A 70,440-nucleotide genomic window follows, 5' to 3' on the forward strand; every position below is an offset into this window, starting at 1 on the left:
AAGCGGTTACTCCACACACATCATAGGACGGGGTCACAGTAGAATCGCTAACTAAGGTGCAGTTGTGGTGTACTAGCGAGGTAATCAATTAGGTGATAGAAGAACGTGCGGTCGTGTATTTAGTGTATGGGTCTCGCGAGTCGTATAACGCGAGGGCATGCAAATTAATTTTTTTTAGTGAGAAACACATTTTTCATCGCAGTGGTCTTTTAAGAAAAACCTTACTATGAAGTTTGCTATAATTAAAAACAATCGATTTTATTTTATCATGAGAAACAACTTCAACCAATGCAATATACTAATACAGAAAATTTTAAAGCACAACACAGTTATCACAACAAGCAGTCAAACGATACACAAACGGATATAACCGCGGTGCTGACGGTTCAGGAAATAAGCTATATGTTACGAGGAAAAATATTCCTTGCAATGGGATATATCTCTCGTCTACTCGGAGCGGATGGGGGACTCACAAAAGGCGTCTCTCTTAGTCTGGCCCTCAGGGGTCTGCTAATGGCGACTAGGGTCTTACACAGCAAGGGTCTGGAGAAAAATCCATCACTTGTTGGGTCAAGTGCTCTCGAGCGATGACATAGTGCACCAGCTCAATTAGCGTCGGACTTTTCTCTACTCAGGTGTAGGCAAAGGATGTGGTTTCTCTGGCTGCTGCACTATTCGGAAAACAAAATAGCCACATTCACTGGCATAGGGTACCATGAATTGAAGATGGGTAACCGTTCCATAAGCAGCAATCTTAATTGCCATTGTTGGAGTGGGTATGGATTTTCCCGATGAAGGGAACTTCCGTAGGGTCTTGGTTTGGGTCTACCTACGGGGTGTGCCTGGCTGTACAATATTTCGAGGGGGTGAGAGTGACCCTCGATTTGAACAGATTGTACCAGGATGGCTGGGGAAAACCCATGGTACTGTGGTCAAAATCCCACAATTATTTTGATAAAATCCCCCCGGGGTGGCATCTGGGGTCTTTATATGAATCCCAAGGTGCGACCTGAAAAACAAATGGCTGTGAAGGCAGTGCACAAGGTGAGGTATGTTTGGTAAGATCACGGAGTGGCCTCATGTATAGCATCTGGGTTGGATGACATATCGTGTTGTGGGGCAATATTAATTGTTGGTTAGGGCAAACGTTCCCTTTATATAAAGAAAACGGAGTCTTCCTTCGCACGCTTGCGAATGGGGCGACTCAGGTGTCGATCACGGGCGTGTAGCTTACTGGGCTAGTCTGATAGGTTGGGCACCGACTACCAAAAGCTGTCGGGGTCACTGTGGGGGCTATCGGGTAGGATAAGCTTGGTTGTGGTGAGGTTAAGGTCTGGTGGGTGGGTTAACCTAGGTTTTTTGACCTGGCTAAGATAGGATTAGCCAATGGTCAGCCTGGCTCTGATACCAAGTTTGTCAGGACCGGTTTTCGGGATATTAATTTCCCAGAAAATGGCCCTTGTGCTCACCAGCCCCAGGATTACTGTTAGCTGATGAGGCACCAACTTGATACAGAAATTCCAAGCAAAGTACAAAATATGTAGTACAAGACCATTGTGGCCTAAGAGTACAACAAATGGTTTCTAGTGGTTGATGGCGGAAGCGATTTGTGGTTCATCAGCGTCTATGGGACTCCATTTCCCACAGGAACAGCTGACCTGGATAACTCCTATCTTCGCGAGGCTGCTATCACCGTTGCTTAGGTTCCGGGGCTGTCATTGCAATGCTCCTTTCCAAGCAAGAAATCTGGCCAAGACAATAGCCAGGGACAAGCCAGTGAGTACTTTTGAATGTACTCGCAAACATTAAGAACACGGGTATAATATAACAAAATGATAATCATGCTCTGAAATATTCTATGATCACAATGTCAGTCAAGAAATAAATAAAATCCATGATGCACGCATGCAGGTTGTTCATATAAAACATGAATATGCAATCCGAGAATAGAAGTAAAAAAATGCACCGATCGGGTGTATGAAGCGACGCCTCGAAAGGACAACAACAGAAAGCGTGCCTCAGTCGGGCGTCTGTGCGACACCACATAAAGGGCTTATAAAGTAAACAAATAACAAGCATGCCACAGTCGGGCGTCTGAGCGACACCACATAAAGGGCTTATAAAGTAAACAAATAACAGGCATACCATAGTCGGGCGTCTGAGCGACGCCACATAAAGGGCTTATAAAGTAAACAAATAACAGGCATGCCACAGTCGGGCGCCTGAGCGACACCACATAAAGGGCTTATAAGAAAATAATCACAATGAATATCCAGGAGGTAGAACCGTCCCAGGGATACTCAATAATTCAAGTAATAAAAAGGGTTAGTCCAATATAATAATAATCATAATCATCATAAGTCACAAGTCATGATCCATGTTCCGGTTTAGTAGTTTCTCCTCTGAAGACCGACACTAAGACCGACACTAGACCCATCTCAGACTGTAGTCCTTACCCATGGACACGGCTATTCGAATAGATTTAACCTCTGCAGAGGGTGTACTCTTTACCCACGAGTAACGGATTCCTTTAGTCCATCGGGACTAATTCCATTTACGGTCTTTTAGTTGAAAACACACCTGACCCGCACACACCAGCTTAACTTACCGGTGTCTGGAATCACCCACGACACCTGTCAAGCAAAACTCTAAGTGGGGAGGCTACAACCTCGACTTAGCATGGGATCACAAAATTTATAACGCGCCCTACTAAGGGTTGCCCCCCTCTCGGTCCCAACCGGAAACACCCATGCCCCCGGACCAGGTGGCATGCCTACCGGATGCATCCGGTATCTTCCACCATGGCCTCTCTGTACGGTGTGTGCTAGGAAGGGGTTGACAACTTACTGAACCGTACCCTACCTGCGGCAGGGATAAGTGGTAGTACGAAACAAGTATGGGGGTTACTGGAACAAGACTCGATCTACGGCTGACTCAGGAGGTCCAAGTATTCCCTGTATGATTAGCATAACAAATATATTTCAATTAACAGATAGAATCACCACTCATCATACCTCATCATGCCATACCGGACACACTCGTCTCAACGAGGAACTAGGGACAAGCTCGTGTCTACCCAAGACAGAGACCTTCCCGGCTTCCTTCCGGTAGGCATGAAAGGCATATGAAGATGATTACTATCACAAGCATATCCATTTCTAACAGCAAAGAATCTTCATTATGCACTCATGCGTATGATTGTATCGTCACATAAAATAACGAATGCTCCATGTCAAGGTGGTGTTGTAACCGTATCAAACAACATACAAAAATATTATGCCAGGGTTCAGAATGCTTGCCTTCAAGTTGTGGAGAGGCAGGGTGCATTCCAAAACTTTTGAAAGTTTTCTTCTCTCTCCAAAAAATCCTATTTTTGAAAATATTCAAATTAACACATAGATTCAAAACAGTGAAAAAAGTTGTTTGAAAATTTTTCAAATAAATATGAAAATAAACTAGAAAAAATTTCAGAAAGGTAGGGAAAAGAATCAACTCATTTGGAGTTATATTTAAAAAGTTATAGCCAGTCAAAGTTTGGTCAAAATTCTGTTTTTATGTAAAACAGAAAAACATTTTGAAATAAATACACGTCGAAGACGTACTTTGGGATTACGCCTCCACTTACGCCAGCGTGGACCGGCGCGGGGTGACTGACAGTGGGTCCAGGGGGCCCACTGGTCAGGTTTGACTAGTCGTCCCCGCCTCCTTCCTCCTCTGGCCGAACAGAGGCGGGGCTCCGGCGATCGTCGCCGGCGATTTGCGGCTCCTCGTGGGGCTCCGAGGGTGGGGATGGATCCGCCAGTCCAGGGCGGTCCTCCCGGTGGTCGAGGGGTTGGTGGGGGTGGAGGGAGTCGCCGGCGGCGAGCTCTGCGGCGGACGGCGGCCTCGGGAGGATTGGGGCTTCACGCTACGGTGGCTCCCCATCGAAGCTGAGGGTTTGGGCGGCTCCGCAAGATCGAGGGGAAGAGGATGGTGGCTCTGGATGGGCTGGGGAGGCCTTGCTTGCAACGAAATGGACCGGAGCGCGGTGGCGGCCGAACCTGCCGGAGATGAGGAAGACGGCCTCTTCCGGTCAATCCGTGGCTTGGGGTAGCTCTAAGGGAGAATTGGAGCACTGCTCGATGTCGAGGGGAGTCGGAGAAGGGCCTATATATAGGCGACGACGTCGGTCCCGTGGCTGCGGATAAGCTCGCCGACGAACCGCCGTTATGTAGCCTACAGGACGACGTGGCGGCGATAGGCGCTAGCGGACGAGCTTGTGGATGAGTTCGGACTGCCCAGAGGGCAGCTGCCGCACGCGTGTGGCTCGGACGGCGCCGTCCAGGGCAGGAGCCCACTGTGGCGGGCCGCTAGCCGTCGTGGCCGACCTAACGGCGGTGCTGTGGGGCTCCAGGGGTGGCCTGGAGCGTTCTGGTGAGTGGATGAGGACGGGCATGGCTCTACAGGTGAGCAAACGTCAGGGCCAGACGCGGCGACCTGTGCGCACGCACGTGCAAAACGCGCGCTCTGGGCGCGCCCAGCGCACGCACGCTACGCGCTCGACGCAATGCCAGGGCGTGCTAGAGGATTAGGATGAGGCTGGGAATTAGCAGGCCTGGGTTAGGGTTAGCTACGAGCTTAGTGGACAAGCTTGTTGGGTCAGAAGATCAAGTTTACAATGCAAACAAAAGATCGTGCCAAATCTGTGCATGCACTCAAGGTGTTCGACTGAAAGTTATGGGCATCTAGGCAATTCTTGGGGTGGCCAAAAGCTCCAGACCAGTGTCTCTTTGGATGATAGAGGGTTGTTAGGTTAGTTGGGCAAGACTAGAAACTTGATAGTGCAAGTTTTTGGAAAAACCATTTCTAGGCAGAAACTAAAGGCTATCATTCCATGGACCAAAATTTCTCCAATGGGTCCACTCTCCTGGACTTAAGGGTTTTGTAGGGAGGACTATAAGCAGGAAAAAGAATCATGGGCAACAGAGCAAAATAAAATGGGGTTGCAGTAGAAAGTTCCAAACTGGGCCAGAGAGCAAAAGAGGATGTTTTGCTCAAATTTTCCATAGAACACCAGTGGGTTTTTGCATAAAGTTGAATAATATACTCCTACTAACATCCCCTAATTTTGGTGGAAGTTTTAAAGAAATATTTAAATAGGTTGTAGTGCAAAGGTGCAAACTGGACCAGATTTGAAAACTTGGGGAAAAGCTCCAAATCTCCAAATGACTAAAGGGTATTTTTGCACAAAAGTGATCTAGGAACATCACATCTCCTCCCCAAATTTTGGTGGGATTTTTAAATGAATTTATCAAAGGGTTGCAGTGCAAATGGGACCCTAAAACTTAGGAAAACCCATTTTAGAGAAATAAAGCTCAGGGAAAAATAATTATAAATAATCCCACTGATAAAAGAATTGTTTTATTTGAGAGGGTAAACAAGTTCAATAATAATTGGAAAGTTTTCACTTGGGGTGAAAACTCCACAACTTAGAAGAAAAGAGAGATTCTGAGATCAAAAATAAATCCAGATAAATAAAAATTTAATTTCCTAGCAAAATTTTAATAAACAAAACATGGTTAAATTTTTGGGGTGTTACAATGACAAGCATGTACCACTTCCCACCAGCTGACCGGACTCGAGCTGGACCAATTGTGTCCATATGTAATAATTGAGCGGGTCTAGTTGTGTTCACCAGATTGATTGGAGGGTGAGAAGCAGATACTTGTTTTCCATGCCGGCATGGGGCACACACAATATCGTTGGTGGCTTTGAGCTTAGGCAAACCTCGCAAAAGATCAAGGCTGCCAATTCGCATCAGGTGGTCAAAACCAACATGCCCCAAACGACGATGCCACAACTGAAACTCACTCATCTTAGAAGAGGCGACAAAACATCATGGACCAGAGGACAAAAGCACTCCAAAATCAGCACCAAAGATTTTACCAACACGGGAAATACCAAAGACAAGATCACCAGTAGAGTCAAGAACACGAGAAGCAGATTTCTTGAAACGAACCTCAAAACCCTCATCAAGAAGCTGTGAAACTGAAATCAAATTATAACTCAACTTACTTACAAGGGCTACATCTTTGAGAAGACAGTTCTCATTGACTCGCACTGTTCCTTTGGCCACAATGCAACCCTGTGCATCATTCCCAAAAGTGATCTTTTCATCACCAGACGCTTTGCAGAGGGAGGCGAACCATTTGGTATCACCAGTCATGTGGCGTGAACACCCAGAGTCAATAAGCCACTTGTTCGCCAAACCCTCACAACCAACCTACACAAAAGAGCGACAACGAAGTGACTCAGTACTGGGATTAGTAAGTAAACATTTTTTAATCCAGTACTGGGTCACTCCCTTTGTAGGAGCAGAAATACATGTGTTATTAGCATGCAATGCAAGGCCATCTTGATACCTACAATTTTTTTGACCTCTACCCCTAGTAAAAGTGGTCTCGTTGGATTTAAAATAGTCTCTCCTACCCGAGCCATGCAAGTACTCACTCTGACCATGTGTGTTAGAAACATGCAGCGCACGAGCCTGTCATTGCATGCCTCTAAGAGCACGAACACGAGATCTACGTTCATCTCTCAGTTTTTTGAAGCAAAACTCAGCAAGGTGTCTAGACTTGTGGCAATAGGTGCACTGGTAAACTATTCTCTCTTTTTCAGCACGAGAACCAGTGGAAGGAGAAGTACCCTTGTCATTTGGACTCATGGGCAAAAGTCCCCCAGACTAAAAAATTGTCGCTCTCTCATCCTCACGGACCAAGATAGCTCCATCACTTCGAATGCCTATGGGTTCTGGAGGGTTGTTCCTAGAATCTTCCACAAAGTCAAAACCAAGACCTAGACCTTTACTCACCTTTGACTTATCTAAAATCATGTTTAATCTTTTCTCACCACTTGAGAGCTTTTCTAGGGTCGTCTTGAGGTAAGCTACTTCTTTTGCATAGGAAGCACACGATAGACACTCTTTTAAGGAGGACACCCTCACAGCTCTCCCATATCTATCCTTGTAGGCCTGAATCTCAAGTTTTAATCCCTCACAAGAGACACAATCTACACTCACAGGATTTGCTACACCCTTGCCAAACCTGACCCGAAATGCTTCATGCATTGCAACAAGATCATTCTCAAGTATGGTACAGAAAGTACAAGTAGTAACAGAACTAGAAGAAGCATCACAAGAATCATTAGGTTTTTTTGAATTTGAAGCTTTAACAAGATCATATTTCTTATAGAGTTCACTGAGATGAGCTCCTAGTTCCTCAACTTCTTCTTCGAGTTTAGGACAATTTACACAATTTCCAGGAGCACGCACATCTAGGATCATTTGATTCAACTTTTTAACCCTATCATCAAAGTATTTGCACTTCAAACAAGAAGGAGGATTCTCTGCATCAAAAAGTGTTTGTTCAAGATTCTTAATTCTAGCATTTAATTTATCACAGTTTGGGCAGGCACAGTCTGGAACTTTAGGAACATACATAGGTGTATTTTCAACACAAAGGGAGCAAGGGCTCAACTTAACATCAGCAAGTTCATTGCTAGCAGATTCAAGCAGCTGTGACATACTAGCATGAGTATTCCTAGCAAGTTCTAATTCAGCACGCAACACATCACATCCAGCACAATCATCAATATTATGAGAAGGCACACTAGCAGTAGCATCCTTCAGTGTAGTTATTTCTAGTGTGAGAGAATCAATTTGAGCAAGATTATCATTTATGGTGCACGTGCATTTTTAAGGACTTTTGCTTGCGTTAAAAATAGATTTTCAACTTTCACATACTCAGCATATAATTCATCATAAGACATGTGTACCTCATCCGTGTTGTCGTTCTCCTCAATAGCCTCATGAGCCATAAAACACATGCCGGTGAGCCGATCAGCCGCCTTTTTCTTTGTATCCTTCCCTTTGGGAGAAGGAGGATCATCCTCACCACTCTGGTCAGAGTCGATGTCACTTAAATCTACTGCAGATTGTAGACCCGAAGCGATTGCAGCAACCATCTTTTGAAGATGCTTCTCAGCCTTTGGCCGGAACTTGGTTTCATGACGAGAGAACGATTTCTTCTTGCTATAGTTGTTCTTGCCACCACTATTTTCACCATAATCTTTGAAATTTGGACAATCAGACCTGTAGTGCCCCTGCACACCACACTCAAAACAGATTTTTGTGTGTTTGCCTTTCCTTTCTCTCACGTTTTTATAAGCTCGGGAAAAACAGCGGACAAAAAGAGCAAGATCATCCTCAGGCAAAGATTCAAGTTGTTCATCAGAGACTGAAACCAAACAAGCAAGTGAAAAACCAGAAGAAGGACCACTGCCAGACTCAGAAACACTAGAGGGACCATGTGCAGTTTGGCATTCACTACCAACTAGTGCAGGAGTCCTGTTCCTAGGTGGGTTTCTACCTTCACTGGCTATTTGGTGAGTTTTAAGATTGGAGAACAACATGTCTACACTGAACTCATCGGGTTTATGGGACTCTTGAATCGCGATCTTTCTCATCTCATAGATTGGGTCAAGAGAGTTTAGGATGTGTCTAGCTTTCTCAGGATCAGTGTACACAACCCCGACACCCCTCAATTTCCCAACTATGACCTCAAACCTACCAAACATGTCCTCTAGAGACTCACCAGGTAACTGCTCAAATTTGTTGTACTCGGCTTTGTAAATGTCCTGACGAGCTGTCTTAATCTCACTAGTGCCCTCGTGGTAAGTGATGAGAGTGGACCAAATTTTGTGGGCTGTGTCTAGGTGTCCAACACGCTCATGCTCTCTCCTATCCAAACCCGACAAGAGAATGTTAATAGGTTTGGAATTATTTTCAACATCAACTATATTCTTAGGACCAACACGAGCAGGTATTGCAAAATCTCGCACAACAATTTGCCATATCGCATACCTTTGAGCTTCAAGAAATGTTTTCATCCGAGACTTCCAAAACGGCCAGTCACTCCCAGAGAACAGCGGAGGACACGACGGGTTCGCAAATGACTCCATGGCTCAAGAGCTGATTAATGCTACAGATGAGCCGATCGGGCTCTGATGCCAATTGTAGGACCGAATGCCGGGAGTCAGAAGGGGGGTTGAATGACGACCTTGAAAATTTTAACCTCTTAAATTTTGCACGATAGTTACGGAAAAACTATGGTGCTCGGAATAGAGGAATACGCAGCGGAAACAAAATATGCATGTCAAAACAAACTGAGACTAGTCCAACAATTCTCAAATCTTGACTTGAGAGCTCAAAGAATAATAAGCACTGAAAAGTGTACTGGAAAAATTAGTGCTTAATTAGACCAAGAGGTTACACGGCAAGGTTATAGGCTAATCAAATGGGAGCTTAACTTGCACGTACTAGCAGAATACTTTTTCAATGAAGAAGAACTACACTGCCTGTAGCTGATTTCACTAGACGAGAACCTGTAGTACATACAGCAGCTAGACTAGCAACTAATTGAAATCCACGATTTTAGTTCTACCGATTTGGGCTGACCAACTCTGCTATCCTGAAGATGAACGACAGATAGCTGAAGATGAACTAAAACCTGAGAAAATCACGCCAAGCAGAAATATAAAAGGGAGCGAGCCAGTAGCATCAGCGGATGCTCTTCCGTTCGACAGAGAACGCCAAGAAATTTGCTAGAAATACAGCGACCCCAAATCGAAACAAGAACAGAGGACCAACTCAGTATGAACTCGCACAAAATAAATCACGAAAGATAAAATCCTGTGCCATCCTCAAGAACCCATGAAGAAAATGAACAACAACCAGATTCAAAGCTAGGGATCGATGCGTATGAAATTAGACATGATTTAGCATCACAAAAACCCCATTACAGCCAAGGAATCAAAGGGACAAAATTAGTACAGCAGAAAAACGAAATTTGCAAGGACAAACAGCAGACCTCGACAATAGTAAGGCTGGGAGCAATTTGACGATTTATTTCTCAGATTTCTGGAGTTACAAGCCTCTCTCACATAGGTTAAATCCCACACAGGAAGCTCTCTCTCAAATGTGCGGCGGCTGCTCTGTTTTCGCTCGTCGGTGGTTCCTCTGTTCCTACCCCACAAGGGAAAACCTAGCAGCTCACATATAAGGCTGGATCAGCCTTCCACCGCCATTGAATGGGCCATGGTTCCCACCGAATGGGCCAAGCCAAAAACACTAAAACAAATAGCCATTTTTACTTAGCCACTTGTAAATAACATTTTCCACTCTTAAGCAACACCACAATCACGCTCTTGGTTTGCTTCTTAGTGGATTTTGGTAAACATGCCAAAATAACCTTCACTTGACATGGTCTTCTCGTTTGCCTCCATATAGTCCTTGTCCAAAACTTGTGCGTTGCTTTGAGCCGCACGATCCCGCACAACGTCCATGGTCACATCTTAGTTCTTCAAGTCTTATGCCAACCATCCTCGTTGTCGACTACCGCCGCTCACTGGAACCTGCACACAATGGAAATAAGAAACTATTGTGAGCACAAACTTCCTGAGCTTGACCCAAGTCAATCCAAATTAATAGTTTAATACAATCAACACCATCCAGAAAAGTCGCATAAAATAGATCACGTCCTTGATCCGACAAACTGTGATTTTCAAACTTCACTAAAATAACTCTCAAAGCGAGCAAAAGCATTGGCAATATAATCATCACAAAATTAAGGGTATCACCACATGGACTCACAATTATGTTGATCATATCTACTATATGATTCACGCTCGACCTTTCGGTCTCAGTGTTCCGAGGCCATATCTGCATATGCTAGGCTCGTCAAGTTTAACCTGAGTATTCCGCGTGTGCAACTGTTTTGCACCCGTTGTATTTGAACGTAGAGTCTATCACACCCGATCATCACGTGGTGTCTCAGCACGAAGAACTTTCGCAACGGTGCATACTCAGGGAGAACACTTATACCTTGATAATTTAATGAGAGATCATCTTATAATGCTACCGTCAATCAAAGCAAGATAAGATGCAGAAAAGATAAACATCACATGCAATCAATATAAGTGATATTATATGGCCATCATCATCTTGTGCTTGTGGTCTCCATCTCCGAAGCACCGTCATGATCACCATCGTCACCGGCGCGACACCTTGATCTCCATCGTAGCAATGTTGTCATCTCGCCAACTTATGCTTGTACGACTATCGCTACCACTTAGTGATAAAGTAAAGCATTACAGGGCGATTGCATTGCATACAATAAAACGACAATTATATGGCTCCAGCCAGTTGCCGATAACTCGGTTACAAAACATGATCATCTCATACAATAAAATATAGCATCATGCCTCGACCATATCACATCACAACATGCCCTGCAAAACCAAGTTAGACGTCCTCTACTTTGTTGTTGCAAGTTTTACGTGGCTGCTACGGGCTGAGCAAGAACCGTTCTTACAATCAAAACCATAACGATAGTTTGTCAAGTTAGTGATGTTTTAACCTTCTCAAGGACCGGGCGTAGCCACACTCGGTTCAACTAAAGTTGGAGAAACTGACACCCGCCAGCCACCTGTGTGCAAAGCACGTCGGTAGAACCAGTCTCGCGTAAGCGTACGCGTAATGTCGGTCCGGGCCGCTTCATCCAACAATACCGCCGAACCAAAGTATGACATGCTGGTAAGCAGTATGACTTGTATCGCCCACAACTCACTTGTGTTCTACTCGTGCATATAACATCTACACATAAAACCTGGCTCGGATGCCACTGTTGGGGAACGTAGTAATTTCAAAAAAATTCCTACGCACACGCAAGATCATGGTGATGCATAGCAACGAGAGGGGAGAGTGTTGTCCACGTACCCTCGTAGACCGAAAGCGGAAGCGTTAGCACAATGTGGTTGATGTAGTCGTACGTCTTCATGATCCGACCGATCAAGTACCGAATGCACGACACCTCCGAGTTCAGCACACGTCCAGCTCGATGACGTACCTCGAACTCCGATCCAGCCAAGCTTTGAGGGAGAGTTCCGTCAGCACGACGGCGTGGTGACGATGACGATGTTTTACCGACGCAAGGCTTTGCCTAAGCACCGCTACGATATTATCGAGGTGGACTATGGTGGACGGGGGCACCGCACACGGCTAAGAGATCAATGATCAATTGTTGTGTCTATGGGGTGCCCCCCTGCCCCCATATATAAAGGAGCAAGGGAGGGAGAGGCGGCCGGCCAGGAGGAGGCGCGCCAGGAGGAGTCCTACTCCCACCGGGAGTAGGACTCCCTCCTTTCCTAGTTGGAGTAGGAGAAGGGGGGAAGGAGGAGGGAGAGAGGAAGGAAAGGGGGGCGCCGCCCCCCTCCTTGTCCAATTCGGACTAGAGGGGGAGGGGGCGCGCGGCCTGCCCTGGCCGCCCCTCCTCTTCTCCACTAAGGCCCATGTAGGCCCATTAAACCCCCGGGGGGTTCTGGTAACCCCCGGTACTCCGGTAAAATCCTGATTTCACCCGGAACACTTCCGATATCCAAATATAGGCTACCAATATATCAATCTTTATGTCTCGACCATTTCGAGACTCCGCGTCATGTCCGTGATCACATCCGGGACTCCGAACTATCTTTGGTACATCAAAACACATAAACTCATAATATAACCGTCATCAAACTTTAAGCGTGCGGACCCTACGGGTTCGAGAACTATGTAGACATGACCGAGACACGTCTCCGGTCAATAACCAATAGCGGAACCTGGATGCTCATATTGGCTCCCACATATTCTACGAAGATCTTTATCGATTAGACTGCATAACAACATACGTTGTTCCCTTTGTCATCGGTGTGTTACTTGCCCGAGATTCGATCATCGGTATCTCAATACCTAGTTCAATCTCGTTACCGGCAAGTCTCTTTACTCGTTCTGTAATACATCATCCCGCAACTAACTCATTAGTTGCAATGCTTGCAAGGCTTATAGTGATGTGCATTACCGAGTGGGCCCAGAGATACCTCTCTGACAATCGGAGTGACAAATCCTAATCTCGAAATATGCCAACCCAACAAGTACCTTTGGAGACACCTGTAGAGCACCTTTATAATCACCTAGTTACATTGTGACGTTTGGTAGCACACAAAGTGTTCCTCCGGTAAACGGGAGTTGCATAATCTCATAGTCATAGAAACATGTATAAGTCATGAAGAAAGCAATAGCAGAATACTAAACGATTGTGTGATAAGCTAACGGAATGGGTCAAGTCAACCACATCATTCACCTAATGATGTGATCCCGTTAATCAAATGACAACTCATGTCAATGGCTAGGAAACATAACCATCTTTGATCAACAAGCTAGTCAAGTAGAGGCATACTAGTGACACACTGTTTGTCTATGTATTCACACAAGTATTATGTTTTCGGCTAATACAATTCTAGCATGAATAATAAACATTTATCATGATATAAGGAAATAAATAATAACTTTATTATTGCCTCTAGGGCATATTTCCTTCACAACCAAGCTGACATTCCCCCGTAGCTATAGAGGGAGCGTCATGGATGGTGCTGCATCACGTACGCCTTGACTAAAGAGTAAGCCGACGAGGTGCTCAAGGTGATAGCGCTTTGTGCTGATGTCAAGGTAGCCTAGAGAGAGGGCGTGGGTGCTGAGGTTGAGGTTGCCGTGCGAGGGGACTTGTGATCAGGGTTGAGTTGAAAGTTACCAGTCTTGAGGTAGTCGCACGTGAAGTCGTGAGCGCGAGGATGCGCGATGGGTTAGGGTTGCAAGGATGTGCCTTTGAAAAGCTGGTAATGTGATCAAGGTAGTTGTTAAGGAGGGTGTTGGTGCTGAAGACAATTTTTTGAAGCTGACACAGGCGAGGTGCCATGACGGGTTCGCCAGGTTTGAGGATGTGCCACAATGAAGGCACACGTCTATGTTTCCTGTATCGACTGTGTGAGATAGGAAACGCCACAAACCATGCCTATGTCACAGGGTCGCGATGTGCATATCGTGAGTTAGCCCGGATCCTCTTGACGCCTCATGATCTATCCAAATATGGTCGAATGATGGCATTGTTGGCTGCAAACACGAAGGGGTGATGAGTTGTCTACGAGATGGTAGCATGGCAGAGGTCCCGATGTTGTTCGCAATGGTTGGGGAGACTATTAATGTTTGGATGGTGCTAGGTTCAAAACTCTCAGCGTTTGATGAGGGCCTTCAAGTTGTTGGCATGATCATCTAGTCTTCACATGGCATTAAATTCTGGAGGGACGTCGAGTCACTTGACCTTGGCGAGCCTCGTCAAGGAGAGATCCATTTCTTCGAGGACCAGTTTGAGCAGTAAGGTGCAATGTCGTCAAGATGGTTCACACATTTCACTCTTGATTTGGCCGGTGTCGAGGTTGTCTTCGGCATTTTGCTTTTGAGATACCGTGGTTCTTCTTCGGTTGTTGCGCCTTTGCCCTTGTCGAGCAATGCCTCGACCTTGACAAGAGTTTGCATGGGCGGGGCTATAACTTCACACACGTAGCTAGGTTTGTCATGGATGAGGCAACTATTGTTGTCGTCGAGACAACAACACTAGATTGGAGGTATCATGCTTGTTCTTAATAGGATGTGTAATTAGGCCTTATGCATACACTAGTAGAAAAAGGGTCAAATGTCAAGCACATTAGTGCCGGTTTGCTTTTGAGCCGGCACTAATGTGTGCATTAGTGCCGGTTCCAACGGCTAGCCAGCCGCTTTCATTAGTACCGGTTTGTGGCCGACCTTTAGCACCGGTTCGTGCCACGGACCGGTACTAAAGTGAGTGGTGGCAGGATGTTGTCAGTCCGGGGCCCCTCCAGCACCTTTAGTACCGGTTCATGGCATGAACCGGTGCTAAAGGTCGTCCTACATAAGCCCTTCGTCGACCCGAGCTCGCTCTGTTCTTCCCCTTTCCCCTCTCCTCTCTGTTCTTCCCCTCTTCCTCTCGAGCTCATCACACATTTTGCCCAAAATTTGTCAAGATTTGAAGGCCCCCATCCATTCAAATGATCACAAAGGTTAGCAACTTTGTCCTTTCATCTCTCATTGCTAGATTAGCTCTTGCAATGCTTTGTATAGTGATTAAGTTATGAGTTTAGTAATTTGGTAGAAAATATATGTGCTAGTATTTGATTTATATGCAATTTGTGGTCAAAACTAACACTTAGTTTGCATATGTAGGTGTGGTTTACTTAGTGCCTTCTAAATCTCCGTCGTAACCACAGTCGATCGCCCGCACCGTTCCGTCGCCGGCACCACCTTGTGGTGAGCCTCTTGTTCATGAATGTTTTACATTACCAAATTGATGTTTGTGTGATTTGGATATATAGTTACTCATATAATTATCTTACCCGTACGTTGTTTGTTATACATAGTGCCATGGTTTTGATATCCGTCCCCGTCGGCCCTCGTCCTTGTTATGATTCGGATGTGGTATATTCTCTTTTAAAACTAGTTGTTGCATTTCGTGTTTATGACAAGTTATGCCCATCAAGTTGACATAGATATTTTTGTCTAGGAGGTTTGTGAACCGGAAATTCCAACCGACCCTATTGTCGAGAGGTTAAATTTAGTTGAAAGAGAAAACGAGTATTTGAAAGAAAAATTGAAAAGAACTGAGGGGGAGAAGATGGAATTGGAGTTGCATGTTGCCGATGTCGTCGATGATCACAAGATCAAGATGGAGAAAATGCGCTTGAAGATTAGAAAGATTAGAAAACATGCCATTGATAGTGAGGCTTGGTATCATTATGCTGTTGGATCAATTGTTACCTTAGTTGCGATCTTGATCGCATTTGTTGTTGCATTTAAATTCTTTAGTTAGAGAGTTATTTGTTTGTTGCATTTAAGTCTTGTATGAACTTTATGTATGAACTTTATGTATGAACTTGTATTAATTTGGTCTATTCGGTGTTGTGTAATGAAGATGAGCCGACAATGGATGTACGATGACCGATGCTCTCCCGAGTTCATTAATGGCGTGCAAACTTTTCTGCTTGTGGCTGAGGCAAACAAGCGGGCGGATGGTTTTATGCCTTGTCCATGTTTAGTATGTAAGAATGATCACAATTACTCTACGTCAAGAACCATTCACATCCACCTGTTTAAGTCCGGTTTCATGCCCCACTATAATGTTTGGACCAAGCACGGAGAAAGAGGGGTTATGATGGAAGACAATGAAGAAGAAGAGGACGACGACCGCTATCCTGGCCATGGGTTCCCTGAATACGATGATACAACAATGGGGGAAGAAGCTGAGCCGGCAATGCGGGAAGATGCTGGAGAAGAGGCATCAGATGAGCCCGCTGATGATCTAGGTCGGGCCATTGGCGATGCAAAGAGAAACTGCGCAAGTGATTTGGAGAAGAAGAATTTGCAGCGCATGTTAGAGGATCACAAGAAATTGTTGTACCCGAATTGCGAAGCTGACAAGAAAAAGTTGGGCACCACACTGGAATTGCTGCAATGGAAGGCAGAGAATGGTGTATCTAACAAGGGATTTGGAAAGTTGCTGGTAATGATAAAGAATATGCTTCCAAAGGACAACGAATTGCCCGAGAGTACGTACGAAACAAAGAAGGCTGTCTGCCCTCTAGGGTTAGAGGTGCAGAAGATACATGCATGCCCTAATGACTGCATCCTCTACCGCGGTGAGTACGAGGATTTGAACGCTTGCCCGGTATGCGGTGCATTGCGCTAGAAGATCAGGCGCGATGACCCTGGTGATGTCGAGGGCGAGCGCCCCAGGAAGAAGATTCCTGCCAAGGTGATGTGGTATGCTCCTATAATACCACGGTTGAAACATTTGTTCCAAAACAAAGAGCATGCCAAGGTGATGCGATGGCACAGAGAAGACCGTAAAAAGACGGAAAGTTGAGAGTACCCGCTGACGGGTCGCAGTGGAGAAAAATTGAGAGAAAGTATGGGAAGGAGTTTGCAGATGACGCAAGGAACGTATGGTTTGTTCTAAGCGCAGATGGCATTAATCCTTTTGGGGAGCAGAGCAGCAACCATAGCACCTGGCCTGTGACTCTATGTTTGTATAACCTTCCTCCTTGGTTGTGCATGAAGCGGAAGTTCATTATGATGCGAGTGCTCATCCAAGGCCCTAAGCAACCCGGCAACGACATTGATGTGTACCTAAGGCCATTAGTTGAAGAACTCTTACAACTGTGGAATGGAACAGGTGTACGTGCGTGGGGATGAGCACATGGGGGAAGAATTTGACCAAAAGGCCTTGCTGTTCATGACCATCAATGATTGTCCTGCTCTTAGTAACCTTTCAGGACAGACAAACAAGGGATACCGCGCATGCACGCACTGTTTGGATGATACCGACAGTATATATTTGGAGAATTGTAGGAAGAATGTGTACCTGGGACATCGTCGATTTCTTCCGAGCAGGCATCCCGTAAGAAAGAAAGGCAAGCATTTCAAAGGTGAGGCGGATCACCGGACGAAGCCTCGCCACCGTACTGGTGCTGATGTACATGATATGGTCAAGGATTTGAAGGTAGTCTTTGGAAAGGGTCCTGGCGGACAACCTGTTCCGAATGACGCTGACGGACGCGCACCCATGTGGAAGAAGAAATCTATATTTTGGGACCTGCCCTATTGGAAAGATCTAGAGGTCCGCTCTGCAATCGACGTGATGCACGTGACGAAGAATCTTTGCGTGACCCTGCTTGGCTTCTTGGGCGTGTATGGGAAGACAAAAGATACACCTGAGGCACGGGAGGACCAGCAACGTATGCATGGAAAAGACGGCATACATTAGGGTCATGCCAGCTACGCTCTTACCAAAGAAGAGAAGGAAATCTTCTTTGAATGCCAGCTTGGTATTAAGGTACCGTCTGTCTTCTCGTCGAATATAAAGGGAATAATAAACATGGCAGAGAAAAAGTTCCAGAACCTAAAGTCTCATGACTGCCACGTGATTATGATGCAACTGCTTCCAGTTGCATTGAGGGGGCTTCTACCAGATAACGTTCGATTAGCCATTGTGAAGCTATGTGCATTCCTCAATGCAATCTCTCAGAAGGTAATCGATCCAGAAATCATACCAAGGTTAGAGAATGATTTGGTGCAATGTCTTGTCAGTTTCGAGTTGGTGTTCCCACCATCCTTCTTCAACATCATGACGCACGTCCTAGTTCACCTATGCGAAGAGATTAACGTTTTGGGTCCTGTATTTCTACACAATATGTTCCCCTTTGAGAGGTTCATGGGAGTCTTAAAGAAATATGTTCATAACCGTGCTAGGCCAGAAGGAAGCATCTCCAAGGGCCATGAAAATGAGGAGGTCATTGAGTTTTGTATTGACTTTATTCCTGACCTTAAGCCGATTGGTGTTCCTGAATCGCGGCATAAGGGCAGACTGGATGGAAAAGGCACGCTAGGAGGGAATCAAAAAATATGTATGGACGGACATTCTCTCACTGAAGCACACTACACAGTTACACAGAATTCCGCCTTGGTGGCTCCGTATATGGACGAACACAAGAATTTTCTACGCTCCAAACACCCGGAGCGGTCTGATGACTGGGTTACACGTGAACAAACTAGGAGTTTCGCCGGCTGGTTGCAGACACGTACCATGCATGACGCCTCTATTGAAGATGAACTGTACTCGCTGTCCCAGTTACCATCTTCGAATATAATGACTTTCAAAGGGTACGAGATAAATGGTAATACATTTTACATGATATCCTAAGATAAGAAGAGCACCAACCAAAACAGTGGTGTCCTCTTTGATGCAACAACCAAGACGGGAAAGGAAACATATTATGGTTACACAGAGGAGATATGGGAACTTGACTATGGATGTGGTTTGAAGGTCCCTTTGTTTTGGTGCAAATGGGTCAATATGACACGATATGGGGTAACGGAAGACCCGCAGTATGGAATGACAACAGTGGATCTCAACAATCTTGCGTATGCAGACGAACCATTCGTCCTAGCTAATGATGTGGCACAGGTTTTCTATGTGAAGGATATGTCTACCAAGCCGAGAAAAAGAAAAGATAAGGAAGCGAATGCATCATACGATGAGCCAAAGCGCCACATAGTTCTTTCTGGGAAGAGAAACATCGTGGGAGTGGATGACAAGACAGACATGTCAGAAGATTATGAAAAGTTTGAAGAAATTGCTCCATTCACAGTGAATATTCACCCGAGCATCCAGTTAAATGATGAAGATTTTCCATGGCTACAGCGCAAAGGGACACACGCGAAGAAAAAGTTTCACACCCAAAGATCTGGGAAGTGATCGGCTTCACTATCATCACTTTCTTCTGTGTTTCACACCCAGGAGGGAATCTCTGTAATAGTTAGGGTAGTTATGTGTTTTGGCATTTGAAACGCGAAGAAATTTTATGTGCAAACAAATTCTTTCATCCATTTACTGATTTTTTCAGCTAAATGACCCTGAAATTGAAAAGCATTTCAAATGAACTCAGAAAAGGTTGAAGGTTGGCATGGTATCATAATTTCACCCACATAGCATGTGCAAAAAAGTAGAGAGGGTTACCGCAAAAAACTGGATGCACTTCGTGTACAAAAGGGACAATCTCTTTCGAAGTATCAGGGTTTCGAACGAAAACTCATCCGTTACAAAGGCATTTCATTTTTTAAATAACCTAAGCATTACCAAATTGAATATAATGATAAAACACACTAATATTAAACATAAGATAAAATAATCACTGAAAAATCTATTTTCAAAGTTAAGTTATTCACAAACTAGTGATTCACACAAATTTCAAGTAATCCAAAATGTAAACTATTCAAATTTGTAAACTACCGGCACTAATAGAAAGTTTGTACTTTTTTGTACCTAAAGCAAAAATATTCACAAAGAAACTCTAAATACAGCAAAAAACAACTCAAAAATAAATAAAACAAAAATAAATAAAGCAAAAAAAATAAGAAAATAAATAAGCCCACCTACTGCGCCACAGCGGCCTGCATACGACTAGAAATCCAACCTGTTGTTGGGCCAGGATGCAGGCCCGCAAAGGCCCAGTAGGCCCACAGGGCAGCACAGAACATTTAGGCCCAGTAGGCCTGCTTTGGAGAGGAGCTCGAGAGAGCTACCGCACTGGGGCTTATAAACGAGTGCGGGCGCCCCTCGGCTAGCGAGGTGGGACTAAACTTGCCGCACCGCACCTGTGCCAGCGCACCCCCTTTAGTACCGGGTGGTGGCTCCAACCGGTACTAAAGGGGGGGCCTTTAGTACCGGTTGCAGCCACCACCCGGTACAAAAGGGGTGCACTTCCCGCCGCTTGGCCTAGCCAAAATCGACCTTTAGTACCGGTTGGTGGCTCCAACCGGTACTAAAGGCCCCTCCTATATAAACAACACTTATGAAAATTTCGTCACTTTCCTCCCACTTCTCTCTGCTTCATCGCCGCCGCCCCGTCCCGCGCCGTTGCCGCCGCCGTCGCGTCGTACCCGTCGACTCCGCGCCGCCCCCGTCCTCGTCGCGCCGTCCGCGTCGCCGGCCCGTCCCCATCTCCGCACCGGCCCGCATCCCCGTCCCCGCACCGGCCCGCGTCGCCGTCGCCGTCGCCTCGACCTCGCCCGCGCTGTGAGCCTCTGTCCCCCCCCCCCTCTCCTCTCCCTCCAATCGAAGCCGCCGCGCGCGCCACCGGCGCCGTCGCCTTCGCCTGCACACACAACACACACACCCACATACACACACACCCACACACACACATACATACACAATTTTTGTTCTGTTTTTAGTTTTTAGTTTTTAGTTTTTCTGTTATTAGTTATTAGTTTTTAGTTTTTTCTATATTAATGTTATAGAAATGTTAGTTAGATAGAAATGTTAGTTTTTTCTGTATTAATGTTATAGAAATGTTTGTTATATAGAAATGTTAAAGAAAAATTAGTTATACAATTTTAGTTATAGAAATGTTAGAAATGTTAGTTTTAGATATGGTCGATGTTTTTTTAGTTTATTATATTTTTAGTTATAAAATTTAGAATTTGCATATAAGAAATCACAATCCAATCATTTAAAAAATGTTACTTTACTTTTGCGGCATATAGTATTTGTTGTCGACAATGCCCGGCCCGCATCCTCGCCGTCGACCCGTTCGCGACGACGTCCTGCTTCAGAGGACCCATGTCCGGGATTGGGCTCCGCCGGGCTGGCACTAGGAGGTGCTACCTGGAGGGGCGCGACGCTTGGTGAGGAACCCGGCCTCAGGTCCCGTCGTCGACCCTGATCTCCTTTGGTGGCGTTCGCGTGGGCCACATTCGGTGCAGAGGGAGCCGGCCCCGCCGGAGGTGGTGCGTCGTCGTGTCAGGGAGGAGGACGAGCACGTCCATCGCTACATGGCTGCTATGGACGTCAGGTTCTCCAATACCTGGTAGGTTCTTTGGGCAGATGACCGGAGATATGATCCTGTGATGGTTCCTTGTCTTTGGGTGTCCACCGCCCGCGCCCCAGGAACCGCGAGTGGCCTAGATTCTTCTATAGTATTCGATCTTTATTAGCTACCTAGCCAGTGATGTATTCGAGATTATATATTATTCGAGACGATGTATTCGAGATTATATATTATTCGAGACGATGTATTCGAGATTATATATTATTCGAGACGATGCATATTATGTACTATATGATTCAGTTTTTCCTTATTGATTGCATCCATGCATTGTAATTTGAATACTAAATTGTTTTATATTTCTTCGGTATTAGTTAAATAAAAGCTATGGCGGACAATACCGGCGGAGAGGGAGAAGAGGCCCTGTTCGAGATCATACGCAGCCCTAGCAGGCCAGATGATCTGAATGAAGCGAATGACGGCTCCCAATATCTGAACAATACCAGGGAGGGTGATGATAAGATATTCGATCTCGATGACCGAGCTGATGAAGTCATGAACTATGATTATGATTATGACGACGCAGACAATGATTATGATGACGCAGACAATGTTGATCTTGAAATAACAAAGACTACTGGCGAGGTATATTTATATAAGCAGGCATCTAGTGATCATCACATGTTTTTTTATTTGAAGATATATTAACGAATCGATCTTTCTTCTTTCAGCCCTCCAGATCGAGCAAATCTGCTTCTACAGACAGCAGGACAAAGCGCGGCCCGGGCAAAAAGTTGAAGGAGGGTGTAAAGTACAACATCGATTCCATCAAAGCTAGTGGCGAACCCCTCATGCCTAAGAACATTGCGAACAAGTTCGTTCGTCACTGCGGAGTTCTTGTGAAGGACCAACTCCCGATCTCCATTCAAGAATGGAAAGAGCCAAAAACTAAACGCCCAGATGTTACTTGGGTCGATGACAGAGCAAAACAAAAAGCTTTGGGAATCTCTGATGGAACATTTCACCCTACCAGATTATTTCACTGATGCAGATGTGCAGAAAGTCAAGGACGCTGCTCTTAAGAAGATGGCAATTGCATTCAACACCCACAAGAAAACTGTATGGGCCAACTACCTCGCTGCAGAAAGGAAGACTCCAGAATTCAAGGGAACAGTGGAGAAGCAAAGAGAACACTGGCCCGCTTTCGTGAAATTCAAGGAATCAGAATTATCTAAGGAACGGTCGAGAAAAAACAAGGCCAATGCCGCAAAAAAGACGCAATTCCATAGGCTAGGTCCAGGTGGCTACGCGGTGGCAATGCCTAACTGGGATAAGTCTGAGCAAGAGATGGAGGATGCAGGGGTCACTCCGGTTACTAGGAGCTGGCCCACCAGGTGCAGAACTTGGATCTATGCGCATGGGGAGCGTTGGACCCGAAGACAGGCCTGGTTTCGAAGAAGGCAAGTCTAAAAGGAGCAGAACAAAAGTTACTTGACGCAATAGAAGATGCTCGAAAGGGGGTGTTCACGCCCAACAGAGAGAACGACGAGCTTACGCGCGCCCTGGGAAATCCTGAACACCTGGGAAGAACACGAGGCAAGGCGTTATTCCCTGGTATGAGGGCTTTTCGGAATGGAACGACGACTATAGGACCCGTGCAAGAAAGAAGATGGAGGAGGAGAAGAAGAGGAAGCTGGAGGAGGAGCAGAGGAAGCAGGACGCGGAACGCCTTCAAGGCCTAGAAGCAAGGCACGCGGACTTGGCACTCAAATTCCAGCAGCAGCAGCAGATCGACTCACTTAGCCAGGAAAGGGGGTCTCAGCAGCGGCAGCAGCAAGCGGATGATCATCCAGCATTGGATGGCACCGTCCCATCCATGCCGAGAAGCAGCGTTGGTTCCGCCCCGGGCGACGCACTACTGGATACATACCCTGTGGATGACATCATAGAGAACACTAACTGTGAGCTACACTTCAAAATGAAGAACATATCCATGAAGGTGGCGGACGCCGTTGCTTTTACAATTACCCCCGAAGCAACCTTCCATTGCGCCCCGATTCTAGAGGGCTATGCTCGTGTCTTGGTTGATGAGGTGGTGGACCCATATTCGGGGCTAGATCTTGACATTCCTGGAGGTGACGACGAGCACACACTGGGAGAGGTCATACATCGTATCATCCTATGGAGAAAGGATTGCATCATCTTTCGAAGTCCACCGACACCGCGTCTGCTGACTCCTCCTTGAAGTCCGCCACCGTGTCAGCAGACTCCGGCTCCTCCAAGTCCACGAACGCGTGAGCAGACTCCTCCTTCAAGTCCGGCACAGTGTCAGGCCACTCCTCCTGTTTCAAGTCTGACACCGTGTCAGGCCACACCTCCTGCTTCAAGTCCGGCACAGCATCAGGCCACACCTCCTGCTTCAAGTCCGACACCGTGTCAGGCTACACCTCCTGCTTCAAGTCCGGCACAGCGTCAGGCCACTCCTCCTGCTCCAACTAAGCCATGTCAGCCGTCTCCGCCGCCTAAGCAATCGCAGAAGAGACACGCCGCAGCTATGGTGCGTAGCGGTACGAGTCGAGGTAGTACAGAAAGTACAGGCGGAGACAAGCGATATAAATATGGTCCCAGCAGCCTCGCTCCTCTTCCTCAGAGGCCTTACGACATGACCGAGGAGCAAAACGATGCAATAGTGCGGGCCGAAGTGGACGCTCATTTTCGACCGAAACCGGCAACGCCGCCAAGGGAGAAAGTGCCTGAGGAAAAGATTGACCACTTCATTCGTATGGCTAGACCACCAGCTCCCAAGCCTGTTGACTCAGACTATGAGCGCCAAATCAGGAAGGCACATCGAGCACGACTACAGAAAGAAGCGAGCTCGAGCTCGAGCCAACAAGCAGCTGTCAAAAAATGCGGGAAAACCATTCCCCAGCTGGGAGAACAGGCGGCAATCGACCCCCCCCCCCCCCCCCGCTTGTTGTGCCAACAACACATGAGAGTACGCGCGCCCAATATTATTGTGGGCAAACCGTTTACGTTCCCGAGATGGGCGATGTGGTAATAACCGAGGAGCATATAATGCAGGCTGAAATGCTCAAGATCACTGTTGGACAACTCCTCGAGATCGAGCCCATGTCTCCGCTTAGAGAGGAGGAAATAAAACGGAAATATGTCCGGGGCCAACCTTTGGTCGAGCCAGACGAGGTCAAGAACCTCCCAACGAGAATGTATGAATTGCATCAGTGGTACATGAACATTACCAAGATTTCCAATCGAGGGTCCCTCATGGTGAATGTCAAGGAGGAGCATTACTTCCATGAGAAAGCTGTGTCCGTTGAGTATTCAGAACTATTTCAGTTATTCAATCAAGATGCACTCGACAAATCTATCGTCAGTTGCTATTGTCTGTAAGTGATTTCTTTCTGTAATTTAAGTCTCAAGCTAGCTCTAGTGCTCATTGATTGATCATTAATTACCTGTAATTATATATCCTCACTATATATTCTTTTCTGTGGTATTATGCAGGATGAAGATGTATGAAATGAAAAAAGCTGGACACTATGGCATTGGGTTCATTGACCCAAATACCGTTAATGAATACACATGGAAATTGGAATGGTGTAGACAAGATGTAGAGAAATGCATGCTAGAGTTCTTGAAGCGCCTCAATAGCAATGAAGATATACTACTTCCTTACAACTTCGAGTGAGTCACACTGTCTTGTACTACAAATTCTGTTTTTGCTTACTAGCTAGATGTTAATAAGTGTATAGGGTTTAGGGTTATAGTTGATTGGTGTTATGCACATGCCCGCTTAATTTATACATGCAAACGTATGCGCATGCAGCTTCCACTGAATCTTGTTAGACATTAAAGTTAGACGAAGGAAAAGTTGAAGTACTGGACTCACTACTTAAAAAAGATAGTGACTATAGCATCGTGAAGGGATAGCCGACAGGTTATTTCAATCATTATTAACTATATCTCGGCCTATTTAGTTCGTCATTTCCTGATATGAACTATTTTTAATAACCCCTTTATTAATTTTCTTTGCCGGCGGGCAGGGCTTGGGCAAAGTACATCAAGGTGACTCCAGGAAAATGGCGACAAAAGCTATGTTGGTATCGACCCAAGGTAAGTAATTAAGTAGTACTAGCTAGCTAGCTACCATCTCTTTAATTCTTGATTCAATATCATTAATTAAATAACATGCTTGATTAATAATTATCTGATTAAATTCTATTCTCGTAAAGGCCCTGAAGCAGGCTCCGGGGACTGAAGTGTGTGCATACTACGTTTGCGAGAACATTCGCATGATGGCGTCCGAAAGGAGCAGATCTGATAGACAGGACTGGGTACGTTTGCCAGAACACTATTCACAAATCTTACATGATTGTCGATATCTAGTCACACAACTAATACACATGCATATTGATCTCCTTCTTAACAGTTCAAAGAGGTGCGGGACCAGCTCCTATCAACAGAGCGCATACGAGCAGTTCAAGAGGAAATAGCGGGATTTTTGCTCCACCAGGTCATAGATCCCAAAGGAGAATACTATTACCTGCTACCGCCCCATGAACCACTTTTCATGGTGCTCCAAAGGCACCAAGGCAACATGTAGGAGAAATTGTATATATATACATGTGTATGTGTGAATAATTAATGATGGTTGTGAGACATTCGATTATATATATATGATCGGTTCTATGAGAAAATCTATTTATATATATGCATAACGTGTACAATATGTAGTATCGTAAAATACCAACAAACAAAAAAGAATTAAATGGAAAACACAAAATTAATGGAAAAATAAAAATTAAAACCAAACACACCCCCCCCAAAACATTTAGTACCGGTTGGTGCTACCAACCGGTACTAATGGTCTACCAGCACCCGGGCCTGGCTTGTGCCATGTGGTGGCACTTTAGCGCGGGGGGGGGGGGGGGGGGCCTTTAGTCTCCACTCTTTAGTGCCGGTTGTAGAACCGGCACTAAAGGCCCTTACGAACCGGCGCTAAAACCCGGTTCTGCACTAGTGATAGGTCGTTGTGCACTCAACAAAGAGAGATGCCATCTTGTTTGAATAGATTTAGGTTGCCTTGTAGAGTGTGACTTACTCCTATGTTATAAGAGGCGACAAGTGACATGCTTAACTGATGGTTTTAGCCGAAGGCAAGGCCACCTCAAAGTTCCCCTTCCCTCATCGCCGATCCAAGCCTTACTAGGTCCCAAGGATCGTAAGTCTTCCGGATCTCGTTGGAGTGCCTCTCCCTTTGAGTTCTATTCAAGTGAGAGTGAATTATTACATGTCCATACCAAGCTTATATAGGTTAGGGCCCTTGACAAATAACCAAGGGAGGAAGGGAGAGGGGTTAGGTGGATGCATAAGGGAAAAAAATGGTCCATGCTTTATGGTGGACTAGAACAGTGAGTGTGGTTTGGTCTATGGTGGAGCAAGGCAACTCACGACCCCTTAATTGATTTCTTTCCACTTTGAGTCTCTCCCTTGACTAAATTGTTTTATTTCTTGTTTCACTTGACTTATTGACCATGGCTAGTTGGTTGGACTTCAGTTGACACGGCTTTACTTTGACAATTTGCGGCGTGGATCTTGCATTCCCCCAACACTATTTATGGTTGAATTCCCAATAAAATCTTTACCTTCTCATGTAGTTGATGTACGTTCTTGGGCAGGGTATTCTAGTCTTGGAGAATATTGCTCCGGTCCCCCCTCCATATCCGGAATATGTGGTTCGCGTACCCAGGGTGCGCGAGCACACAATTGGCCCATGTCAAATGCGGAGTTTATGACGACTTCAGGCAGGGCGTAGAGCTGAATACTCTATGGTCTTGGAAGACATGATCCTCGGCTGCGGAGTAGTGAACATACGAGTATGATAGCTAATCATGTCACAACGAACAAAGAATGCGAGAAGGTGATGATGTTACCAAGAAAACGAGAAGAGTTGTATAGATAGACAATAAGATGCGGAAAAACTATCTCAAGTTTGGGTGTTATATACAATCTCTTCATGTTGTTCATCGATTTAGTTTCATGTTATTGTTGGAAGTTGCATTATGATGTGAAATGTTAGCGATACGGTCCTCATTGACGCGTGTCATTTGGGTTGTGAAATGACAAATACGATGACGATGTGAATCTGTTGTGTGGAACTGCTTGTATGCATATTGCTCTTTGTGCACGGGGTCAGGTTACAAATTCAGCCTTTGACGTGCCCTCTCTATCCATATGTGATGGGCTCAGCAATCACTGATGGGGAAATCATTCTGAAATGGCGTTTCACCGTTCAGAGATGGCCTTAGATATGCTAATGTTAGGCACGTAGAATGGTCGAGGTAGGGGTTTTGAAACTTCTGTTCCTCCTGCTGGGGGCTAGAAAAGAGTCAGATTTGGTTAAAGGTAGAGTAATATCATTTCTGTCTTAAATTTGGAAGAAGGGACATTTTTAACAGTATGCCTCCGGGAACTTTTTTGGCACAAATGATACACCTTTATTTCAACTTTGACACAAATGGCACCCATACATGTCAATGACGCAAGCGTGTCATTTTGTCAAAGGCAAACAAGAACGTATCGTCTTGTCAAATTTACAGGCCATCCACTCTAACTGATTGAGACCATGGAAACTTCCCTTGAAGTCTCAGTAGTTAACAACAACTTGGCTCATGACTCTGACCGATTGATACAATAGGAGTACTTGCGTTTGTTTATGCAACGGTAGCTTCAGCGATTTCCTCTCCTCTCTCTTCTCCCAAATCACTAATTTATTTCCCTCTTGCTGCCACTTCCGCATCGCCTTCAAATCATTTGCTCATTGCTGGCTCCCCTCTCACATAACCACCACTGTAGGTGGATGAGGACAATGGAAACTTCCGTTGGAACCACTAAGTCAAGATATCTCTCCCCTCCCCTCCCGAGGGACTCCCGCGGGCGTCCCCGGGAGGCAACCCTAGCGCCGCCGCCCCCGTCTCCTCGCCCCGCACCCCATCCCTCGCCGCCGCCGGTGGCGTCGCCGGCCAAAGGCCGCGTGGCGCAGGCGGCGGCGGGGCGTCTTCCTCCCACGCACAGGTGACGGGCGGCGCGGGGCGCCCTCCCCTGCTCGGTGGTGCCGGGCGCCGGTCGGCCGCTGCTCCGTTTTCCTCCTTCCTGCTGGCGTCCTGGTGGACTGCCGGCGCTCCCTCCTCCCCTCCTCCTCCTCCTCCTTGGCTCGTGGGGGCTGGAGGCCCGGGGGCGTGCTGGCGGCGGATCTGGCAACCCTTGCCCAGATCCGGCCGCTGGTGGTGGTTGGCGGCGTCAGGGGTGGCCAGTGGCCCTTCCAAGGTGGCGGCACTGCAACTAGTCCTCGTTCTGCTTTGGTGGGATGGCGGGGCATCGGCTGTTCCTGGCCAGGGCGTGGAGGCGCAGGTGGTGTGGTGGTGGTTGACGCTCGTGGCGGCCTTCTTCGGCGGCTGGGTGCAGTCGATCCGGCGGCCCTCGCCGGCGGACGGGTGGCTGCCTCTTCCTCGCAGGTTCTGGCCGGAGGCCGTGGTAGGGCGTCAGGGGTGACACAGGGGAGGCTGCTGGAGGGACGGGTAGACCGACTACCTGTCACCGGCGCAGGGGTGCGCCGGTCCGGACGAGCTCCGCTCCCCCTCCCCTTCTCCTGGCCTAGTGCCTCCATGCCGCTGACAATTGTTCGGGGCGGGTCGGTCACCGGCGGTTCCGATGGTGCTAGGGGTTTGCCGGTCGGCTCAAAGCTCGTGCCTTTGATTGTCTCTGGAGTGTCTGGATGCAAGGCGGCGGCCTTGGTGGCGGGAGCTGCTGGTTCGTGGGCGGAGCTCGTGGCTTGGGCGCTGACGGGCTTGCTCTCATGTCCGCGTGGGCGGCATGGGGGTGGGCCTTCGACGATCTCAGTGGTGGTGCGGCCGGCGCTCTCATGTAGGGCCATACCTTGGACGGAGGCTGAGGGTGGTGGCCGGGGTGAAAACCTCGTCTGGCTCGGAGCCAGACCGATGGCGGCGGCGTCCATGCGTCGTTCCCTTCTTGAAGGCTCCATCGTGTTACTCCGGGTGAAAACCTAGATTCCCTGGATCGGGCGGTGGTGGCTCTTCGGTGCCGTTTCTTTCTTGGAAGCACCGCTTTGGAGTCCCTGGTTCGTCGAGTTGCGGCTTCGTCTCCTCGCGGTGCCTCGTTCACGGTGGAGAGCTCTTTAGACCCTTAGCTATGCTCTTCTGCCTACTTGTTGTTTGCTTTGGGGTGTTTAGAGTAGCGTTGTTGTTCGTCGGCTCCCTTGTATCTGCCTTGGGTGTGTGTGTGGTGTCGGATGGTTTGCATCATGTATGTGGATCGGTGCTTTACATATAAAGCGGGGCGAAAGCCTTTTTCGGTGAAACTTCCGTTGAAGTTTTAGTAGTTAGCAACAACTTGGCTCATGAGTCATGACTGTGACCGATTGATATGATATGAGCACTTGTGTTTGTTTATGCAACGGTAGCTTCAGCGATCTCCCCTCGTCTCTCCTCTCTTCTTGCCACTTCGTCATTGCCTCCAAATCTCCTCTCACACAACCACCAATTCAGTTCCAGTGTTAGCAAAATCTATCGTTTGCCATTGCTGGTCCTCCTCCTCTCTCTCTCTCTCTCACGCGCGCGCACACACACACAAGAAAACCATCCATCCACGGACATGGCTGCCTCTGCTGCACTCGTTTTTGCCGGGAAGTCTGTGGCGGTTCCAGCAATATCCTTCCTGATCAACAAAGCTTTCATCTACATCAATGAATACTGCAGATCCGAAGACATGGATGAGGTCAAGAATCGGCTCCTGCAGGCCCTACCGCAGATCAAGGCTGTGACGCCCCCGATTTGACCGTACACTAATCATGCACGCAAATGTGTACGACCAAGATCAGGGACTCACGGGAAGATATCACAACACAACTCTAAAACATAAATAAGTCATACAAGCATTATAATACAAGCCAGGGGCCTCGAGGGCTCGAATACAAATGCTCGATCACAGACGAGTCAGCGGAAGCAACAATATCTGAGTACAGACATAAGTTAAACAAGTTTGCCTTAAGAAGGCTAGCACAAACTGGGATACAGATCGAACGAGGCGCAGGCCTCCTGCCTGGGATCCTCCTAACTACTCCTGATCGTCGTCAGCGGGCTGCACGTAGTAGTAGGCACCTCCAGTGTCGTAGGAGTCGTCGTCGACGGTGGCGTCTGGCTCCTGGGCTCCAACATCTGGTTGCGACAACCAGATAGAAAGGAAAGGGGGAAAAGAGGGAGAGAAGCAACCGTGAGTACTCATCCAAAGTACTCGCAAGCAAGGAGCTACACTACATATGCATGGGTATATGTGTAAAGGGGCATATCAGTGGACTGAACTGCAGAATGCCAGAATACGAGGGGGATAGCTAATCCTGTCGAAGACTACGCTTCTGGCCATCTCCATCTTGCAGCATGTAGAAGAGAGTAGATTGAAGTCCTCCAAGTAGCATCGAATAGCATAATCCTACCCGGCGATCCCCTCCTCGTCGCCCTGTTAGAGAGCGATCACCGGGTTGTATCTGGCACTTGGAAGGGTGTATTTTATTCAGTATCCAGTTCTAGTTGTCATAAGGTCAAGGTACAACTCCGGGTCGTCCTTTTACCGAGGGACACGGCTATTCGAATAGATAAACTTCCCTGCAGGGGTGCACCACATAACCCAACACGCTCGATCCCATTTGGCCGGACAAACTTTTCTGGGTCATGCCCGGCCTCGTAAGATCAACGCGTCGCAGCCCCACCTAAGCACAACAGAGAGGTCAGCACGCCGGTCTAATCCTAAGCGCGCAGGGGTCTGGGCCCATCGCCCTATGCACACCTGCACGTTGCGTACGCGGCCGGAAGCAGACCTAGCCTAGTGGCGTTCCAGTCCAATCCGGCGCGCGCCACTCAGTCGCTGACGTCACGAAGGCTTCGGCTGATACCACGACGCCGGGATACCCATAACTACTCCCGCGTAGATGGTTAGTGCGTATAGACCAAATGGCCAGACTCAGATCAAATACCCAGAACTCGTTAAGTGTGTTAAGTATCCGCGAACGCCGACCAGGGCCAGGCCCACCTCTCTCCTAGGTGGTCTCAACCTGCCCTGTCGCTCCGCCATAAAGTAACAGTCGGGGGCCGTCAGGAACCCAGGCCCACCTCTACCGGGATGGAGCCACCTGTCCTTTCAGCCCCCTCATCAGAATCACTTGCGGGTACTCCTCGAGCCGACCCGACTTTAGTCACCACATGTGTCATGTATATAATGTATATAGTATATACCCGTGATCACCGCCCAGGTGATCACGGCCCGATAGTATAGCACAGCAGACGGACAAGAATGTAGGGCCACTGATGGAAAACTAGCATCCTATACTAAGCAGTAGGATAGCAGGTAAGGGAAACAACTGTAGCAACAATGACAGGCTATGCAACAGAATAGGATTAATCGAAAGCAGTAACATGCTACACTACTCTAATGCAAGTAGTAGAGAGTAGAGTAGGCGATATCTGGTGATCAAGGGGGGGGGGCTTGCCTGGTTGCTCAGACAAGAAGGAGGGGTCATCGGTGACGTAGTCCACCACAGGGGCATCAGCATCGTCACGGGGTCTACCGAAGAGAAGAGGGGGGAGAAACAGTAAATATATAGCAAGCAAGTGCATAACAGGACAACAAGCAGAGCTAGACGTGTTCTAACACGGTATGAGGTGATACCGGTGAAGGGGGGAAACATCCGGGAAAATATCCCCGGTGTTTCACGTTTTCGGATAGACGAACCGGAGGTGAAATGTTGCAGGTTCAATAGGTTAGGGATGTGTGGTGGACGAACGGGCTGCGTATCCGGATTCGTCTCGTCGTTCTGAGCAACTTTCATGTACAAAGTATTTCCATCCGGGTTACGGATTATTTTATATGATTTTCTAAAGATTTAATCATTTTCTGAATTTTAATTAATTATTTAATTCAACCTTATCCAAAACAGTGTTGCGATGACATCAGCATGACATCATGCTGACGTCAGCAGTCATCTGACACGTGGGTCCCACATGTCATAGACTGATTAGGGTAATTAGGGTTAACTAATTAATTAACTATTAATTAAACTAATTAATTAAATTAGATTAATCTAACAGGGTTAATTAACTAATTAATTAACTAATTAATTAATTACTTTTTTATTTTTATTTTTATTTATTTATTTATTTTTATTAATTAAGTTATTATTATTATTAATAATATTATTTATTTATTTATTATTTATTATTATTTTTTATATAATTTTCTTTAATTCTTTTTTTTAAATCCCTTTTTTAAACGTTCTGGGGTAGGCCCCACATGTCATTGGCCCTAGGGGCCTTAGTGGGTGTGGGCTAACGGGTGCGGGCGAAGTGGTGCCCGCACACCAGAGCCCACCAGGGGAGGGGAGCGCCGGCCACCACGGGCCTGAGCAGGGCGGTGCGGCAACGGGCGCCGGCGGCCGGAGGTAGGCACGGTGAGCGGCTGCTGCGACCGCGGGACCGTGCAAAGGGGGGCTGTGGTGCGTGCGGGGAACGGCGGACGCGACGAAGCAGCAGCGAGCCGCGGCGGACAGAGGAGCAGGAGCGGGCGACGAGCTGCAGCGGCGTGGGGCCGCGGGACGTGCGGGCGGCGGTTGCGGGGCGCGCCCCGGGCGCGACGAGGAGCGGGCGTCGTCGAGGAGCACGCCGACAGGGGCGGCGTCGGGCGCGGGGTGCCGTTGCGAGCAGGGGAGAAGGAGATGCCGGGGCCTCACCACGGGGTCGTGGGGTCTAGGCAGTGGGGGTTGGGGAGGACGACGGCGACGACCCGGCGGAGAGGAGGCAGACCATCGGGGAGGAGGCACCGGCGAGGCAGCCGCGACGGCGGAGAGGTGGCCGGGCGACCAGGGCAGAGAGGTGGCCGGGTCGATCCCACACGGGAGAGGCGCGGGAGATCCGGGGAGGGCAGCGGGCACCGGGGCACCGACGAGGTGCGGCAAGGTGGCACGCGGCATCGGCGGGGTCGGGGGCGCAGTTGTCCCGATCCCGATCCAGGCGGGGAAGGAGAGGAGCGAGGCGTGGGGGAGGAGACGGCGAGGTGACGGCGTAAAGGACGGCGGGGAAAGGTCCGGCGAGGCGGTCCCGGGCGGCGGCGAGCGCTGGGCGTCGGGGTCGACGGGATCGGGGCCGATCCCGATCCAGAGGGGGGGAAGGGGATCGTGGGGGAGAGGGGGGGCGAGTGGGGCGTCGGTGGGGGGTTAGGTTTCACCGGGTGGGTGGATAAGGGAGCGCCGGCTGGGCCGGTTCGGTGGGCCGCGGCCCAGGAGCGGCAGGGGGCCTCTCCCATTTTTTTAAGGACTTTTCTGTTTTCTTGTTTTTGTTATTTTATTTCCTTACTTTTTTATTTTGTTCCTCATTCTATTTTAGTTTTGTAAAGTACAAAATGATCCCTAAATTAGTACTACCACTAAACCCACTGCGATAAAAAGTTTAACACCTAATTAGAATAGTTTAACATTTTATTAATTATAAAAGGCATTTCAATAATTGTTTTGACTACTGTTTTATTCATTTAAGAGTATTTAAAGATTTTATATAAGTGTGGTTTTCTCCATCATAATTATCCATGATTTATTTGAATCCACCCGAACATTTTAGTTTTAATATTTGAAAACTTTTATTGTTTGTTTGATTTTGAACTTTGAATTTTGGACCGGTTTTGATCTAACGATAGGTTAGCAACAGTAACGGAGGTAACGTGGCACCATTAGCGTGGGATTACTGTAGCTTAATTACCCGGGCGTCACAATTCTCCTCCACTACAAGAAATCTCGTCCCGAGATTTAAGAGGGGAAGTAAGGGGGAAGGGATTTGGTCGCGAAATTCTAACGAGTCTTCTCGGTCTTGGTTGCTATTCTCAAAGCGGTTGATCCATTACGTTGATGTCTTCATTTTCCTGCTTCAGGTCATCATGATGAAGCTGGCATCCTTCCTTCGGGAACTCCATCATACTTACGAAGGACAAGGGGTAACTTCGGAATAACAGGCCTCTGAACGGTTGACTATCTGGTTGATAACATCGGGAAAGGTGGCGGAAAGTAACTCTCGAATGGAAATTTAAGACAATATCGAGAGCAAAGTAAGGAGGTATCGTGGGGAAGTTTCGAGCGGGTAGGCAATCGTTTGATGCCTGAAGGGTTCTGAGCAACGGGAATAAGTATTGTGTCTGATACCAAAATTGATGATCTCAAGAAAGGTGGCACGTGAATTGCATACGAAGCCAAGCGTGAGGAATAACCTTGGGAACAAGGGGTGTACAAGAGAGTCAGGTTTCGATCCTGTGGAACTGTGGGTTATGGGCCCACCATGTGGGTTAAAAATAGGAACGGTGACATCTCGCACGGTCATGATAGCAAGGCATGTCAGGGAACACCCTGTCAGTTATGTCGGCAACACGTTGGTACCAAGGGCGAGGGACGAAGAGAACCATTTTCCTGCTCGTTCAAACGAGGCGGACCATTAGGCAAAGTTCTCGTACATCAGTGGTTACCGAAATGTCACCAACAATAGTAACAGGGTCTTACTGACAGAGCTGTACACCGAGGTGTTTACATGAGCAGGAGAATATTACTGCTTAGATCATATAGATCACCAGAAAGGTTAAACCAAACAATGGAAAGGAAAATATGATTATTAGATTAAACAGAAGAATGGAAAGGAAAATGTGTTTAAACACATATTTCAAGGGTATATCCTTCCCAAGGACAAGCTGAGCATGATATTCATGACAGGATATAATGTAGAAAACTCTTTAGGTAGGAGAGAGAAATTTCATGACATTACCCATACAACGGTGTTTGGATAATTGAGCAGGAAACATTTAGCATTGGGCTTCAAAAGTTCCTGTCGAAAATCGGAGTACCATAGACATGCTTCGAGATAGCATTGACATGGTCAACAGGGGAAGGTCAGACTTTGGAAACAAAAAGGATCCATCAGGAACAACTTATAGAATAAGTCTTACAATTTCCTCATGGAAGAACAGCTAACCTGGCTAAAAGGAAAAACTTATAACAATAGGGCCTCCCGCCAGGTGTGCTGGGTAACATCACCTTACCGGGTCATAAATAGGTCAATGTTATAACTCTTGGAAATATGTTCCAACCATCATATCTGATCGAGATTCAGATCTGATTGGTGTCAGGATAACTCAGACTTAGGAGGCCTGAGAAGAAAAGGTGCAACACAAATTGTCGAAACGACATCGAAGATTCTCGGGAGATGAACTATGGAAGCGAGTTCCGAACAAGGGTTCATAATTAAATCAAGGAGAGGTGAGGAGGTGACTGTTTGACTCAGCGACAATCCATTGAGATTTCCAAAGGATGGATTTCCACCACTATGTGAACAAGGAGATAACATTAGCTAGATCGAATGACTTAATGATGTATGCTCGAGGAAAACATACACAGTTAAACATTGGTTGAAATGTGCAACCGAAATATGGGCTAGGTAGCACAATCAATGTTCGAATGATGATTCATTAAACCATAGACGTAGAATGAAACTATAGACCAATGACTTCAAAGCAATAGGGTTGCTAGAAGTTTAGAATTTACACATCACAGACCATTTGTTGGTATTCCTTTTAGAAACAACACGGGGACCAAGAAGAATGGTGATGGGGAGAAGTATCACTGTACCAAGATGTCATGCGAGGTGGTGAAATTCTTACGACATACTTGACATAAAAGATGGTAATACTCCAAGGTAAAGAAGAACAATTGCTGGATAGCGAGGAACTCAAGGTATAACACCAAACACGAACAAGCTTGTGTTGGTGGGAAGGCAATAAAGTGGTCGATGATAACACAGATCATCGAGGCAAGGATGGTATTTCTCATCATGAACTCAATCGATATCCTGGAAGAGCGCATAAGGTTGATGATGATCACGACACATTTGTCGAGAGATTTCATGAAGATGTAAAATCAGCGACGACATCAAGTCAAAGGAATGATGAAGCAGACGGTTATTGGAACCATGGGTAGGACACACGCTTGAAATCAAGCTTGTTGTTCAAGGTGAAATGGTATGAGAGGAAGATCGGCGTAAGCTTAGCTCATCATCGAAAGTTGTGCTCCGGGGTTAAGGACCAGGTAGCACAGTTAAAATTTAGCACGCTAATGATATAGCCGATCAGGCTAGGAATGACTTAATGATTATTAAACTCGTAAGCAACGAAAATTACCTAGAGTTATTGAATCGGAGTGCGGACTTGATTCACTAATCGGTGTTCTCGGTTGACAAACAACCCAGAGCCCATGAAGTGACAAAGACAAGGTAAGGTAGTACTTCATCAAAGTTTATAAGATGTAGTGCAATGGTAAGATATCCCCGAGATACCAGGGGTAATACTCAAAGGTAGATCATAATAGAGGTTGGGCAGGCGTATTGACCTGCAGAAGACAAGTGATTTAACTTGTCCAAGAAATGGTATTTAAAGGAGAACATGGTCGGAACCACGATTGCAAAAGGCCAGATCCCAGATATAAGATGAACTTATACCAAGGGAATAATTAATTTAAGAGAAGCTTTTAATGATAAGATCTACATCGTGTCCATGGGCATGAACACAAAGTTCAAGGTCGACTCCCACTTCTCCAATGCATATCCTTTCATTTACTGCTCGCGTTCGATGAAGTTGTAGTGTTGAAATTTTATATGGCAAAATACCAGGAGAGTATGACTCGTGAAAACTTTCGAGTTCACACATATTAAGGAAGGCATAGGTTCAACCCATCAGGGCTTCTTAGAACATATACCATGAACTTCGGAGTAAATAATACAAGCTCGAAAGTAGAGTATGGTTCACAAGGCAGAGGATACAATTTACCAAAGGCGTCATGTATCCGAGGAAAAGCTCACCAGCTTATTTAATATGGAGGACATTGTCAGATAAAATCCGACAAAAGGGTCTGGTGGTCCCCAAGGGATCTGATGGGAGCATCAGTACTCAACCAGAGGAAGAAAGAATGCCAGGAGATCAGACTATAGAAACAACTGACTAACTCAAAAGCTCAAATGCAAAGGAATTATGAATTCCAAGACAAGGGATCAGAAGCAATGCTCTGATTAGGGATGGATAAGTTGAATAGCCTTAGGGGTACAATCGATGACGATTTGATTGGTCGAGATCCAGCTCATGTTAAAGATGTCTGAGCCGGAAGGATGAATTCTAGGATCTGATTGAGGATTGCGAGCATTCGCAACATATTGAATCAATGGACTCAAAAAGATAATGACAAAGGGTGCCAATAAGATTTCGAGGTTTATGGGATTAATCATAATGCTAGTAAGCAAGAATTTCAAGAGCAACAGGCTCCTGAGGATTTTTGGAAGATCGAATAGTATTTTGAAGACTATTGTGGAATACTTGAAACAACTGGGGATGAGCGGATACTCGGTAAGTGCGAGAATTATCCGTAGGGGTATTCAGGTGACAAGGAACAGCGAGGCAGTAAGCTCAAAGGATTCTCGAAACAACAGAGAGAATTTCGGGGTATCTTGTAATAACAAGATCAACTGGGAAACATTGTATGAATGGCGAGTATACGTGGTTATCCATAGGAGTTTATCGATGAAAGGGGATTGCAAAAGCGATGAACACAAGTTCTCGGGTTATCAGCGGAGAGTATCTTCAGGGTCTTCACGTGCAGCAGACGATCATCAGTAATAAGGGGCTCTCCGGCTGAAAGTGACAACGAGATCCTAATGTCAGATTTAGTAAAATTCAATTAACCCGAATAGAAGAGAGATCAGAGTCCCAGAGTATAGACAAGGAGTAAAAGATCCTAATACCACCCAATGGCGACGTGGGCCCGTAAGCCACACAGCCATGTTAGTAAAAGTTTTTCAATGACTAGACTCGACTTCGGCCAAGGAGTGTGGAAAGGGGGATTCCTACAGGCAGTCGGCTCTGATACCAACTTGTGACGCCCCCGATTTGACCGTACACTAATCATGCACGCAAATGTGTACGACCAAGATCAGGGACTCACTGGAAGATATCACAACACAACTCTAAAACATAAATAAGTCATACAAGCATTATAATACAAGCCAGGGGCCTCGAGGGCTCGAATACAAATGCTCGATCACAGACGAGTCAACGGAAGCAACAATATCTGTGTACAGACATAAGTTAAACAAGTTTGCCTTAAGAAGGCTAGCACAAACTGGGATACAGATCGAACGAGGCGCAGGCCTCCTGCCTGGGATCCTCCTAACTACTCCTGATCGTCGTCAGCGGGCTGCACGTAGTAGTAGGCACCTCCAGTGTCGTAGGAGTCGTCGTCGACGGTGGCGTCTGGCTCCTGGGCTCCAACATCTGGTTGCGACAACCAGATAGAAAGGAAAGGGGGAAAAGAGGGAGAGAAGCAACCGTGAGTACTCATCCAAAGTACTCGCAAGCAAGGAGCTACACTACATATGCATGGGTATATGTGTAAAGGGGCATATCAGTGGACTGAACTGCAGAATGCCAGAATACGAGGGGGATAGCTAATCCTGTCGAAGACTACGCTTCTGGCCATCTCCATCTTGCAGCATGTAGAAGAGAGTAGATTGAAGTCCTCCAAGTAGCATCGCATAGCATAATCCTACCCGGCGATCCCCTCCTCGTCGCCCTGTTAGAGAGCGATCACCGGGTTGTATCTGGCACTTGGAAGGGTGTATTTTATTCAGTATCCAGTTCTAGTTGTCATAAGGTCAAGGTACAACTCCGGGTCGTCCTTTTACCGAGGGACACGGCTATTCGAATAGATAAACTTCCCTGCAGGGGTGCACCACATAACCCAACACGCTCGATCCCATTTGGCCGGACACACTTTTCTGGGTCATGCCCGGCCTCGTAAGATCAACGCGTCGCAGCCCCACCTAAGCACAACAGAGAGGTCAGCACGCCGGTCTAATCCTAAGCGCGCAGGGGTCTGGGCCCATCGCCCTATGCACACCTGCACGTTGCGTACGCGGCCGGAAGCAGACCTAGCCTAGTGGCGTTCCAGTCCAATCCGGCGCGCGCCACTCAGTCGCTGACGTCACGAAGGCTTCGGCTGATACCACGACGCCGGGATACCCATAACTACTCCCGCGTAGATGGTTAGTGCGTATAGACCAAATGGCCAGACTCAGATCAAATACCCAGAACTCGTTAAGTGTGTTAAGTATCCGCGAACGCCGACCAGGGCCAGGCCCACCTCTCTCCTAGGTGGTCTCAACCTGCCCTGTCGCTCCGCCATAAAGTAACAGTCGGGGGCCGTCAGGAACCCAGGCCCACATCTACCGGGATGGAGCCACCTATCCTTTCAGCCCCCTCATCAGAATCACTTGCGGGTACTCCTTGAGCCGACCCGACTTTAGTCACCACATGTGTCATGTATATAATGTATATAGTATATACCCGTGATCACCGCCCAGGTGACCACGGCCCGATAGTATAGCACAGCAGACGGACAAGAATGTAGGGCCACTGATGGAAAACTAGCATCCTATACTAAGCAGTAGGATAGCAGGTAAGGGAAACAACTGTAGCAACAATGACAGGCTATGCAACAGAATAGGATTAATCGAAAGCAGTAACATGCTACACTACTCTAATGCAAGTAGTAGGGAGTAGAGTAGGCGATATCTGGTGATCAAGGGGGGGGGGGCTTGCCTGGTTGCTCAGACAAGAAGGAGGGGTCATCGGTGACGTAGTCGACCACAGGGGCATCAGCATCGTCACGGGGTCTACCGAAGAGAAGAGGGGGGGAGAAACAGTAAATACATAGCAAGCAAGTGCATAACAGGACAACAGGCAGAGCTAGACGTGTTCTAACACGGTATGAGGTGATACCGGTGAAGGGGGGAAACATCCGGGAAAATATCCCCGGTGTTTCACGTTTTCGGACAGACGAACCGGAGGTGAAATGTTGCAGGTTCAATAGGTTAGGGATGTGTGGTGGACGAACGGGCTGCGTATCCGGATTCGTCTCGTCGTTCTGAGCAACTTTCATGTACAAAGTATTTCCATCCGGGTTACGGATTATTTTATATGATTTTCTAAAGATTTAATCATTTTCTGAATTTTAATTAATTATTTAATTCAACCTTATCCAAAACAGTGTTGCGATGACATCAGCATGACATCATGCTGACGTCAGCAGTCATCTGACACGTGGGTCCCACATGTCATAGACTGATTAGGGTAATTAGGGTTAACTAATTAATTAACTATTAATTAAACTAATTAATTAAATTAGATTAATCTAACAGGGTTAATTAACTAATTAATTAACTATTAATTAAACTAATTAATTAAATTAGATTAATCTAACAGGGTTAATTAACTAATTAATTAACTAATTAATTAATTACTTTTTTATTTTTATTTTTATTTATTTATTTATTTTTATTAATTAAGTTATTATTATTATTAATATTATTATTTATTTATTTATTATTTATTATTATTTTTTATATAATTTTCTTTAATTCTTTTTTTTAAATCCCTTTTTTAAACGTTCTGGGGTAGGCCCCACATGTCATTGGCCCTAGGGGCCTTAGTGGGTGTGGGCTAACGGGTGCGGGCGAAGTGGTGCCCGCACACCAGAGCCCACCAGGGGAGGGGAGCGCCGGCCACCACGGGCCTGAGCAGGGCGGTGCGGCAACGGGCGCCGGCGGCCGGAGGTAGGCACGGTGAGCGGCTGCTGCGACCGCGGGACCGTGCAAAGGGGGGGCTGTGGTGCGTGCGGGGAACGGCGGACGCGACGAAGCAGCAGCGAGCCGCGGCGGACAGAGGAGCAGGAGCGGGCGTCACAAAGGCGGAGGTAACGTGGCACCATTAGCGTGGGATTAACGTGGCACCATTTGAAAACTTTTATTGTTTGTTTGATTTTGAACTTTGAATTTTGGACCGGTTTTGATCTAACGATAGATTAGCAACAGTAACGGAGGTAACGTGGCACCATTAGCGTGGGATTACTGTAGCTTAATTACCCGGGCGTCACAAAGGCGGTGTTCGATGTCGTCAACCCGGAACGTGTTAGGGAGCAGAGCAGCGCCCTGGATGTGTGGCTCTGGCAGCTCAGGGACGCGGTCGAGGCAGCGGAGGACGCAATCGACGAGCTTGAATACTACGAGCTTGAAGCAAAGGCCAAGGACCGAAAGGTTAGTGAATGGGGTTCTCCTTTTGGTAAGATGAAGCACAAGCTTGTCAGATCTGTCAAGAGTGTCCCCGTTTTCAACAAGACTCTCAAGAAAATTGCTCATGGTGACACTATCAAGAGATTAATGAAATCTGTTGATCGTTTAGATAAGGCTGCTGCAGGTGTTGTGAGTTTCCTCAATCTCACAGACTATCTCACTGGAGGTTCTACCGGTCAACAACAACCACAGAAGGCAGTGAACAATGATCGCCAGACTGGTTCAACATTAAGTGCAACCATTTTCGTCGGGCGAGAAAAGGAGAAAGAACTATTATTGGATGGCTAGCCAACACGTCAGTTCAACTGGCCGAAACCGGGGTGACAAGGGCCACCAATAGTATTCCTATTATTTCAGTGGTTGGTCATGGTGGCATGGGGAAAACTACTTTGGCCCCGAGCATATGTGAGCAAGAGGAGATACTGAAGCATTTTAAGGTCATATGGATTACTGTATCTACAAATTTTGACGCAACATCAGTGGCAAGAAATATACTGGAATGTGCCACGGGCACAAAACCAAACGCTGATCATTTGGAACCACTACAGCGAGATCTCAAAAAGAAACTCAAGTCTATTAAATTTTTGCTGGTTTTAGATGATGTTTGGGAAGATAAAAAAAATAAACGAATGGGAGAAGTTATTTGCTCCTCTGAGAAAAGAACACACTGTTGGGAGCAAAATTATGTTGACAACCCGAATGCAGTCTGTAGCGGACATGGCTGCAAAGGTGATGGGAGTCAAGAGAGATCACTGTCTGATATTACAAGGATTGCAAGAAGATGAAAATTCCGAGCTCTTCTTTCATCATGCCTTTGCCGGGTTGAATCCAGAAAATTATGTGGATTTAAAGTCAATTGGAGGACGAATTGCAAGGAAGCTGAGAGGATGTCCCTTGGTAACAAAGGTTGTCGGTGATCATTTGCAAGGCAATTCAGCGGTCGAGTACTGGAGTAGCTTCTTGCATCAACGATTGGAACATTTTAAAGGAACTGAAGAGGACATTATGAATGTTCTTAGATTAAGCTACTACCACCTACAAACAGAGCTGCAAATTTGCTTTCGGTACTGTTGCATATTTCCGCAGGACTACAAATTTCTGAAGAAAGAACTAGTCCAACTGTGGATTGGTTCAGGATTGATCTCACAACCTGCTAATGGCACTCAAACTTTGGAGGATACTGCACAGCTGTTCTTGGCTCAGCTGACTAGAAAATCATTCTTTGATCTGAAATGCGGAGCTGGCCGACTGAACCAAGATTGTTATGTAATGCATGACTTGATGCATGACTTAGCAAGGAATGTGTCTTCTGGTGAATGTGCAAGAATAGATGATCCTGTCCAGCTTAAAGATGAGAAGGATACAGTTCGACACCTATGCATTGTTAATATTCACAGTTTCTCTGCTGATGCAATCAACAATTTCTTCCATTTTAAGAACATGCGCACTATTATCATTCATAGTAGCCATGAGGTTGAAAATGATGTAGTTTGTGCACTTGAAATGATTGTTGAGAGTTCAAAATCATTGCGCCTATTCCATTCAAATCTGAGAAACACATTCCGTGTTGCTGACAAATTTGGTGACTTGAAACATCTACGCTATATCTACTTGCATCAGATATCACCAGGCACGATACGCGGGGTTGCCAAATTTTATCACTTGATGGTACTTCGTTGTGGTTTTGGTGGTTTGGAGACTGAAACATATGAAGTGAGATACTTAGGGAACCTTGAGCACTTGCGATATGTATCCTATGGAGTGCATGGATTTGGTAATTTCCCAATAAGCAGGCTCACTTTTCTTCAGGAATTACATGACTATAGGGTAGGAGGAAAAATGTGCACCCAAATAAGTGCAGTTGGGAGCTTACAAGATCTTCGAGAATTGGATGTGCAGGGCCTTGAGAATGTTGAGAGTTCTGAAGAAGCTAAGAATGCCAAGTTAAAGTACAAGCAGCATCTCAACAACTTATGTCTAGAGTGGTCCAGAGTTGATCAAATCATGGCAGATGACTTGGTTGACTGGTCTAGAGATGATGAGATCATGACATATGACTTGGCTGAGTGGTCTAGAGTTGATCAAAGCGTGATGGATGAATTTGTTCTTGACCGCCTTGAGCCACATGTTAATATCAGGGTATTGCAAATTGCAGGTTGTAAGGGTTCGAAAGTTCCATTTTGGATTGAGAACCGCTCTCTCAAAAACCTGACATCTCTCAAGTTGATAAGCTGCATCAATTGGGACTACCTTCCCTCTCTTGGCGATTTAGTATTGTTGAAGCTTCTAAAATTGGAAAACCTTCCTAAGCTACAGCAGATTGGTCGATTATCTGATTTGTCCAGGAGTCACTCCATGGAGTTGCTGTTACCTCAAAGCCTTGATACTTTGGAAGTAACTGAATGCCGAAAACTGAGGGAATTACCTAGTCTACCTCCAAGCCTAGTATCATTGGTAATACGAGATGTTTGGCTGACCAAACTTCCTATGATTGGCAAGGTATTGAGTGAGAGCATCGAGTCCAAATCACCTAAGTTAATTTACGTAAGTATCACCAGTTGTCCTCATTTAACTTCACTGGAAGGGAGCCTTTTGGAGCAAAAACAGTACATGGGAGCTATCCGTTCCCTTACAGTTAATTATTGTGAACATCTGGAGACTGCGGCCATACCATTTGAAGAAATGAAAGAACTTAAGAGGCTCGAGATAACAGAATGCCCAATGCTGAGGGCAAGTAGAGATGGCAAAGATAAGCTCGTGGCATCTTCACTAAGAGAACTAACTATTGCCCAGTGTGGTGACCTGGAACTTGCACTACTTGGGTCAATTCAACCGCTCACCAACTTACATTTTCTGAAGCTGCAAAACTGCCCAGGACTAGTGTCTCTCCCTTCCACGGTTGTGTTCAAGAATCTCAAATCGCTGCGGCGCATGTACATAGAGGGATGCAAGAACCTCTCGTCCTTGGGAGGGCTCGGATCACTTTCAACCCTCAGCTGGTTAAGTATCCTGAGGTGCAGTAAACTCACGAAGGCTGTTGGGTGGTCCTCGGTAGCTAGAGTTGCATCTGGTTCTCGTTCTGCTGACGTTGAAGAGCGTCTGGTGGAATCCGGCAGCTCATTGCAGATAGGTTCTCTTAAAATTGATCTGCAGTCCTTGCTGCTTATTGAGCCGCTCAAAACTCTCTGCCGGACTGAACATTTGGAAATTATGAATGAATCAGAGATGGAGAGCGTACCTGAACAATGGCTGCTACAGAACCGAACATCACTCCGATCGCTGACTACACACGTAGTAGATTCCTTGAAATCACTCCCGCCGAGCATGCAAGACCTCTGCTCTCTCGAGCAATTATTCCTAATTGGTGCTAGGCAGCTCCAGTCACTTCCATGTCTGCCCTCCTCCTTGAAGTTGCTCGTTCTTTCAGAATGCCGCCATCCAGACCTGGAGAAGAAGATAACAGAGTATGGAAGCCCTGAATGGAACAAGATTGCTCGCATCCCTTATGCACGAATAGGTACCTCCACCCTTCCACTCTCATCCTCACTTGCTTAATTTACTGCTTGAGTCTTTGTACTGCTGGATCCTACTGATATCGGATCTTGCTGCAAACCAATGACAGGAAATAGGTATTTTGTCATGGGCAAGAATATCACCGAAGAGGCTTACAGAAAATGGTAATTTACAATCTCTGGATAAAGATAATCAATGTTTTATCCTCCTTTTTGTGCTGATTGACATGAGCCGCTGCAACATGCAAAAGACAGGTTCGTCCAATCAGTGGCGGAGCGTGACAGAAATTGTAGAACGGGTCAAGGACGGGCTAATAGCTTGCCCGATGGATCATCTATGTTTTTGAGCCAAATTCGCGCCAATTCCTAAGAGGAAATCCAAAGACAAGGACGGGACGTGGCCCAGTTTGGTCCCTATTACCTACCCTCCGGCCCTGTGTCCAAGGTCCCAGCATCGTCCTCACTCCTCACCTAGGATGACACGGGAGGCAGGGCTGCCACCACCACCCTCGTTCACCCATTCCTTCCCTCCTCGCCGTTGCAGTAGGACGTCGCTGGGCAAAGCCCATGCGGTGGACGGTCGTGGTGTTCGTCAGCTCTGCGGGGCTAGAGACGTTGGCGCCTGTTGGCCGGCGCCGGGGCTGCTCCCCGGGTTCGGGGTGGGGGAGGGGCTCTCGCGTGCCCCTTCTTGTCGGCGGTGGCTGCAGCGTTGAGGCAGCAAGAATGGTGCCACGAAGTGGTGACGTGGTGATGATGCCGCTATGATGACTTGCCTTGTCTAGGCGTCGTCGGTCGACGTCTCTACCGCAATGGCTCTGGGGCACGCGTGCGACATGTTGAAGCTCCCATGATGACGTTCAGCTCTCTGTGTGGTGTAGTAGTTCGTGTTCACAGGCATGTCTTTGATCGTGTGGTGGGGTTCGCCATGGTTCACGCGAGCGGTTGTCTCCCACCATGGAACCCTTTGGATTTTAGTTGCTCGTGATTATGGTAAGTGAGTAGTGCGCCCTCCATGTAGCATCATCTTCGTTGGCAAGTGGCGGCGGCAACATACAACGACTTCAAATTGGTGGTGCTCTCCAAATATCGGGCCTCTAGCTTCAGGGTGAAAACCCTAGGTCTGACTTTCGATGGTCACACCTAGCCGATGGTGGTGTTTGCTGTATTTGTTCTCATGATAAATACAATCTATCCCATGGTTTTAAGCTAAGGTACCACGCCCCACGCGGTAGTCGCTTAACAAGAGCCCAATGTATATCTTTGGTAGCATGCATCTGGAGGACCGACTGCATAGGCAATGTATGGACGTGTTAACGTTAAATACTTGAGCTCCAAGGCCATGCTGCGATAAAATGTGGCGTCGTGAAAATCCGTACCGACAGTGGCGGATTCCATGGGTTTGGTGTTGACTGAAGCATGCTTGCAATTGGACATAGCAGCTTGGTCTAGAAGCTCCTCGGCGTACCTTTCCTGATGGAGAAAACAACTAGTTGGTGTGCGACGAACATGGACGCCAAGGAAGAAATTGAGGGGACAGAGACCCTTGAGTTTGAACTCAGACTGCAGGCGCGAGATAATAGCTGGAAGAAACGCCAATGAGGAAGCAGACAATATCGTCCACATAAAGTAGCAGGTAGGAGGGGTCGGGCCGGCAGTTGGTGCAAGAGGGGGATGGCCCGCAAGAAGTGCAATCTGTTTCCGAAGCCGAGCACCACGAGTGAGACAACGTTCCTCATGAAGAAGAGCAGAACGACGTGCAGGGGAAGGTAAGGCCGACATGGTTGGTCGTGAGAGCAGCAATGCAATGCCCAAACTAATTTGTCCATGGTTTACTCTCTCATTTATGCTTCGCATCCTTGTTGAAGACATTGCTTCAGAGATTCCTCAGACGTGCTCTCGGGGTGAAAATCCAGGATCCGACTTTTATCGGTTGGATCCGCCAACGGCGCTTCGGCGTTGTTCCCTTCATGAAGACATTGTTTCCGAAGAACCTTTCTCATAGTTCTTGCGTTGTCGAGGACAGTGGTGGTGTTGACGCTTGTTTGTTGCGTTGGCCGCATCAGCCCTCTTTGTTTTTACTTCTTCATTTTTTCTTCTGTGTACATCCTCAATGTCTTGACTAGGTCTTTGATATTGTGTTGTATCAGAGGCCGGGTGTATTTGGCATCTTATATTAAAACATTGCCCTTGGTCGAAAAATCCTCCTTATTTTCTATGAATGCTGGTTCTTCTTGACATCATCTCTATATCTTGCCATGATATATATGAGGGGGTTGTGCTTGAATGCATGAAAAATGTAAACTGCCAGCCAAAGCCTATTGGTTTTTTCTTGTTGCATTTCTCCTTTTGAATTGTGATAACCCGTTTCCCGTTAGTTTCATAATGGAAACTACAAGCCTAAAAGAAAGAGGGGCGTTGAGATAATGTATCAGAGATCGTTGTCGGTCGTTGTGACGTATTTCATGTGTCTCACTATCACGAAACAAGGATAAAAAAAGCAGTCCCTGCGTATTGCACGAAATATGATCGACAAACTAACCTTACGAAACATGGGCATCCATATATAGTGGCCAACACATTGCAAAACCTCGTGTCAGTTATGGAATTATGGTGCCTCAGACTCACTAGATAAGTATCGGAGAACTGAGAATTAGAAAAGGAGAATATGCTTATGTTTTAGTTGTCCTTTTAGCAGCATGTACCTTGTATTTCATTATTTTGGTGCTATTAAGCTTGGAATTATGCTTGAGAATCCTTTCAATAGAAAGTTTGGTTTTCTATCTCCAAGATGGTGTAGTTTTAGTATTTTATTGAAAGATGATTTACCCTAAACTGTGTTGCGGTTTTATTGCCATGGCTACTGATGTCTCCTTTTTCCATCTTTGGATATGATTCCATTTTTAGTATGTAACACTTCAACTGCATGCTATATTATTAAAATTATTTACTTCGCTGCAAAGAAATATCTTTGTTCTTGAATACTGAAAGCATTTTTTTTTTGTTATCAGTGATAGTGACCGCAACAGACTTCTCTACGAGTAGTGGCTGCACTAGTGGAAGAAACGGCTCTGTCTCAAGAATGCTTCCTATCCTAAGCCTGTTGTTGTTCAAAAGAAAGCTACTAACAAAAAGCTTCAGTGACGTCTGAAAGGTCTTCCGGCTTCTTAATTTACTTCAATTTAACTCCTTGTTCATCAGATCATCCATCTTGTGCTGCTGACGAGATTCCAATGTTCTGCCGGATGATACTTTCTGAATTCAAGAATCTGAGGGAAAGAAGAATTCATGTTCATCTCGGTTCAGTTATATATAAGTACAATTTGCAGCCTCGCTGCCTTTCAACCCGCGAGTGGATTAGAAGAAGCTCCATTCTGTTGTAATTGTGTCGAACATATGTTCAGGTCAGGTTACAAGTTAGGATTTGGAGTTGTAATAGGAACCGGGTAGAGTTTGTGCTGGACTCTCGTTGCTTATTTCTGCAAATGTCTTCAGTTTAGTACGTGAGAGATTGTTGAGGGCATCAATTGCCTGAATGAATGATCTTGCGAACACATTTCAGTCAGTACGTGCAAACTTGGGTGCTGCAACAACCCTTCAAATTAATCTGGGGAGTCGATTGATGAGCAAGTACTACCAGGTAGCCTACTGAGACAGATACACTGTTGGTGACGTGTATTCGTTGTACTCGTACATGGCCGATGGTTCTCTGGAGCGCATGCAAAGTGATGATGCTTCATAGTGACTGACCAAGTGAGTGTGGATGCAGGGGCGCCACTATATATTCAGTTTTGTAGGCCATGAAGATCGATGTGAAAGTCAACAAGGCTACAAGACCGTTTGCTGGTTTGCTTTGAGTGTGTGCAGCTTCTTTTGTTATCGACGAAATGTAGCCTCCAATGTGGAACTCGACCGTGACAAACAACATGTGGGAAGTGGATGCTTAGACCAAGACCAGTGTCCAATGTGTGAGACCAAAAGCTTGCTTGTCCCTTCTAATTACAGTGACGGTTGAGATTTTTCAGGAGGAATTGATTAATTGTAGGTAGAGTCGCAGAGAGGGTTAGGGCAACTCCAACGCGGATCACCAAACCGCCCGCAAATGTTCAGACCATCCGGTCCAAATATTTTTTTCATTAAACTGCGGTCATAAGAAAAACGTCCAGACTAGTCCGGATGCCCAAGATCCAACAAACCAGACCTTCGCCACGTCGGACTTAGACACGCCCGGTGCACCCAAACCCCCCACCCAAGTTTCTTTTTCCTCCAGTCCGCCCTCCTCCCGTGCTTTGTATCCACACCCTCGGAGAGCTACGCCGTCACTGAACCACCTTGGCTGCCGCCCAGGCCTCACCGGACTACGACACTCTAGCTAGACGCCTTCTCGCCTTGGCCTACACCGATGTTCCACCCCTGACCCTGCTGGCACCCAGGTACCATCCGCCCCTGCCACCACCGTCCCTGGCAGACGCCATGCCCGGTAAGTGTTCGGACAAATACCATGTGGTAGAATATTTTGATGTTGTCATTGTTGACTTGAAGGAAACATGATGGCTGCGTACTCTGTGAAGAAGGATGAACTGTTGTGCGATGCATGATTGGCCTAAAGTGTGGAGTTTCAAGGCATGAAGCATAATGCGACATTTTGGCAAAGTGTGTGTATGGTTCAATGAGCACAAGTGCTACGCGCCTTACAACGTGGAAGTGATCCATGATTGTGTGAAATCACTACTTCATCGATGGTATACATTCAAATTGTTGCCAACCAGTTGTGATGCGTATGCACAAGTGCGAAAAAGGTGGCCAAGGGGTGCGTCACTTGAAGAGCACGTAAGTTTTGCTTCTTGTTGCTCTGGAGATTGGTCATTTCATTGATTTGCTCAATGTTGCAACTTGTTGATCATTTCATTGTCTAGTCCGGACGTGCGTGCATGTTGTACCAAAGAACAGACTGCAAGCCTTCACAATGATGCATTGTTGGATGAAGCTCAATATACATAGAAACTGGATCAACCTGTGCCTATGAAGAAGTTCATCAAACTCGAGGAGAAGAAGCTTGAGACGATTTTATTAAGTAATTCATATTGTTTATTTCAAAATAGTTGACAACTTATTTTCATTCTTCAAAAAATGTACGGAAGATGGTAGACAGAACCTACTACACCGATGGCGCAGAATTAACTTATCAGGAGAAAGATTCTTATCTCATTTATTATTGATGTTGAGAATTACAATATCAATTATGAAACTCCTGCACATTACGGTCAATACGTGCCACTATTGCACGTGTTGAACTACGGTAACATCCATGGAGATGGCATTGTAAGATTATTTACTATTACGACATCCGTGCATCTTTTGCATAAATTCTTCTAAAGCTAAACTACATTGCTAACTACGACGTTATTATTATGGTTTTCAACAGAAAATCCCGAATGATTGTGTGCCTGATCTGATGTTTCCGAAAGGTCGCCTTGATGTTATTTGCTTACGGCCAGGTCATCCTAGGCTTCACCGCTATTCATACTGGATTTGTAAAACCCATGAAGACATGACAATCAAAGAATGGAAAAAATGTATGGACAATCATAAAGAGCTACTTGGAAGCAACATTGTGCGAAGCGCAAGAATTGGAGACAGGATAATATCCATTCTCCATAATGGAGCGTCAGGGCCTATCTTGTTTTATGCTATTTTACCTTAGAGAGGGTAGTAGGTCCTAGCTAATACTCATGATGATGATGAGGAGGAGTTGTGATTATGACTAGTGACCAAGTTGTTATATGATGTCTCATGGACGAAATGATGATCATGAGGAGTTGTTATATGACAATGATGTATTATGATGATAAGTTGTTAATGATATTATGATGATGATGATGATGATGAGTTATTACATCACTGGGTGAAAGAAACCGCGGATTAGTTTCAAGTGGATGGATTCAAAGTGACCAAGTCATGGATCTTTCACCTAAGGATCCATCCACTTGAAACTAATCCACGGTTCTTTCACCCAGTGATGTAATAACTCATTATGATGTAAAAACAATCTCTAAATTGCTACTGTATGAAAACTTGTATAATGGTGTATGAATACGACATAAAAAATAAAAATAAAACAAGTAATAATAGTAGTAGCGCGTGTATGGAGGCGTGCTGCTAGTAACGAACGGTAGCGCGTTCTTCAAGAAGCGCTACTGTTGGGGATATAACTATTGAGTTAACTTGCCCAGAAGGGGCCGGGTTAAGCTAAGGCGGTTTATCAAGATGAAGTCCATAAAGATGCTTAAAGTGGCGGGTCACTATGAAGACTCGTTTAAAGGCCCAGTGCCCAGAGGCGGCTTAAAGCCCATAAGTGTAAACCGCCATGTAGGTATGACTTGTATTGTAAGGCATGTATATTTGGTCACCGAACCGGACTGTTTGTTATGAGCCGGCCGGGACTGTAAGCCACGGGGCGTCAACCTGTGTATATAAAGGGATGACCCGGCGGCGGTTTAGGGCAAGAGAGAAGAGATCGAAAGCTAGGTCAAGCGTATTCGCTCCCTGGTAATCGAGACATAAGCAATACCACCTCAAACTGGATTAGGCCTTTACCTTCACCGCAAGGGGCCGAACCAGTATAAACTCCTGTGTCTTTTGTCCTGTTTAACCCCTTTAAGTTAACCTAGTTGCGATGGCTCCACGACTAAGTCCTCACACTAGGACATCTGCCGTGACAATCCCACGACAATTGGCGCCCACCGTGGGGCTATCGCACGGTGGTTTCGAGTTCTTGAAGGGCAACTTCGAAGGAATCAAGGGATCTGATGTGGGACGGATGACCAAGAGTCATCGCGGCAAGCTCTACATCGACGATGCAGGCTGGGGCCCCGAGGCCGGCTCAATTGAGTACGGGTACCAGGTCCTCTTCGACGGAATTCACGTTTTCATCGGCAAGATCGGCGAACCGGGCCCTAAGCCGGACATCTGCACCGACATCATCGAGACGGCTCAGCGTGCACGACTCGCCCGAGTTCAACCCGCCGTGAAGCGTGCTTTCGTTGGATTCATCCATGGGGCAGAATTTGAGGAAGGATCCGTGTCTGGCGGTGAGACGGCCATCTATTTTGATGGTGAGTCGTCCACGGGCGAGAATCCTTCGTTGTATCAGCTGCAGGACGGCAGGCTTGGGGGCTGTTCCGATGGTGACAGTATTCCGGACCTCTATGAGCCGCTGTCGTGGAATTGTCATGGCAGATGTCGTAGTGTGAGGACTTAGTCGTGGAGCCATCGCAATGTAGCTAGCTTAAAGGGGTTAAACAAGACAAAGGACACGAGGAGTTTATACTGGTTCGGCCCCTTGCGGTGAAGGTAAAGGCCTAATCCTGTTGCGGTGGTATTGCTAGGGTTTCGATGACCAGGGAGCGAATACGCTAAGCCTGGCTCTCGATCTGATGTTTCTTGTCCCTAAACCGCCGCCGGGTCGTCCCTTTATATACACAGGTTGACGCCCGGCGGTTTACAGAATCCCGGCCGGCTCATAAACGTGTCCGGCTCGGTTTCTACCCTTTCCTATCTTACAACACAAGTCATACATCATATGGCAGTTTACATCTACGGGCCCTAATCCGCCTTTGGGCCTTGGGCCTTCTTGTTAAATCTCCTCCGTAAAGCGCCATACTCCTTGTCTTCGCGGGCTTCAATATGAATAACTCACTATGAGTATAACCCGGCCCCTCCTGGGCGGTTTATACTCAATAGTTATATCCCCAACATTAGGCCCCAGATTGACTTGAACTTGTTCATGTCAATCTTCAGTACATAGGAAAATTCCTTCTTCAACACTTTGTAACCCGCCGTGATGTCATCTTCCCAGACCATGATAATCCTTCGTGACGTCATCTGCCATTAACTTCACACTGAACCCAATTTTTTAATGTATCTCCTTTAATGAATCTCCAAAAATCGAGGCGTCTGCATATCTACAGATCCGTTTTTCGACCTCCTCGATTCCCGCGCCTGCCACTTATCCATTCACCTTATAAATAGGGCCCGGGGTCATTTTCACTCCCCCCCCCTGTGCCTCTTCGTCTCATCGTCTTCCTCATGTCGCCCCTGCGCTTCGAACTCAGCCGCCGCCGTCAGGCCTCGTCTTCGACCTCAACTCCGGCCGCTGCATCATCCTGAACGCACCAGAAAATCGCGGCGGCGCCTCTTCGCTGTTGCTTCAGCATCAGTAAGCCTCCCTTTCTTCCACCGTAGATCTGTCTTTTAGGGTTTGAGCATTCATCGGTGTTCGTCGGTGTTCGTCACTGCGCAGTGGTTCTTTGAATCAAACCTCCATATTTAACTTGTATAGCGATGGCCATAGTCCTTCTTTTTTTCATCAGTGCATCCCGTTTAAGCAGAAACTCCAATCTGAACCTTTATCAACTGCTTCGCTATCAATATTTAGGTCTGAATATACTTTCATTTTCTGACACATGGTAGATCCAAAACTATAATGCCAACTTGTGGAACCTGTTTTTCCATTACTTAGTTATTTCAGATTTGTACCTTCAATACCAATGTAGGCGGTTTAACTTTTAGAAAATGATAACCCGCCAAGTACCATTAGTCCCCTCTTAAACCGCCAATCGCTTGTCATTGTAATTCTGACAACATCAACCTCCGGTTTAACAATTATGCCTGCTTTAACACTATCTCTTAACCTGTGACGCTTCATGCTTGTCAATCATGAACCTTAAACCGGCACAAACCTTCCTTCAGGTTGTCAAATAAATGGCCAAGTCTTTTTATGCTTGCAACTGGGTTCGCTCCCGGGTTACGGAAGAACAACTGAACGGGTGCGTCACAACTGGCGCTTTAGAAAAAAAGGAAGTCATCCACTGGAGAGTCCCTGGTCCAGAAAATCCTCCTGAGCCCAAGGATGGAGAAGTGATTGTGTTCGTTGATCATCTGGGTCGAGGGTTTAGCCCTCCCGGATCAAAAAAATTCCGTGATGTGCTTGCTAGCTTCTAACTCCACCCTCAAGATATTGGACCTAACTCCGTGTCCAAAATTTGTAATTTTCAAGTGTTTTGCGATGCTTATCTGCAAGAAGAACCCACCGTTGAACTGTTTAGAGTCTTCTTCTATTTAAACCGCCGTACTGAATTTACAGATGGGCCCAATACTGAACTTGGCGGGGTTTCAATTCAGAAAAGGAAAGATGTCAGCTTCCCTCACGCCAAGCATCATAATCACCCCAAAGACTGGAATTAGACTTGGTTCTATTGCCGAAATACGTCTCTGGTTGACGAGAATCCTCTGCCGGGTTATCGTGATCACCGGCTTACCAATACACATCCATTTCCCCAAAGGATGACTGCAAAGGAACGGGCCAAATATGCACCACAGCGTTCAAAGCTCAGAGCCTTTGTGGCTAATGGTTTAACAGGCATTGATTTTGTTCATTGCTGGATATCTTGGGGCATTTTGCCTTTAAGCCGTCGCCCCGGTTTAATGTTCGAGTACACAGGGGATTTGAAAGACCCTCAACGGCACACTGACATTCAGCTAACTGACGCTGAAATCACTGAAGCTATCAAGAAGATACTCGATGAACCGGTGGCTGTCTGCAGTAAAACATGGCTTAGTCCCTTCTGTGTTTCAAATAAACCGCCAGCTGTAAGAATTGCATAACTCCTATTTTAATCTGATCTTCTTAATACATCCTCATGACCTTTGTTAATCTTTGACAGGGTGATGATCCGTTCTGGAAGAAGAAGCCGCAGGATAAACCGGCGAAAACCCCTCGTGTCAAGACTAAGGTCACCAAGAAGCCTGCCAAAAAGAAAACCGCCAACTCCATCGATTTAAACTTTGATGATGACGATGAAAATCATGAGTCAGAGGTAGAACTTGATTCACTTGGTTCCTTCTTCATACATCCTATTGATAATGATTATTTTCAGGAGGACGCAGAGGCTAGCCAAGCTGGTGACGTAGAGGTAATTATTCTTTCCTCCGGCTCAGCCAACTCCGAAAACCCGTCAAGCAAACCGGAAAGTAAGATTTTCTCACCCTCTAGCTCACATGGATCCAAACTTTCTTTTGAAGAAACAGCAACACGAAGCTCGCCGCACAACCCGGCATAGCGGCCATGTGGTAACTTCTTCCGGTTTACCAAACACGCCGGTTTGTAAACGTCGCCCAGAGGTCTCTTATACTTCTGACACACATTATCCTAAGGTGGGTTATTTCCGGCAACCTCTTAATCCGTCTGATTCAAATTATCAGGGAACTTCCCATTCCTCTTCTGGCGAATCAACAGAGACGCAACTTCCAACCCTCAAAACTGTTCCTGGGTAAGCATGTTTAAACTAACCCTTAATACTTTATGTTTGCTCATTGTACCAACCTTTGTATTTGTTCCTTTCAGTGCCAAACCCAGGCCCAGCAAAAAGGCCAAGTTGAATAAATCGGCTGATGATAACCCGGCCACTGAACTAGAGGAGACCCCAGAACAGTTTGAGCCAAATGCTGATGCTATTCTTGATGATCCGCCACTGCAAGATCATGAAACCTTTGTTGAACAGATGGAAAATGATCCAACGGGTCATGCTGTTGATCCGCCAAGCCCAGCTAAAGCTGTTGATAAACCGCCAAGCCCAGCCAAAACTGCTAAAGACAAAGCGGATGATGTTGTAGTTACTGGCTTTGGCTACACAACTCCTGGCAACCCCATTGCTCTGTCAAAAAACAGTGCCAAAGAAGAAGTCTCTGTTGTTGATAAGGGTAAATGGAAAGCAGACTTGGAAAACTATGCCCACCTCAGCGCCCAAGATATCCATTCTGGGTTTTTAAACCGCGTGTACACAAGCCGCGACTATGAAGCCAGCTTAGTGAACATGATGAAGGAGCGATATGAGGTAAATACCGTTAACTCTGCATAATTATTCTTCCCTTTTATCCAATTTATAATATCAACTCCAGTAGCCCCCAAGGGTTGGTTTATAATACCAATATAAACCGGGACTTTTGTAATACTTCAACTTTTGCGTGCGTAGCCCCCAAGGGCCGGTGTATGTTTTCAAGATGAACCAGTACTTTAGAGTATTAATCCTTCAATTTCACTTGTGTAGCCCCCAAGGGCCGGTTTATCTTTTCAAGATGAACCGGGACTTTTATCCTTGAGCAAATATGCATTAGCCCCCAAGTGCCAAGAATAATGCTCGTATTGAGCTTGGGACTTGTAAAAGTTTTTGATAAGAAGCAATAGGCATTAGCCCCCAAGTGCCAAGTGGATAACTTGTTATGTGCTTGGTACTTCAAATATGTATTGTTAACTCATAAAATACATGTCTCTTGTAGGCTGAGCTGAGCAAAAAAGAATCCCAAACCGCCGACCTTCAAGAAAATATCAAGTCCCAACAAGCAGAAACCTCCAAGGCCAAAGAGGAGCTGACTAGTGCCTTAGCAGCCATGGAGAAACTGAAGGAGAGCTTTAAAAGTCAGCGGGCTGTCTGGGATACAGAGAAAGCAACTCTGCTGAAGAGGGCTGAGGACGCTGAAGCGGCCCTTAATCCGGTAACAGAAGAGCTGACTGGCTTGAAGCGGCAAATAAACGCCATGAATTCTGCTATTTTTGGTAAAGAGCCTCTTCCTAAGCTTTAAACATGTATTATCCCATAAACTGCCGGTTTACCAATGTTTGTGATGATGCAGGATCTCGCATTACTCATCTTGGCTCCGACATGCAGAAGAAATTAAAGGCTGCCTATACTCTTATAGAGAAATTATATACCGGCGCACAACGGATCATCTGTACCGCCTCTCATAACAAACCGTCCCCAACCTTGAGCAAGGAAACATTAGAGAGGCTGTCGATGATGCTTGCCCGGTTTGAGGAATTAAAAAGATCAGCTGCAAGGGCAGGTGCTCTGACCGCGGTAACTCGGGCTAAAGCATGGATACCTGATCTTGATCCGGCTGACGTGGGAAACGGTTATCCAAGCATAAAGGAGGACGGGTCAGACTTCGATAATGATGACCTCCAAGCTTTGACGAAGGAAATGCGCCCATTGGCTAGCAAATTGGCTGAAGACACCGATATTTCTCATTATCAGTCGATTTATGATGCTGACAACAAGAGAGTTAACCCGCCAACCTATGATGCTCCAACGCTTATTCCGCCAATCCGTAAGCACACCTACGCCCCTGATGTTGAACCTTCCACATTTATAAGTGATGAAGCTGTATTCAAGGCCTTAACTGGGATCGATTGGGCCACCATTGACTTCCAGCCACTGGGTGGAGAGGAGGAGGATGAACCGGTGCAGGATGATCCTCAACCTTCAAGCCAGCCCGGCCAAGATTCATAATCCGGGAGCCGGTTTAGCTTCTGCATTCTGCCACACTTGTTGAAAACAATTTTTTTTTGGGCATCAAAGCACCTTGTAATAGGCTAGTTTAAACGCTTGGTCTGCTATGCCATCGTGCATATTCACTTTGCATGACACTCTTAATCCGCCATGCTAAGATATGCTATGTCTGCTTATGATACTTAGCACTATGGAACCTGCTCCTGCCATTAATAAATAAGTGTCCTGGCGGTTTACCGCTAGACGGGTTATCTTGCCCAATAACATAGTTTATAACCATTGCTAGGCATAAAAATAGCCATATATAATTTAAGATATACCATACCTGTGATATTTTATCACACTGCTGCTTTAGCAAGCCAGTATAATAAGGGTGATAGCCCAAAACTTGAATACTGATAATTATCATCTATTTGCTGGTTTATGAACGGAACCAGGCCGGATCAATAAACACCGGACATTAGTTTACCTCTTACTGGTGACTTATAGTCAAAGGCCAGGCCGGGTTAATAAACATAGGTAAATTATACTCATGAAGCATTATAAACCTAAAAAATCAAGAAGGATTTAAATAGTCATAATTGTGGTGTGGCACCGATCAAGAGGGTTTAAGCTATGGTTCGGATACGACCAAAGCCCCCAAGTGATTTCCCTGGTGGCCTTATGCCAATCAAGAGGTGTAGCTATGGTTCGAATACGACCAAGCCCCCAAGTGATTTCCCTGGTGGCCTTATGCCAATCAAGAGATGTAGCTATGGTTCAAATACGACCAAGCCCCCAAGTGATTTCCCTGGTGGCCTTATGCCAATGAAGAGGTGTAGCTATGGTTCGAATACGACCAAGCCCCCAAATGATTTCCCTGGTGGCCTTATGCCAATCAAGAGGTGTAGCTATGGTTCGAATACGACCAAGCCCCCAAGTGATATTGTGGGTTGTGCCCAAGGGGTACCTATGTTTGAGCTGTGTTTAACAAACTCTCTTTGGCCCGTTTTAACCTGGGTAGTAAGCCCCCAAGTTTTTTTGTCAATTGGCTTATCAGCCGGTTCAAAGGGTAATCATAACTTCATGCATAAGCCGGAAGCCCCCATGTAATCAAAAAACTTTTGGAGAAAGAACGACAGAGGCCCCTATTGAGCAGGGATGCCGGTTTATTATATTGATCATAATATATACATTGTTGAAAATATGTACATAAGGAGAGCCTGTGGCTCAGGTGTAGTAAGGCCGAAGATGAGCAATATTCCACGGCGGGTGGGTCTCCTCCTCCGATTTACGTGAGTCTTTGTGCTCTCAAACATCGATAAGGTAGTGTAACCCGTTGTTCAGATTCTTGCTAACCACAAAGGGTCCTTCCCAAGGTGGGGATAACTTGTGCATATCAGTCTGATGCTGGATAAGCCGGAGCACCAGATCGCCTTCTTGAAAAGTTCTGGTTTTAACCCGGCGGCCGTGGTAACGACGCAGATCTTGCTGGTAAATCGCCAGCCGAGCCGCTGCTATGTCCCGCTTCTCATCTAACAGGTCCAGTGCTTCTTGACGTGCTTTTTCATTGTCCGCTTCAACATAAGCCGCCACGCGAGGCGAGTCGTGCCGGATATCACTAGGGAGAACTGCCTCTACTCCGTAAACCATGAAAAAAGGCGTGTAACCTGTAGATCTGTTGGGGGTGGTATTAATGCTCCATAACACGGAAGGAAACTCCTCTACCCAACAACCCGGCGTCCTCTGCAAAGGAACCATAAGCCGGGGCTTGATGCCTCTCAAGATCTCTTGATTAGCTCGCTCAGCTTGACCATTAGATTGAGGGTGAGCAACTGACGACACATCAAGCCGGATATGCTCTCGTTGAAAAAATCCTTTCATAGCACCCTTGGAGAGATTAGTGCCATTGTCTATTATGATGTTGTGTGGAAAGCCAAACCGGAAAATCACCTTCTTCATTAATTGAACCGCTGTTGCTGCATCACACTTGCTGACTGGCTCTGCCTCCACCCACTTAGTGAACTTATCAACCGCCAGCAATCGGTGGGTCTTTTTATCCTTGGACCTCTTAAAGGGTCCAACTTTATCCAGCCCCCAAGTTGCAAACGGCCAAGTGATGGAATCATCCTCAATTCTTGAGCCGTAACATGAGCTCGACGGGAAAACTTCTGACAACCATCACACTTCTTGACCAAGTCCTCCGCATCGGCATGAGCCGTCAGCCAATAGAAACCGTGACGAAAAGCTTTGGCTACCAGGGATTTTGAACCGGCATGGTGACCACAATCTCCTTCGTGGATCTCACGCAAAATCTCACAACCATCTTCAGGAGACACGCAACGCTGAAACGCCCCTGTGATGCTGCAATGATGCAATTCCCCGTTGACAATGGTCATTGACTTGGACCGCCGGATTATCTGCCTGGCCAAGGTTTCATCCTCAGGTAACTCGCCCCGTGTCATATATACCAAATATGGGACTATCCAATCCGGGATAACATGAAGAGCCGCCACCAACTGAGGTTCCGGGTCAGGCACAACCAAATCCTCCTCTGTGGGTAACTTGACTGACGGGTTATGAAGAACGTCCAAAAAGACATTAGGTGGTACCGGTTTACGTTGAGAACCCAACCGACTTAAAGCGTCCGGCGCTTCATTTTTGCGCCGATCAACATGCTCAACCTGATAAGCCTTGAAATGACCAGCAGTAGCATCCACCTCTCGTCGCTAAGCCGCCATGAGTGGATCCTTGGAATCCCAAGTACCAGAGACTTGTTGAGCCACCAAATCCGAGTCACCAAGACACCTAACCCGACTTAAATTCATCTCCTTAGCCATCCGAAGACTGTGGAGTAATGCCTCATACTCAGCTGCATTGTTAGTGCAAGGGAATATCAAACGGAGAACATAACAAAATTTATCACATCGAGGGGAAGCTAGCACAACTCCAGCCCCCGAGCCCTCCAATTGCCTGGACCCATCAAAGTGAATAGTCCAGTACGTATTATCTGGCTTTTCCTCAGGCATCTGCAGTTCTGTCCAGTCATTGATGAATTCCACCAGTGCTTGAGATTTGATAGCCGTGCGAGGCATATACTTCAAACCATGAGGCCCAAGCTCAATGGCCCACATGGCCATCCGGCATGTGGCTTCTCTGTTTTGAATGATATCCCCTAAGGGAGAAGAACTGACCACTGTGATGGGATGACCCAAGAAATATTGCTTAAGCTTTTGACTGGCCATGAACACCCCATACACGAGCTTCTGCCAGTGCGGATATCTCTGTTTGGACTCAATAAGGACCTCACTGATGTAATAAACCGGCCGCTGAACCGGGTATTCCTTGCCTGCTTCCTTTCATTCCACCACAATAGCCACACTAACAACCCGGGCATTGGTAGCCACATATAACAACAATGGCTCTTTATCGATGGGAGCAGCAAGAACCGGTGGCTCGGCTAACTGTTTTTTCAAATCCTCAAACGCCGCATTAGGGGCATCACTCCAGACAAAATTATCTGTCTTTTTCATCATCTGATATAGAGGGATAGCTTTCTCCCTCAACCGGCTTATAAACTGGCTCAGCGCTGCAATACGACCCGCCAGACGTTGAACGTCATTAATGCACGCTGGTTTAGCCAGAGAAGTAATGGCTTGGATCTTCTCCGGATTAGCTTCAATGCCCCTGTTAGACACCAAAAAGCTCAGGAGCTTACCCGCCGGTACACCAAAGACACACTTGGCCGGGTTAAGCATCATCTTATAAACTCGGAGGTTATCAAAAGTTTCCTTCAAATCGTCTATCAACGTTTCCTGCTTTCTGGACTTCACCACAATATCATCCACATAAGCATGAACATTGCGCCCAATCTGATTATGAAGACAATTCTGCACACATTGCTGATAAGTCGCCTGGGCACTCTTGAGCCCAAAAGGCATAGACACATAGCAGAAGGCTCCAAAGGGAGTGATAAAAGTTGTCTTCTCCTGGTCCTTAACTGCCATCTTGATCTGATGATAACCAGAGTAAGCATCCAAAAAACTCAATCGCTCACAACCCGCCGTAGCATCAATAATCTAATCAATACGAGGGAGAGCAAAAGGATCAGCCGGACAAGCCTTGTTCAAATCCGTGTAGTCCACACACATGCGCCAAGTGCCATTCTTCTTAAGTACCAGCACCGGGTTAGCCAGCCACTCAGGATGAAACACTTCAACAATAAACCCAGCCACCAAGAGCCGGGCTACCTCCTCACCAATAGCCTTACGCCTTTTTTCATTGAAGCGGCGGAGAAACTGCTTTACCGGTTTAAACTTAGGATCAATGTTAAGAGTGTGCTCAGCGAGTTCCCTCGGTACACCTGGCATGTCAGAAGGTTTCCATGCAAAGATGTCCCGGTTCTCACAGATGAACTCGATGAGCGGGGTTTCCTATTTCGGATCCAGATTAACACTGATGCTGAACTGCTTGGATGAATCGCCGGGAACAAAATCAACTAGCTTGGTCTCATGATACGTCTCCGTCGTAACTACTTTTCCAAACACTTTTGCCCTTGTTTTGGACTCTAACTTGCATGATTTGAATGGAACAAACCCGGACTGACGCTGTTTTCAGCAGAATTGCCATGGTGTTATTTTTGTGCAGAAATAAAAGTTCTTGGAATGACCTGAAACTTCATGGAGATTATTTTTGGAAATAATAAAAAATACTGGCGAAAGAATCAAGGCCAGGGGCCCACACCCTGTCCACGAGGGTGGGAGGCGCGCCTACCCCCTTGGGCGCGCCCCCTGCCTCGTGGGCCCCCTGGTGCTCCACCGACCTCAACTCCAACTCCATATATTCGTGCGCGGGGAGAAAAAAATCAGAGAGAAGGATTCATCGCGTTTTACGATACGAAGCCGCCGCCAATCCCTAAACTCTCTCGGGAGGGCTGATCTGGAGTCCGTTCGGGGCTCCAAAGAGGGGAATCCGTCGCCATCGTCATCATCAACCTTCCTCCATCACCAATTTCATGATGCTCACCGCCGTGCGTGAGTAATTCCATCGTAGGCTTGCTGGACGGTGATGGGTTGGATGAGATTTATCATGTAATCGAGTTAGTTTTGTTAGGGTTTGATCCCTAGTATCCACTATGTTCTAAGGTTGATGTTGCTATGACTTTGCTATGCTTAATGCTTGTCACTAGGGCCCGAGTGCCATGATTTCAGATCTGAACCTATTATGTTTTCATGAATATATGTGAGTTCTTCATCCTATCTTGCAACTCTATAGTCACCTACTATGTGTTATGATCCGGCAACCCCGAAGTGACGATAATCGGGACCACTCCCGGTGATGACCGTAGTTGGAGGAGTTCATGTATTCACTAAGTGTTAATGCTTTGGTCCGGTACTCTATTAAAAGGAGGCCTTAATATCCCTTAGTTTCCAATAGGACCCCGCTGCCACGGGAGGGTAGGACAAAAGATGTTATGCAAGTTCTTTTCCATAAGCACGTATGACTATATTCGGAATACATGCCTACATTACATTGATTAATTGGAGCAAGTTCTATGTCACCCTATGTTATAACTGTTGCATGAATAATCGCATCCGGCATAATCATCCATCACCGATCCAATGCCTACGAGCTTTTCACATATTGCTCTTTGCTTAGTTACTTTACCGTTGCCACTGTTACAATCACTACAATACTGCTACTGTTACTTTTGCCACCGTTACCGTTACTTCCATACTACTTTGCTACTAAATACTTTGCTGCAGATATTAAGTTATCCAGGTGTGGTTGAATTGACAACTCAGCTGCTAATACTTGAGAATATTCTTTGGGTTCCCTTGTGTCAAATCAATAAAATTGGGTTGAATACTCTGCCCTCGAAAACTGTTGCGATCCCCTATACTTGTGGGTTATCAAGACTATTTTGTGGCGCCGTTGCCGAGGAGCATAGCTCTATTCTTTGAGTCACTTGGGATTTATATCTGCTGGTCACTATGAGGAACTTGAAAGACGAGAAAACCAAAATTTATCCCTCAACTACGAGGGGAGGTAAGGAACTGCCATCTAGCTCTGCACTTGATTCACCTTCTGTTTTGAATAAACTTGCGACACCTAAACCTGCTTCTGCTATTAATTCTGATATGTCGCATGTTATTGATGATGCCACTTCTGCTATGCATGATACTTATGATGAAACTACTTCTATGCTTGATACTACTATGCCACTAGGTGAATTTCTGGATGAACAACTTTCTAGGGCTAGAGAGAATGAAATTATTGTAACTGATAATATCTATGAAAGTGATGATGAAGATTCTCCCCTAGATATGAATTGCCTGTTGTGCCTGAGGTTTATGTTATGGATGAGGAAACTGCTAGAGAATTTCTTGCCTGCAATGTTAGAAGTGATCTTAAGAAATTATTAGTTAAGCTGAAAGAAAAATCTCTGAATGCTAGAATGAAATATGATCCTGAGATAATTACTTTGGTTGAATCTGATCCTTTTTATGGCTATGAATCCGAAACTATTGTGGCACATCTTACTAAATTAAATGATATAGCCACCCTGTTCACTAATGATGAGAAAACTCACTACTAGTATATCCTTAAATTATTTCCGTTCTCATTAAAGGGTGATGCTAAGACATGGTTTAATTCTCTTGATCCTGTTTGTGTGTGTAGTCCCTAGGATATGATCTATTCTTCTCTGCTAAATATTTCCCTGCTCATAAGAAACACGCTGCTTTAAGGGATATATATAATTTTGTGCAAATTGAAGAAGAGAGTCTCCCACAAGCTTGGGGGAGGCTTCTGCAATTACTTAATGCTTTGCCTGATCATCCTCTCAAGAAAAATGAAATACTTGATATCTTTTATAATGGACTAACCGATGCTTCCGGAGACTACCTGGATAGTTGTGCTGGTTGTGTTTTCAGGGAAAGAACTGTTGATCAAGCTGAAATTCTATTGAATAATATGTTGACCAATGAAAATAATTGGACACTTGCTGAACCAACTCCTAAGCCAACTCCGAAGAAGAGAGGTATTCTATTTCTTAGTCCTAAAGATATGCAAGAGGCAAAGAAATCTATGAAAGAAAAAGGTATTAAAGCTGAAGATGTTAAGAATTTACCTCCTACTGAAGAAATACATGGTCTTAATTTACCGCCTGTTGAAGAGATTCATGGTCTTGATAACCCGACACATGTAGTAAAGGTAAATTCTCTCTATAGATATGATAAAGCTGAAATCCCTCCTACTAAGTTTGCTAGCCAATGCTTAGATGAGTTTGATAATTTTATGGTTGAGCCAGAAGATTTTAATTCTTATTTTGGTAGACAACTGAAACACAATGCTGATATGCTTGAACACTTGAGTGATTATATGTCTAGAGTTAAAGGTGAACTTAAACTCAATAGTAAACATGCTTCTATGGTTACCACTCAAGTAGAACAAGTGCTTAAAGCTCAAAATGATTTGCTTAATGAATTAAATAATAAGAAGAATGATAATGCTGTTAGATTTATGACTAGAGGGGGTAGAATGACTTAGGAACCTTTGTATCCTGAGGGCCACCCTAAGAGAATTGAGCAAGATTCTCAGAGAACTGATGTTGATGCACCTAGTCCTTCTAAAAAGAAGAAAAAGAAAAATGATAGGACTTTGCATGCTTCTAGTGAACCCGTTGTTGACACACCTGAGAATCCCAATGACATTTCTATTTCTGATGCTGAAACACAATCTGGTGATGAACATGAACCTAGTGATAATTTTAATGATGATGTTCATGTTGATGCTCAACCTAGCAATAACAATGATGTAGAGATTAAACCTGCTGCTGATCTTGATAACCCACAATCAAAGAATCAACGTTATGATAAAGGCGACTTTGTTGCTAGGAAGCACGGTAAGGAAAGAGAACCCTGGGTTCAGAAACCCATGCCTTTGCCTCCCAAACCATCCAAGAAAAAGGATGATGAGGATTTTGAGCGCTTTGCTGAAATGATTAGACCTATCTTTTTGCGTATGCGTTTGAGTGATATGCTTAAAATGAATCCTTATGCTAAGTATATGAAAGATATTGTTACTAATAAAAGAAAGAGACTGGAAGCTGAAATTTCCACCATGCTTGCTAATTATACTTTTAAAGGTGGAATACCTAAGAAACTAGGAGATCCAGGAGTACCAACTATACCATGTTCCATTAAACGAAACTATGTTAGAACTGCTTTATGTGATCTTGGAGCCGGTGTTAGTGTTATGCCTCTCTCTTTATATCGTAGACTTCATTTGAATAAGTTGACACCTACTGAAATCTTTGCAAATGGCCGATAAATCAACTACTATACCTGTCGGTATTTGTGAGGATGTGCCTGTTGTGGTTGCAAACGTTACTATTTTAACGAACTTTGTTATTCTTGATATTCCCGAGGATGATAGTATGTCTATTATTCTTGGAAGACCCTTTATGAATACTGTAGGGGCTGTTATTGATTGCAACAAAGGCAATGTCACTTTTCATGTTAATGGTAACGAGCATACGATACACTTTCCGAGGAAAAACCTCAAGTTCATAGCATAAACTCTATTGGAAAAATTCCATCGATTATTTTTGGAGGTTTTGAATTTCCTCTACCTACTGTCAAGAAGAAATATGATATTCTTATTGTTGGGGATGTGCATATCCCCATTGAGGTAACATAGTGTTATTCGAAATTTCTCCAGTTCCATGTTATTCGGAATGAGTTTGTTAACAAGACTTGATCAACCTTCTTAGTGGATTCCTTTTGATGAGCATGAGATGGATGAAGTTAGAGAGCACAACTTTCTATACCCTCCTTTTACTTTCTGTTATATAGATTAAATAAAGCAAAAATAGTATTTTCTGTCAGTTTTTTGATTTATCCGTGCAATAAAAAATATACCCCGAAAATAAAAAGTTCTCCAAATGCCCCGAAAATGAAATATGATTTTTATGGAATATTTGAGAATATCTGGCACTGAGAACACAGCAGGGGAGCGAGCACCTGGCCACGAGGGTCCAGGGCGCGCCTGATGACCCACAAGTGTAGGGGATCTATCGTAGTCCTTTCGATAAGTAAGAGTGTCGAACCCAACGAGGAGCAGAAGGAAATGATAAGCGGTTTTCAGCAAGGTATTCTCTGCAGGCACTAAAATTATAGGTAACAAATAGTTTTGTGATAAGATAATTTGTAACAAGCAACAAGTAACAAAAGTAAATAAAGTGCAGCAAGGTGGCCCAATCCTTTTTGTAGCAAAGGACAAGCAGAGGACACATGGGAATTATCGTCAAGCTAGTTTTCATCACGCTCATATGATTCGCGTTCGGTACTTTGATAATTTGATATGTGGGTGGACCGGTGCTTGGGTGCTGTTCTTACTTGAACAAGCATCCCACTTATGATTAACCCCTATTGCAAGCATCCGCAACTACAAAAGAAGTATTAAGGTAAACCTAACCATAGCATGAAACACATGGATCCAAATCAGCCCCTTACGAAGCAACGCATAAACTACGGTTTAAGCTTCTGTCACTCTAGCAACCCATCATCTACTTATTACTTCCCAATGCCTTCCTCTAGGCCCAAATAATGGTGAAGTGTCATGTAGTCAACGTTCACATAACACCACTAGAGGAGAGACAACATACATCTCATCAAAATATCGAACGAATACCAAATTCACATGACTACTAATAGCAAGACTTCTCCCATGTCCTCAGGAACAAACGTAACTACTCACAAAGCATATTCATGTTCATAATCAGAGGAGTATTAATATGCATAAAGAATCTGAACATATGATCTTCCACCAAATAAACCAACTAGCATCAACTACAAGGAGTAATCAACACTACTAGCAACCTACAGGTACCTATCCCTGACTTAGAGACAAGAATTGGATACAAGAGATGAACTAGGGTTTGAGAGGAGATGGTGCTGGTGAAGATGTTGATGGAGATTGGCCCCCTCCCGATGAGAGGAGCGTTGGTGATGACGATGGCGATGATTTCCCCCTCCCGGAGGGAAGTGTCCCCGGCAGAACAGCTCCGCCGGAGCCCTAGATTGGTTCCGCCAAGGTTTCGCCTCGTGGCGGCGGAGTCTCATCCCGAAAGCTTGCTTCTGATTTTTTTTCGGACGAAATACTTCACATAGCAGAAGATGGGCACCGGAGGGCCAACAGGGGGCCCACGAGGCAGGGGCGTGCCCGGGGGGTAGGGCGCGCCCCCACCCTCGTGGCCAGGGTGTGGGCCCCCTCTGGTATTTCTTCCGCTCAATATTTATTATTATTTCCCAAAATAACTTTCGTGGAGTCTCAGGACTTTTGGAGTTGTGCAGAATAGGTCTCTAATATTTGCTCCTTTTCCAGCCCAGAATTCCAACTGCCGGCATTCTCCCTCTTTATGTAAACCTTGTAAAAATAAGAGAGAATAGGCATAAGTATTGTGACATAATGTGTAATAACAGCCCATAATGCAAAAAATATCTATATAAAAGCATGATGCAAATGGACGTATCAACTCCCCCATGCTTAGACCTTGCTTGTCCTCAAGCGAAAGCCGATAACGATAAATATGTCCACATATTTAGAGGTAGAGGTGTCGATAAAATAAAATACGGACATGAGGGCATCATGATCATTCTTATAACAACAACATATATGGATATTGTCATATGATTTCTTATGCTCAAGTAATAATCTATTCACAATGCAAAGTATGAATCAGAAACTTTATTGAGAACCAACAAACTATAATCTCGGTCATTGAAGTAATTGCAATTTATCATAACATCAGAAAGAGTCTATGTCAGATCTTTTTTTAGCAAGTCCACATACTCAACTATCATTTAGTCTTTCACAATTGCTAACACTCACGCAATACTTGTGGTTACGGAGTTTTAATCGGACACAGAGAAAGATAGGGGCTTATAGTTTCGCCTCCCAACCTTTTACCTCAAGGGTAATGTCAACAATAATAGTTCATGCTAACTTGCACCCAATTAGATATATGTATCTGGATCTTTCCAACACACTGTGCTTGCCAAAGGATAAAATGTAAAAAGGAAAGGTGAAGATCACTATGACTCTTGCATAAGGTAGGAGATAAAAGTAAAAGATAGGCCCTTCGCAGAGGGAAGCAGAGGTTGTCATGCGCTTTCAGAGTTGGATGCACAAAATCTTAATGCGAAAGAACGTCACTTTATATTGCCACTTGTGATATAGACCTTTATTATGCAGTCCGTCGCTTTTATTTCTTCCACATCACAAGATCGTATAAAGCTTATTTCCTCCACACCAATCAATCATACATATTTAGAGAACAATTTTTATTGCTTGCACCGATGACAACTTACTTGAAGGATCTTACTCAATCCATAGGTAGATGTGGTGGACTCTAATGGCAAAACTGGGTTCAAGGGTATTTGGAAGCACAAGTAGTATCTCTACTTGGTGCAAAGAATTTGGCTAGCATGAGGGGGAAAGGCAAGCTCAACATGTTGGATGATCCATGACAATATACTTTATCTCAGATATAAGAAAACATAACCCATTACGTTGTCTTCCTTGTCCAACATCAACTCTTTAGTATGTCATATTTTAATGAGTGCTCACAATCATAAAAGACGTCCAAGATAGTATATTTATATGTGAAACCTCTCTTTCTTTATTACTTCCTATTAATTGCAACGATGACGAAAGCTATGTTTGTCAACTCTCAATAACTTTTAATCATCATACTCTCTATATGTGAAGTCATTACTCTCCATAAGATCAATATGATCTCTTTGTTTCTTTTTATTCTTTTCTCTTTTCTTTTATTCCCTCAAGATCATAGCAAAATAATCAAGCCCTTGACTCAACACTAATCTTTATTATATAGCTCACGGACTCGATTACATAGAGGGATCATAAAGCAAAACTCAAAACTAGATCATACCAAAAACTTTAATTCTACTAGATCAAGATATTACTAAAAGGATCGAACTAAGAAAAACGGTAAAAATAGGAGTGTGATGGTGATACGATACCGGGGCACCTCTCCCAAGCTTGGCAGTTGCCAAGGGGAGTGCCCATACCCATGTGATTATGTCTCCTTTTTCGGGGATGGTGATGTGATATTCTTAGCGATGATGCCCCTCAGGATACGATTCTCCTCCTCGAGCTTATGGACTTGCTGCTTGAGGTCCATTATTTCCTTACGAAGCTTTCCTGTAACGGCTAAAGCTCCTTGCACCCAAGGGTGTTGCATAGCTGTGGGAGAACAAGTGACACTCTTCTTCATATTTTCATTGGAAAGAAATCTAACATTGGAAGGGATAACCAAGTTTGGAATAGTCGAGCTCTGTAGTTCCCCCATCGTGAATCCATCTCGGAAGCGAGAAGTGACTTCTTGATCCTCCTCCATGGCATCTATCCTCTTCAAATCAGCCTCCATCTCTTCCTCCGTTGCTGGCCCAAAGTGGTCAGCATCGCTGTTTGTCCTTGATCTCGATGCCGGATGAGACACCCGGCTCTCCCCGACTGACTCTTGAGAAGACATCTTGCTCTAATCTGCAGCAGCAATAGCTTGAAACACAAACAGAGGATAATTGTGTGATACAGGAGTCAAAACCTCCGGGAGATTATATAATGAATTTTTACCGACCAAAATAAGTATCGTGCAAGAAAACGGAGTCCGGAGAGCACACGAGGTGCCCACGAAGCAGGGGGGCGCGCCCAGGGGAGTAGGGCGCACCCTCCACCCTCGTGGAGCCCTCGTGCCCTTCCCGGACTGCTTCTTATTTCTCTATTTTTCTAAATATTCCAAAATGGAGAAAAATTGCCATAAGAACTGTTTTGGAGTCGGTTTACTTACCGTACCACATACCTATTCCTTCTCGGAGTCTGAAACGTTCCGGAAAGTGTCCCTTATGTATTCCTCCGGGGTTACGGTTTCAATAACATTGGTTTCAACATTTATAGGATTACCTGAGATATAATGTTTGATTCTTTGAC

The 70,440-nt window shown here is 45.7% G+C and overlaps 1 protein-coding gene and 1 pseudogene across 1 annotated transcript; one reads left to right on the forward strand and one right to left on the reverse strand.

Moving 5' to 3' along the window:
• Positions 1–5,875: 5,875 nt before the first annotated feature.
• On the reverse strand, positions 5,876–8,997 carry LOC123493978 (uncharacterized). The gene is made up of 4 exons (XM_045228479.1): positions 8,224–8,997; positions 7,813–8,139; positions 6,851–7,660; positions 5,876–6,262 (listed from the first exon to the last, which is right to left on the reverse strand). The coding sequence occupies exons 1-4, from the start codon at positions 8,995–8,997 to the stop codon at positions 5,876–5,878; spliced, it is 2,298 nt and encodes a 765-aa protein (XP_045084414.1).
• Positions 8,998–29,994: 20,997 nt separating this feature from the next.
• LOC109753819 (putative disease resistance RPP13-like protein 1) lies at positions 29,995–45,143 on the forward strand (annotated as a pseudogene).
• The last annotated feature ends 25,297 nt before the right edge of the window (positions 45,144–70,440 follow it).

The sequence above is a fragment of the Aegilops tauschii genome, chromosome 5, assembly GCF_002575655.3.
Source record: "Aegilops tauschii subsp. strangulata cultivar AL8/78 chromosome 5, Aet v6.0, whole genome shotgun sequence".
Lineage (NCBI taxonomy): Eukaryota > Viridiplantae > Streptophyta > Magnoliopsida > Poales > Poaceae > Aegilops > Aegilops tauschii.

Bases quoted from the DNA above. Each gene is read 5' to 3' on its own strand.
- LOC123493978 (XM_045228479.1), bottom strand. From the start codon at position 8,997: ATGGAGTCATTTGCGAACCCGTCGTGTCCTCCGCTGTTCTCTGGGAGT. The intron at 8,140-8,223 runs GTCCGCTGTTTT...TGTGGTGTGCAG, and splicing joins AGGATGATCTTGCTCTTTTT to GGGCACTACAGGTCTGATTG. The intron at 7,661-7,812 runs GTACACATGTCT...ACTACACTGAAG, and splicing joins AGAACGACAACACGGATGAG to GATGCTACTGCTAGTGTGCC.